The sequence below is a fragment of the Eumetopias jubatus genome, unplaced genomic scaffold (assembly GCF_037043125.1).
Source record: "Eumetopias jubatus isolate StellerSeaLion01/CBP00866 unplaced genomic scaffold, mEumJub1_p1.0 scaffold_20, whole genome shotgun sequence".
In the NCBI taxonomy this organism is placed as follows: domain Eukaryota; kingdom Metazoa; phylum Chordata; class Mammalia; order Carnivora; family Otariidae; genus Eumetopias; species Eumetopias jubatus.
Genome location: NW_028274826.1, coordinates 2,501,091 through 2,571,110, shown reverse-complemented (window position 1 = coordinate 2,571,110; position 70,020 = coordinate 2,501,091). Strand labels below are relative to the sequence as shown.

The 70,020-nt window shown below is 53.2% G+C and overlaps 1 protein-coding gene and 1 pseudogene across 1 annotated transcript; one reads left to right on the top strand and one right to left on the bottom strand.

Annotated features, from left to right (window-relative positions):
- Window positions 1-7,357, bottom strand: part of LOC148162116 (epididymal-specific lipocalin-6-like) — a 10,401-nt pseudogene extending 3,044 nt beyond the window's left edge.
- A 26,782-nt stretch (window positions 7,358-34,139) lies between these two features.
- Window positions 34,140-55,312, top strand: LOC148162115 (histo-blood group ABO system transferase 1-like). Its single transcript, XM_088020287.1, has 10 exons — window positions 34,140-34,179; window positions 34,490-34,522; window positions 36,019-36,091; window positions 39,630-39,680; window positions 40,344-40,436; window positions 40,555-40,608; window positions 41,038-41,085; window positions 41,989-42,024; window positions 43,110-43,238; window positions 54,625-55,312. Exons 1-10 carry the CDS (start codon window positions 34,140-34,142, stop codon window positions 55,310-55,312), a joined length of 1,245 nt encoding a protein of 414 aa, XP_087876413.1.
- Window positions 55,313-70,020: the final 14,708 nt, after the last annotated feature.

The following is a 70,020-nucleotide window of genomic DNA, read 5'->3' as shown; positions in this document are numbered from 1 at the left end:
GGGGGAGAGGGGCTTTGGGACACAGGCGGGCGGCCTAGGGGCTCGGCCTGGCGGGTGCTGCCTGAATTTGAAGGCCATCGTGTTCCCCTGTGAGACCCCTGGGCCTCCCATCCTAGCCCCCGCGGAAGAGAGGCAAGCAGCCGGGAGGCGTCCCTGGGAGTCACTTCATAGAGATATTTGCACGTGAGAAGCAGGACCACGGTGACGATGGGGCACAGATGGCACCAGCGTGACAGCAGGGCTCTCCGTCCCGAGCAGGTGCTGACGGACAGGGCTGCTGGATGTGTGTGAGCGTGCCCACCCCTAGCCTGCACGCACCGCCCCCCTCCGTGAGTGATGGGCACCCCCCCCCACGACGTCAGGCACGGCCCCACCAGACCACAGGAGGAGCCACAGGCTCGGTCCCTCGGGAATCCTGCCCCCTGCCCTGGCCCCAAAGCTCCAGGCCTGGGAAAGCCACACTCTTGTGCCCTGGACACTGTGGCACCCCAGCCGTGCACCCTGGTGGGCACCCACGCCCACTGCGTCAGCCCGCACCTGTCCAGACCCCCGAGAGTCTGCTCTAACTCAGACAGTCCTCCTTCCAGCCCAGGGACTGTGGTGACCTCTGCTTGCGGAGCAGCTGCCCCCAGCCCAGCCCCCACTCAGGAGCCAAGACCCACGTCCACGTGCCCCCCACCCAGAGCTGGTTCTGGGCTGTATGGCCCAGCCCTCGGTGAGCCCCACGCCCACCTCCTCCCCTGCACCGACCGGAGCCCCGAGAGGGCAGCGCCCCGTCTGACATTGCCGTCCGCCCTCGGCACACAGGTGAGAGGCATCTGTAAGGCCTTGTGGGATCGTTTTATTTGGAACTGCCGTGAGTCCTGAGAGCAGCCCGCCCCACACCAAGCTCCCAGGCGGCTGAGCAAGGAGGCCAGCGCCTGGCCAGCCTCACAGGACTTGGCGGGCACAGTCCCACCGGGAGGTCGATGCATTCACTGAAACCCAAGCAGAGCGTTGCAGGACCCCAGATTCACCTCGAGGGGTGTCAGCCCCGTCCCGGGCCCCGGGCCTTCTCGGGGCAGAGCTCTGGGGTGTCGGATCTGGGGTGATGCTCAGGAGGACAGCTGACCTGGAAAGCCTTGTGCGCACAGGTGACTGGGGGGTAAGAGGACTTGTGAGGGTGGGCACCCAGGACACACCGCGGCCACCCCGCTCTGCCCACGGCCTCGCCCGAGACGGGGCCGGCCCTGCAGGCCTGGCTTTGGGCAGGAGCAGGGGACTCCGTGTAGAGCTCCCCACCCCCACCCTGCCTGACTCCCTGAGGCTCGGAGGGACCCCGAGACCCACAGAAGTCAGCCAGGGGCCCGTGGGCATCGGGTGACACTCACGGTCCGGCCTCAATGTGGCCTGCTGCTGAGACAGGAAGCCCAGGACTGGCTCCACCTAGCAAAGAGGCGCAGGGCCTCCTGGCTGGCCAGCTCTGTCCGGCCTGTGGGGCGGGAGGGGAGCCCTCACCACGTGTGCCCCGTGCCCCAGCCACCCCTCCTGCAGGGGGCTGAAGGGCAGGGATGCTGCTCTAGGACCCTGGAGGCCCGGGGCTCAGCACAGTCAGTGGGAGGTTGCCCAGCCTGGCCGCCCGTGGCAGGGAGTTTGTGGGGCCGGCCCGTGGTGTCCACCACTTACTGTACAGCTCCACGGTGTTGAACGCCTCGTCCTTGAACTCTAGCTGGGTGAACACAATGGCGTAGTCCCTGACATTGGTGCCCAGCCCCCGATAGTCCAACACTCCTAGGCCTAGGAAATACGTGCACCCCCCCAGGGCGGAGCATCAGACCTCACGAGAGGCCCCCCCGGAAAGCATTGTCCCATTGACCCCAGAGCCAGCACACAGAGGGCCTCAGGAACAGATGCCCGGCGAGTGCCTGTCCCAACTCATGCCGGGGGGAACACTCCACCGATCATGTCCCCTCGGGGGCACCACCCCCGACGGAGGCCCAGGGTCACCGCGGGGCACGCCAGGGTGAGCCCTCTGTCTTCCAAACTCTGACAAAATGCATCCTTTCACTTTCTAGTGGAAGTGTCGGGGATGGGCCCGCTCCCCATCCCACGGCATTGGCCAGGCGGCAGGGGACGCCAGCCCAGGCTGTCGGTGGTGGATCCCACTAGGGAGGGCCCGGAAAGCCAGCCCATCCCGCACCGCCCCGTGCCCCACGCCCCGCATGAGACCGTGGAGGCCGTCGCCTTACAGGAGTTCTCAAACACCCATCCAGAGCTCTGTCTCAGCAGCTCCACCACGTTCACGTCACGCCTCTCCAAGCTGGAAGAGCGATCGTCTGTCCTCGGCTCAGGGTCTGGACTCAGGCCCAGAAGAGACAAGGGTCCTACCAACTGCACCTGGCCAGCCACCAGCATGCCGCGCAGGGGATCCTGGCTGCCGCTGATGGTGCCCGTTGCCCGGAAGCCTTCTTCTGCACCGAATCCAACCTGGCCGGGGAATGAGCAGACACGAGAGCCCTGCAAAGTGCAAATCGACTTCCTTCCACCTCCCAAGAGGCCTCGCGCGCTAGAAGCCACGTGACGGGCACAAAAGGAGCCTCGGACAAACACAGGGTCGTCTGTAATTTTGGGTAAAGGCACCCAGTATCCAAAGGGGCCTACGTCCCCGAAGCGGTCAGTCCATAAAGTGAACCAACCACAGAAATGCAGCGGTCTTTGCTCACTAAGATGAGCTCATGGCTGGGAAATTCCAGAAGGAAGAACAACAGGCAAGAGCCATCCAGTAAACTGAGGCAGTGGGGCACAAAGCTGCAACAGGTGAAACAACGGGGTTTGGAAAATCAGAAGACTGATCAAAGGAATGAATGGGAAGTCCAGAAACAGGGGCGCCTGGGTGGCTCCGTCCATCAAGCGTCCAACTCTTGGTTTTGGCTCAGGTTGTGATCTCGTGATCGTGAGACTGAGTTGGGCTCCGCGCTCAGCACACACTCTGCTTGAGATTCTCGACCCCTCCCTCCGCCCCTCCCGCTCGTGCTCTCTCACTCTCTCAAGAATAAATAAATAAATCCTAAAAAAAAAAAGTCCAATAATAAAGCAAAATGGGAGCATGGGAATTTAGCACGTGACAAAGTCAGCCGGAGTCCGTGGAGGACAGAGAGGCAATTCGATTAATGACGTTAGAAATTGGGTAGTGATCTAGAAAAAACCAACTGGTTCCTCCTATTTTCCCAGGGTCAAATCCCAAATGCAGCGAAGATGCCAGAAGCACCAGGGAGTTGCAAGCCGTTTCCTAACTGACGGTGTCACAAAAGCCAGGAGCCCCGCAAAGAGAAAGCTAGTGTGCATCCTCAGAGAAATGGAAAGAAATCCTTCATGTATGAAAAAAAAAAAGTCCTCCTCAATGTTATAAGAAAAATGACAAACTGGGAAGTATATTTGCAACTGGTTTCTGTCACAGACAAGCGCCTCATATTCCTAATCCTTAAGGGTTCTTACAAAGGAGGAAAAACACACCTTAGAGGAAAACATACCAGAGATGTGACCAGGCAGTGCGTTGGGCAGGGAGCACGTACGCTGCGACGCTCCCGTCCTTAGAAGGGCCACGTAGAAGCTGAAGGGGGCCATCTGTTGCCTATCAGATGTCATGGAAGCAAGAGCACGGGAATGCCGGGGCGCTGGTTCAGGGAACCTGCCACGTGGGGACCTCTTGGAGGCGAGAGCACCAGGACCCACGCCACAAAAGGTGTTTCCAGTTGCCGAAGATTGGAGAGCACTGTCTGTCGAGCAGCAGAGCCTGGCAGAAGGCCTATGGAGTCTCACACAGCGATCCAAAAGAGCAGAGCGCCCTGGTAAATGCGAAAGGGCATCACTGTACGGCCCAGCGATCCCCTGCAGGGCGCACACGCAGGAGAACAGAAGGGAGACTTGCACACCCATGTTTATGACAGTGCCATTGACGAACCAGACGGTGGAAGAAACCATGTGGCCTGTCCACACCATGGAACATAATTCAGCCTTAAAAAGGGAGGAAATCCCGACACCGGCTACAACGCGGATGAACGTGGAGGACACGGTGCCGAGTGAGATCAGCCCGGTCCCCGGCGCAGACAGACCAATCCCCAAGGATCCACTCCCCGGAGGCCCCAGAGGAGTCAGACCCACAGAAATAGGGGCAGGGGAGGGGAGGGGTCCGTGTTCAACGGAAACGGATGGAGGGGGTCGGCTGCACAACAGTGTGAATGTGCTTGACGCCCTTGTGCTGTGCGCTTAGAAGTAGCGAGGACAGTAAATCTCTGCGCTGTGTTTATCTTCCTACAACTTTGAAAAATGTCATAAAGACAAAAGAGAACAAACTTTGAAATGTTTTAAAAGAGAGCAGAGCCTCTGTGGACTGATCGGAACAACCCCCCAGCGTGCGTGGGCAAATGACACATGGGTGCTGGTGTGTGCCTGCCCCCACGTCCCTAACACGGGCTACCCTCAGGGAGGAGACGGGCTGGCTGAGGCAGGTGGGGAAGGACCCCCACGGTACACCCTGAGGAACCCTGATTTTTGAGCCATGCAAGTATGTTTGCTGTCCAAAGGCCAACGAATGAAATTTCATTACACAACAAAACGTGAGAGGCCCACTTGCCTCTCCTCCAAGCCCTGATCCGAATGTGTATCTGCAGGGGGCCCTCAGCACAATCCACCTCTCCAAATCAGCGTCTGGCCCAGGTCCCTGGACAGAGATGCGCCTTGAAACTGGCACCAGGAGAGGCTGCTGACCAATCATTCCGTTGAGCAGATGCCAAAAATCGGCTCTGAGCCTTGTGGCATCCCCATGGCTCCTATGGCATCTTTGGCTTTGCATAGGGCCCAAGGCCCTCCAGAGGCCCAGCTTCTGTATTTGGATGTCTGATTCCACCAGCTTCACTGGGACGACCCAGCCACGTGGCTTTGGGGCCAACACCATGGCCCGTGGGACCAAGCTCACCCAACACCGTGGAGCTGCCATCTTACCCCAGACCTCCCCTGCCCTTGCTTGTCCCAAGGCCAGGCCTGGCCCAGGTACACCTGGGCCCCACATCTCCTGCAGGCAGATGCAGGAATGCGAGGGAGGGTACCTGGAGTCCCCCAAGAACCCGCGGCTCTTCAGCACAAGGCATGACCCACTTCAAGCAGTAGCTTGAGAAGGATTTGCCCAGGAGGCCTCTCCCACCCCGGCATGAGTCCCACCCAGACACAGGGCACACACCGCACTCACCTGTGCCTGGAGGACAACATTTTCAGGTTGTTTTCTGGAGTAAGGGTCACCATGACGCCCTCGACGTTCTTCGTGGCCTTCTCCAACGCAAAGCCCTTCTCACCTGAGGCCACGGCAAAAACATCCCAGGACCCCAGAAGCTGGTGGAGGAGGAGCAGGTGAGGGGGGCCAGTCCCTCAAGCCCTTGGAGGCATCCTCTCTCTATCTGGGAACCCAGGGCCCCTTCCTCAGGCTAGCCCATCCCCCCATAGCCAGTGCTGGTCTGGGTTGGCTCTGGGAGGGTAACCCAGAGGTTGTGTGGCCCCACGGGAGGGGCCTGGGCCCCTAGGACCCACAGGAGTGTTGTTACCGGCTTAGGGTCCAGCCTCCTGAGCCACACTGCCTGGGTCTTAGGCACTGAGACCAGAGCCAGCAGGACAGCTCACAGGACAGCCTCATCCTTGCAGGTATCTGCACACCAGCACACATGCCTCGGGGCCAGGGGTGTGCAGTGCCTCCAGCCCCTGAATACCCATTTATATGTCTCTGCATGGGTCTCTGTGGGCGGCCACTAATCGCCACGACACCATCCTGGCCTCCCTTTTTGCAAGGTGGGGAAATTACCCAAGGGCGGGTGGCATTATTATTCAGTGGTGGCCTCTGTGCCCTGCCCAGATGTGCTAGAGAAGGGGGAGTGGGCCCCTGGCGAATGTGTGCCAAGCACACACAAAGCGTTCTTTGTCAACGCTGCCATGCCAATCCCTGGTTCTGTATGCTTCCTTCCACTGGAAGCTTCCAGAATGAGCATCCCATTCCCAGTCACACCACCTGCACTCCTCCCTGGGGATTCAACACTCTTGAGCCTTGCTCAGTCTGGGTAGGCCAGTAACCCTGGTCCTTAACCCTGGCTGGCAGTAGGCCAAGGCCAAGTCCCAGCGGAGGCACAGACAGTTCTTCCAGAAGCTGAAGGTTCGATCTTTTGTTTCAATCTTAAAAAAAAAAAAAAAAAAAAAAATAGAAACCAAAATTTTTTGAAAAAGCTCCCACCCCTTCCTGGCTGACCCATTATCCTGCTCTGTGGGTCTTGGCCTCCTGCCCCCACCCCCAGTCAGCACCCAGCCCGGAATGTCCCGTTCCTTCTGTCGCTCCACTCCACCCTCTCGCCCACCTTGGCCTTGCTGCCTCCCACCTCTGCACTCCATGACCCTGGCCAGACACCCCAGGAGCTGCACAGCCCCCAACGTCCCATCGGAGATCTGTATGGGCCTGGCTTCTCAGCCCTGGATCATCTGAGCCCCTAGCTGGGAGCAGAGGACAGAGGGCTTGGTAGGATCTGTCTGAGCCCCTGAAATCCAAGGGGAGGTGGCTAGGAAGGTCCTTCCTTGGGAGGTTGGAGGGAGTGGTGGAATGTTCAGACTACATTTCCAGACCCCTTTGCTGGCTGGCTTCCAGGGGTTCTATCAACACAAAGACAAGGAAGATTTGGTGGGTGGAGGAAAGATGAAGCCATTTGTCTTGCCAGGCCTTTTTAAGGAGGGACCTCTGCTAGGCCACCACTCCAGCCCCTGCTTGGGAGATGAGTTTACTGGTGAACAAAAGGAAACCAGCCCTTGTACAAATGTGCAGCTCAACTTTGCACCACCCCAGGACCTGGGGAGTCTCAGGCCTCGAACACGGATTAGGGTGTCCCGTGACTACCAGCTTCCCCAATGCCTGGCAGAAGAAGATGGGATACAAGGACAAAAATATCACCCTACTCTTCAAATTAATCCTGTTCATCATGTTTTTTCAAGTACAGTTTCCTGACGCAACATTTGAGGAGACAAAGATGAAAGAAGAGAATCACAGCAGAAGAGAGATAAGGGAAGCAGACCCACCAATGCTCCCTGCGTTGGAATTACAAGGCAGGCTCTCGTAGTCCACTTGGGCTGATATCACAGAAATACCACACACTGGGTGGCTTATAAACAGCAGGCATTTATTTCTCAGTTCTGGTAGCGAAAAGTTCTAGTCAGGGTGCTAGCAGGGTCAAGGAGGGCCTCTCGTGGGTCACAGACCTCTCACAGTGTCCTCATGGTGGAAGGGGTAGGGAAGTTCTGCTGTGGGGTCTCTTTCATAAGGGCATGGATTCCATTCAAGAGGCTCCACCGTCATGACCTAGTCCCCTTCCAAGGGCTCACTTCCCAGTGCGATCGTACTGGGGGCTAGGACGTCAACATGAGTATTGGGGGTAGACACACACATCAGGACCACACAGATTGTGAAAACAGCTATGATCACCTTGCTTAACAAGATGGGAGCCACATTTGAAATTTTATGGTATTTTTGCAATTCTCATAATACAGCTGGAAACCATAAAAAGTGGTATAGATAAAAGACATCTGTGTAACCCAAAATAATCTTACAGATTGCAGATTTGAAGAAAAATATATACAGTAGGCTCTCATGAGCCAGAATGCACAGGTTGTTCTACAAAGGAGACATCTTAAATCCTGGGAAAAAATTGATTTTTGGCAATAAATCCGGACAACTAGATATCCATTTAGAAGAAGATTAAGATGAAGCATATTCACCTCATGCATGGGAATAAACATGAAATGGATCAGAAATCTCAATGCTAAACATGGAAATGGAATCATATGAGTAACAAAAGAAATCACTGGTGGGTTTCTGTATGATGTGGATGTAGGGAAATGTTTTCTAATTGTATCAGATTTCACTCCTGAAGGCAGAACCATCAGGAGGCATATAGATTCACAAATAAGGGGTTTGTGGCAGGAGGTTGACCTCACATCACTGTAGGAGCTCATTTCACAGGCCCCGTAAGGCTTTTGTCTTCTGGGGATTCTGGGCAATGTCATGCAGCCCAGGCAGATCAAGCCACTACAAACCCATAGGCCACACTAACTATGCATAAAATCCAGATGTAATAAAAGAAAGTACTGATAAATAACTTGACTATATTTTTAAATTTTTTATAGCAAAAATAAAGCCATAAACAAAGTCAAAAGATGAGTGACAAGTCTGGAGAAAATATTTCCAACACAGATCACATGCAAGGGCTAATAGCCATACTCTACCAAAACTTTTAGAAATTAAAGAAAAACAGGGCTGAAAACGCATCACAAAAAAAGGACAAATGACATAACCAGATAATTCACACGAAAAAGTTAAAATGACCCCTAAACATGAAAAGATGTTTCTTATGAATTGCATTCCACCAACCCCCCGCCCCCACCAATTTCTATGCTGAGGTCCTGACCCCAGAACCTTAGAATATGACTCTGTTCAGACATGGAGGCTTTTAAAGAGTTAGTTAAGTCCAAGTGAGATTGTTCAGTTTAAACATACCTGGGGTCCTTATCAGAAGAGATTAAGGTATACACACACACACACACACACACACACACACACACACACACACACACACACTCTCAACTGGGGCGACCATGTGGGGACATGGGGAAAAGATGGCTATCTACACACCAAGGAGAGAGGCCTTGGGAGGAACTGGCCCTGCCACACCTGGATCTGACTCCAGCCTCCAGAGCTGGGAGAGAATACACCTCTGATGTTTAAGTCTGTGGTGCTTTGTAATGGCAGCCCTGGTGAATGGATACAATGTTCATTTTCATTCACAGTAAGAAAATGCAAATTAAAACAATGCGGAGATGTCATTTATCACCTATCAACCTGCCAAAAATTGCAGAGCTTAGCCACACCACCCACAATTTGGCTACACGAGCATGCCCATGCACTGCCTGTCAGACTGCAAATGGTACCATCATTACAAAGGGGAATGTGGCAACATCTAACAAAACTTAACTACCTGCCCGTTTGTCTTTTGTTCTAGAAATCCCACTCACAGGAATCTATCCTAAGGAAGTACCTGAGACAATACAAACTATATATACACACAGTGGTTACTCAGTAAAGCATTGTTTGTGATAGAAAACTGTTGGAAGTTGGCTAGGTGCCCACATCCAGGAGACTGTTTGAATCAAAGATGGTGTACCCACAAACAGTCCTATGCAGCTATAAAAGAATAACCCGAAGGTCTCTGTGAACCAACATGGGGTGAGTGCTATGACATGAAGGTGTATTGTAAAGTGGAAAAAGCCAAGTGCCAAAGGGCATGTGAAGCACACAGCCTTCTAGGTGAGACAGAAAGGATGATAAGGAAATGTACGTTGTCTGCCTATTTCTGCAAGAAGAAACACAGGAAGGATAAATCGGAGTCTAAAGAGCTTCGTCACCCACAGGGGTAGGCTGGGGAGGAAGTTAGACCCCCTCCCCACAGCATACCTTCTTTTATGTTGTTGTTTTTTTCCAGATTCATTTATTTATTTTAGAAGAGGAGAGAGAGAGAGCAGGGGGAGGGGGAGAGGGACTGGGAGAGAGAATCTTCCAGCTGACTCCCTGATGAGCTTGGAGGAGCCCGGCATGGGGCTCCATCCCACGACCCTGAGATCCTGACCTGAGCCGAAGGCAGACGCTTTAACCGACTGAGCCACCCAGGTGTCCCCACCCTTCACCCTTTTCTGTTACAGGCTTTATGATATTTACATTTAACAGTTAATATGTAGATTCAGTAAAAGTTAAGCTTCTGTCACTTTAAGCTGTACCAGTCAAAGGTACTTCCTCAGGCTCCTTGCATGAGCTCAGGCTTGGGTCAGATTGACCTGGGTTCAAACCCACAGCAGGGCCATGTCACAGCCCTGTGACAGGAACCTCCTATGGGAACTCTTGGAAACATGCCTGGGGCCATGGTGTGGGGAGGAGTAACTTGCCAGGCTGAAGGCCAGGGGTCCCCACGATGCCCAAAGGGCTGCCATAGGCATCCACATTCTAGAGACAGACCCCTACTCCCTTCAATTGGCTAGAGATGCTCCAATGATCAAACTGTTCTCCCGCTGTATCCCTACATGCTGAGGATGTGGTAGAAAAGCCAACAGTGAGAGCCATTTCCTACACTGCAGACCGGAGTCAGGTCTCACCCCTGACATCTCTGGCCATTTGCCTGGAGGTACCCAAAGGTAACAAGGGAGGCCCAGAGCCAGCCAGGCCAGTCAGACACTGCTGTGATCCGACTGTGCAGCCCAGCTCTCCTCCTGTGTGTGTGTGGTGTGTGTGTGTGTGTGTGTGTGTGTGTGTGTGTGTGTGTGTGTGTACAGGGGTCTCATGCAGGGTGATGATGGGTCCGATGCCCGGTGGGTGGATCATGCTCACACCCCAGGTCAAGGCTGGCTGGGTGCGATGGGGTGTGGGGGGCTGGGAGCTTCTGCTCAGGGTTTATCCCGAGAGCTCCACAGGTATGGGTCACTGTCTGGGGTGTTGGGCTATGCATGCACAGGTGTGTGTCTGATCCGGGAGCAACAGGGGGACTGGACAGTGTGACAGTGAGGACGGCCGGGCAGGGCTGTGATGCCTCCGGGCCGGCTACCCCTCACTGTCTTTGCAGTAGCCAACGGATGTAATGGACTAGAGGATGGCAGACACCCACTCCATCTCTATGACCTGGGGCGTGACCCCATAGGGCTGTCCAGGAGCAGGAGCTGAGTATTGCCGGGGAAGGCCTCTGACATCACCCAGACCACTGTCTGCGGTAGTCGTTCAGTGGATTGTGCTCCAGGAGCCGGAGCCCATGGAGGCCAACCCCGAGGCTGAGAAGCCTGGGGCAGGGTGCCTGTGGGTGTGTGGGGAAGGGTCGGGGCTGGCCCCACAGCGAGGAGCCCACAGAACCTGGTGTGGGGCCTGGAGCAAAGACTGGGCTCAGAGCGCCCAGCGGGTGGACTGCAGTCGGGGAGACGTCCCGGGGAGGGTTCCTTCCTACCTGGGGCATCTCTGGGAGACTCTGGGCTGTGCACGCACAGGTGTGTGTCTGATCTGGGAGCAGCAAGGGGACTGACTGGGCAGGGGGACGGTGAGGTTGGCTGGGCAGGGTTTGATGCGTCCGGGCCGGCTACCTGTTCCTGTCTTTGCAGAAGTCAACGGGTGAAACCAGCTGGAGGTTGGCGGATAGCCGTTACATATCCAGGACCTAGGGTGTGACCCCACAGAGTTCCCCAGAAATAGGTGCTGGGGATTGCCGGGAAGGCCTCCAACATCACCCAGACCACTGTCCGCGGTAGTCATTTACTGGATTGTGCTGCAGGAGCCGGAGCCCATGGAGGCTGAGCCTCAGGTGAGAAGACCGGGGCTGGGTGCCTGAGTGTGTGGGGGGAAGGGTCGGGGCTGGCCCCACAGGGAGGAGCCCCAGAGGCTGGTGTGGGGCCTGGAGCAAAGACTGGGCTCAGAGCGCCCAGCGGGTGGACTGCAGTCGGGGAGACGTCCCGGGGAGGGTTCCTTCCTACCTGGGGCATCTCTGGGAGACTCTGGGCTGTGCACGCACAGGTGTGTGTCTGATCTGGGAGCAGCAGGGGGTTGGGCAGGGGGACAGTGAGGACGTCGGGCAGGGCTGTGAGGCCTCCGAGCTGAGTGACAGTTCCTGTGTTTGCAGAGCCCCGTGGAAGCTGGCCTGGCTTCTGTCCCTGCACCTGGCTCCTGACACATGCTAGAGATGCAGATGGAGTCGCTCTAGCTCCTCAGATGGTGGAGCAGCTGAGAAAGGAGAAGAAGAGCTCAGCCCGTGCCTGCTCTCCGTGGGCCTTTGCAAGACAGAGCCCAGCCCAGGGCCTCCCAGAGAAGCTGAAGCCAGGAAGGAGCCCTCCCCGGGACGTCTCCCCGACTTCCGTCCACCCGCTTGGTGCCCAGTCTTTGCTCCTGCCCCCACACCAGCCTCTGGGGCTCCTCCCTGTGGGGCCAGCCCTGACCCTTCCCCTCACACCCACAGGCACCCACCTCCGGTCTTCTCATCCTCAGGGTCAGCCTGCGTCGGCTCTGCGTGCTCCAACTGGGCCATCAGAAGGTGGGCATGGCGCTCCAGGTCAGAACCGGGCATGTTGAGCTGCACATGGGCCACCAGCTGCTTGAGGCAGGGAACGTCCGGGCTGACAGAAGTCCTCTGAGTACTGGTCCAGCCAGGTGCCCAGAATGGAGGAGATGGCCCTGGAGGTAGGCGGGCAGGAAGCAAAGTCAGTGGCCTGGCCTGCCCTTCCACACAGCCCCCTGGGGCAGCCCTGGGGAATCTCCATCCAGAGGCCAGTCCCACCCAGCCCACCCGCACCGGCCATCCAGGCAGGGGCAGGTGTAGCCAGCAGGTGCGGGGGCCAGCAGTCTCCACGGGAGGGAGCTCTCCATCACTGGTGTGAGCACCCCTGCCTTCCTCAGGGGAGCCTGCCCCAATCCACTGTCTGTCTGGGGTCCCTCCTGCTGCACTGGAAACTCCAGGAGGGCGGGGAGATGCAGTGTCTGCTCTGTCCCGGCCCTGGGGCACAGAGAGGAGCTGCAGAAGTCTATGAGGGAGGAGGGAACGGGCAGTGTCCCTCGGCCCAGCCCGCCTGTGCTCTCACGGCCCCTTGGCCCCCAGCCCCTGCTCCGACGGCTTCCTGACCCCCTTGCAGGCCCGTGGGGTCTCCTACACCAACACTATTCTCGGGGATGTCTGCCCGGCCTGTCCAGGCCCCACATGCAGCTGGCCTGGGGGACCCAGTGTGAGCTGGTGGCACCCGGATTGGGTCAGAGCAGGCGAGGCCCCCAGCCTCCCCTCCGCTCCCTAGGCCCCGGGCCCACAGCCTCAGCTGTCTCACTCCTGTCCTGCAGGAGAGGCCCCCACACCGCTGCCCTCCAGCAGCCATGACAGACGCGGTGGAGCCAGGGCTCTGCCCAGCACCCCCAGCCCCGCCAAAGCCCCAAATGTCCCCCACCTTGGAGACAGGGGCTCTTCTTCGTCCTAGGGCCCGTCATCCTTCGGACAATGAGAGCAGAGGGATCCCCATCTAGAGGAGGCCGGCAGGGCGTCCCACGCAACGTCCTGTGCCCATCTCTGCTTTGTTGTCTAGGGTTACCGGTGGACCTCCACCTAGAACAGAGGCCCACGGGGCAGGGTGATTTGTCTGCCCTGTTCCCTGAATTATGCAAAATGTCTAGAAGGGGCTTCCTGTCCATGTGTGTCTGTGTGTGTCTGTGTGTTAGTGTGTGTGGTGGAGTGTGTGTGTGATTTGTGTGCGTGATATGTGTGTGTCTGGTGTGTGTGAAGGGAGCAGCCCAGACTCCTTGGGTTGACATTATGGCCAGGTAAGGGGCACAGCCGTCGTGGCAGCCCGGGGGGTCGGTGACCTGGATGGCTTTGGGGTAGGAGACCCTCCTGGCCCTCCCCGAGCCCAGGCCTGGAGAGCCGTCGTCCCCACGCTCCCCCTGAGCCTGCACCAGCCCTTACTGGCTGCCTGCTGCACGGGCCCCACGCTGGGCAGCCGTAGAGGGAGGTTCCTGTTGACCAGCTTCTCCCCAATTTCTTCCATGGGGCTCTGCAAAGACAGTGAGCAGCGCCCGGCCTGGAGGCATCACAGCCCGGCCCCGCCGTCCTCACCGTCGCCCTGCGCAGTCCCCCTGCTGCTCCCAGATCAGACGCAGCCCCGTGCGGGCACAGCCCTGCACCTGGGATGCAGTGACTTTCCTGAGACCACATCCTCGGGACATCGGGGTACAGCAGGATCGGAGCATCTCCAGCCAAGTGAACTGTTTGGAAGGGGGCTGTCTCTAGAATGCGGGTGCCAGTGACAGCCCTTGGGCATCTTGGGGACGCCCTGGCCATCAGCCTGGCATGTCTCCCCCATCCCCCATGCTATGACCCCGGGCATGTTCCCAGGAGACAATGTCCACACCCCAGGACCCCGCTGCCTCCAACCTCTTCCTTCCGACCCCCTTGTCACCTCCAGGGTTCATGCCCCCTTTGACCCCCCTGGGGAGTTAGTTTGTGTGTTTGTGGATGGGTGTGTGTGTGTGTGTGTGTGTGAATGTGCACGTAGAGCCTTGTGTGTGTGTGTGCCCATGCGAGGATGACCAGAGGAAAGGGCCCCACACGGGAGTGTGGGCCATGGTCCCCCAGGATCTTGGGGGCCCTCATTCCCAAAGGAAACCCCAGGGGAGGTGAAGCTTGGCCTCGGAAGCTGGAACCCTCCCCGTTCCTCTAGCCTCTGTTCACCTGGTGCGTCCCAGGCCAGTCCCTCCGTCTCCTGCCCTCAGTTTGCGGACTGTCCCATGAGGGGTTGGAGGAGGAACTCCATTAGCGTGGTTCTGGGTGGCCGATCGGCTCCCACCTTTTGGGTGGACATGGCGCAGGTGCACTCTGGGTGGGCGGGGTCGGGTGGGCGGGGTCCTCCCACCAACGGTCGGTCGGAGGCAGGTGGATCCTGCGCAGGCGCGCCTGCGCAGGCGCGCACACGGCCCAGCAGACGGCGCATGCGCGGGACCCCACCTCTCAGCCGGCATGAGCAACACCGAGGGGCTTGCTGTGGGGTCGGTCCAACGGGTCCCGATCTCCACTGTCTGGTCAGTGACCCTTACGTCCTCTTAGGCCGGGGGCCAGCCCCACTCCCGCCAGGCAGGGCCGCTGGACCGAGTGGACATGGAGACCTGGGGACTAGAGAGAAATGAAGTATACCCCCCACCTTGCCGTCCTGGCCGCCACGTTCCACTCCAGTGTTCGTCCAGGTGCATGGCTGGGTCAGGGGAGGGGGAATGGGGACACGTCTGGGCAGGGAGGAGGTCAGGTCGCGTTTTTCTCCTCTACATCCCCTCCCCTGTCTTCCTTGCAGCACCCCATCTCCCCAAGGTCCGGCCCTCAAACACTTTCATCTCCCTGCTTTAATCCCCAACACATCCTCCTGAGGTGGGAGTCACTGACACCATCTTCAAAGTAGAAAACGGAGGTCCCAAGAGTTCCCATAGGAGCTTGCCAGTCACAGGGCTGTGACATGGCCCTGCTGTTAGTTTGATCCAGATCAATCCGACCCAAAACCTGAGCTTCCAGAGGAGCCTGAGGAAGTAGCCTTTGAGCCCAGGCTTGGAGGTGAGGTCATCCCGGATGGGGGTCATATGAAGGGACAGCTCGGGGCTCTGAGGGCAGATTCTTGATGGGCTCCCTGGGGAGGGAAGGCTCTACAGAGGCTGGAGTGGGGTGAGGGGGGCACACTGGGGAGCATGTCTAGACCAGCTCATGCAGGGCTCTCTGGATGCTGGGCAAGGAGTCAGGGGACAGTGTGGGTTAGGGGGTTCAGGGGACACAATCCGGGCATTCTTATCAGAGCCACATCATCCTCGATTTAGAAGGAGCCTGGTGAGCATGTTATTGCCATGGTCCGGTTTCCTTCTTCTGCAGGTGGCTGTTCAATTTTCCCAACACCATTAGTTGAAGAGACTGTCTTTTTTCCATTGGACATTCTTTCCTGCTTTGTCAAAGATTAGTTGACCATAGAGTTGAGGGTCCATTTCTGGGCCCTCTATTTTGTTCCATTGATCTATGTGTCTGTTTTTGTGCCAGTACCATACTGCCTTGATGATGACAGCTTTGTAAATAGAGCTGGAAGTCCGGAATTCTGATGCTGCCAGCTTTGCTTTGCTTTCTCAACATTTCTCTGGCTATTCGGGGTCTTTTCTGGTTCCATACAAATTTTAGGATTGTTTGTTCCATTTCTTTGAAAAAAGTGGATGGTATTTTGATGGGGGTTGCATTGAATGTGTAGATTGCTCTAGATGGCATTGACATTTTCACAATATTTGTTCTTCTGATCCACGAGCGTGGAACTTTTTCCATTTCTTTGTGTCTTCCTGCATATCGTTCATGAGTATTTTATAGTTTTCTGAGTAGAGATCCTTTGCCTCTTTGGTTAGATTTATTCCTAGGTATCTTACAGTTTTGGGTGCAATTGTAAATGGGATCGACTCCTTAATTTCTCTTCCTTCTGTCTTGTTGTTGGTATATAGGAATGCCACTGATGTCTGTGCATTGATTTTATATCCTGCCACTTTACTGAAATCCTGTATGAGTTCTAGCAGTTTTGGGGTGGAGTCTTTTGGGTTTTCCACATACAGTATCATATCATCTGCAAAGAGTGAGAGTTTGACTTCTTCTTTGCCGATTTGGATGCCTTTGATTTCTTTTTGTTGTCTGATTGCTGTGGCTAGGACTTCTAGTACTATATTGAATAGCAGTGGTGAGAGTGGACATCCCTGCCATGTTCCTGACCTTAGGGGAAAGCTCTCAGTTTTTCCCCATTGGGAATATTTGCTGTGGGTTTTTCATAGATGGCTTTTATGATATTGAGGTGTGTACCCTCTATCCGTATACTCTGAATAGTTTTGATCAAGAAAGGATGCTGTACTTTGTCAAATGCTTTTTCTGCATCTATCGAGAAGATCATATGATTCTTGTTCTTTCTTTTGTTAATGTATTGCATCACATTGATTGATTTGAGGATGTTGAACCAACCTTGCAGCCCAGGGATAAATCCCACTTGGTCGTGGTGAATAATCCTTTTAATGTTCTGGTGGATCCTATTGGCTAGTATTTTGGTGAGAATTTTTGCATCCATGTTCATCGAGGATATTGGTCTGTAATTCTCCTTTTTGATGGGGTCTTTGTCTGGTTTGGGGATCAAGGTAATGGTGGCCTCATAAAACGAGTTTGGAAGTTTTCCTTCCATTTCTATTTTTTGGAACAGTTTCAGAAGAATAGGTATTAATTCTTCTTTAAAAGTTTGGTGTAATTCCCCCGGGAAGCCATCTGGCCCTGGGCTTTTGTTTGTTGGGAGACTTTTGATGACTGCTTCAATTTCCTTAGTGATTATAGGTCTGTTCAGGTTATCTATTTCTTCCTGGTTCAGTTTTGGTAGTTGATACATCTCTAGGAATGCATCCATTTCTTCCAGGTTATCTAATTTGCTGGCATAGAGTTGCTCATAATATGTTGTTATAATTGTTTGTATTTCTTTGGTGTTGGTTGGGATCTCTCCTCTTTCATTCCTGATTTTGTTGATTTGGGTCATTTCTCTTTTCTTTTTGATAAATCTGGCCAGGGGTTTAGCAATCTTGTTAATTGTTTCAAAGAACCAGCTCCTAGTTTCGTTGATCTGTTCTACTGTTCTTTTGGTTTCTAGTTCATTGATTTCTGCTCTGCTCTTGATTATTTCTCTTCTCCTGCTGGGTTTAGGCTTTCTTTGCTGTTCTTTCTCCAGCTCCTTTAAGTGTAGGGTTAGGTTGTGTATTTGAGACCTTTCTTGTTTCTTGAGAAAGGCTTGTATTGCTATATACTTTCCTCTCAGGACTGCCTTTGCTGTATCCCAAAGATTTTGGACAGTTGTGTTTTCATTTTCATTGGTTTCCATGAATTTTTTTAATTCCTCTTTAATTTCCTGATTGACCCATTCATTCTTTAGTAGGATGCTCTTTAGCCTCCATGTATTTGAGTTCTTTCTGACTTTCCCCTTGTGATTGAGTTCTAGTTTCAAAGCATTGTGGTCTGAAAATATGCAGGGAATGATCCCAATCTTTTGGTACCGGTTGAGACCTGATTTGTGACCTAGGATGTGATCCATTCTGGAGAATATTCCATGGGCACTAGAGAAGAATGTGTATTCCGTTGCTTTGGGATGGAATGTTCTGAATGTGTCTGTGAAGTCCATTTGGTCCAGTGTGTCATTTAAAGTCTTTATTTCCTTGTTGATCTTTTGCTTAGATGATCTGTCCATTTCAGTCAGGGGGGTGTTAAAGTCCCCCACTATTAATGTATTGTTGTTAATGTGTTTCTTTGCTTTTGTTATTAATTGCCTTATATAATTGGCTGCTCCCCTGTTAGGGGCATAGATATTTACAATTGTTAGATCTTCTTTTTGGATAGACCCTTTAAGTAGGATATAGTGTCCTTCCTCATCTCTTATTACAGTCTTTGGTTTAAAATCGAATTTGTCTGATATAAGGATTGCCACTCCAGCTTTCTTTTGGTGTCCATTAGCATGGTAAATGGTTTTCCACCCCCTCATTTTCAATCTGGAGGTTTCTTTGGGTCTAAAATGTGTCTCTTGCAGGCAGCGTATGGATGGGTCTTGTTTTTTAATCCAATCTGATAGCCTGTGTCTTTTGATTGGGGCATTTAGGCCATTTACATTCAGGGTAACTATTGAAAGATATGAATTTAGTGCCATTGTATTTCCGGTAAGGTGACTGTTAGTATATATTATCTGTGTTCATTTCTGGTCTATGCTGCTTTTAGGTTCTCTCTTTGCTTAGAGGACCCCTTTCAATATTTCTTGGAGGGCTGGTTTCGTGTCTGCAAATTCCTTTAGTGTTTGTTTGTCCTGGAGGCTTTTACTCTCCTTCTATTTTCAATGAGAGCCTAGCTGGATATTGTATTCTTGGCTGCATATTTTTCTCATTTAGTGGTCTGAATATATCATGCCAGTCCTCTCTGGCCTGCCAGGTCTCTGTGGATAGGTCTGTTGCCAATCTTTTTTCTACCATCGTAGGTTACATATCTCTTCTCCCGAGCCGCTTTCAGGATTTTCTCTTTGTCGCTGAGACTCATACGTTTTACTATTAGATGTCGGGGTGTTGACCTGTTTTTATTGATTTTGAGAGGGGTCCTCTGTGCATCCTGGATTTTGATGCCTGTTTCCTTCCCCACATTAGGGAAGTTCTTTGTTATCATTTGCTCCAATATACCTTCTGCTCTTCTCTTGTTTCTTCTTCTTCTGGGATCCCAATTATTCTAATGTTGTTTCGTCTTATGGTATCGCTTATCTCTCAAATTCTGCCCTCGTGATCCAGTAGTTGTTTATCTCTCTTTTTCTCAGCTTCTTTCTTTTCCAACATTTGGTCTTTATATCACTGATTCTCTCCTCTGCCTCATTAATCCTAGCAGTTCGAGCCCCCATTTTTTGATTGCACCTCATTAATAGCCTTTTTGATTTCGACTTGGTTAGATTTTAGTTCTTTTATTTCTCCAGAAAGCGTTTCTCTAATAACTTCCATGCTTTTTTCAAGTCCAGCTAGTATCTTTAAAGCCATGATTCTGAACTCTAGGTCCGACATCGTACTAATGTCTGTATTGATTAGGTCCCTGGCGGTCAGTACCATCTCTTGTTCTTTTTGCTGAGGTGATTTTTTTCGTTTTATCATTTTGTCCAGAGGAGACTAGAAGAATGAGAGAACAAAATGCTAACAGGGTAACAATGTCCCCAGAAAATATACTCTAAAGAAATCAGAAAAGACCTGAAACCAGGGGAAAAGAAAGGGATAGAAAGAAAAAAGAAAAAGAAAAAAAAAGAGAAAAAGGAAAAGATAAAAACAAACAAAAAAGAACAAAACAAAACAAAAAAACAGAATATGGTCAAATATGATCAGCTGGTGCATAGATCAGTGCCACACACTAGATTTTGGGTGTATTTTGGTCTGTTAGAAGAAAGTGCCTCCCAAAATTTTAAAGAAAGAAAAACTTATATATGTACAAAAATAAGGGTTGATACGATGAAGGGATGGAATATGACCTAAAGATGAAAATTACAAAATATGTTATAAAAGGAATTGATAAGATCAGTTGTTTGAAAAAAGAAAGAAGAAGGTTTTTAAAAAAGGGTGGGGGAGAGACTAGGAGACTAGAACAAAGCCATACACTAGAGATTTAGGGTATATTTTGATCTGTTAGAAGAAACTGTATCTCAAAATTTCAAAGAGAGAACAACTTATTTAGTATATATGCCAAAAATAAGGGTAACTACTATGAAGGGATAGAATATGACTCTAAAAATGAAAAATAAAAAAAATTTTTTTAAAAAGGGATTGATAAGATGTTGGTTGAAAAAGGGAAAAAGAAAAGTTCAAAAAAAAGTTAAAAAAATTAACTTTGAAAGACTAAAGAATCATGGGAAAAAAGCCATGAAATCTATGTGCAGTATTCCCCTAGCGCTGGCATTCTGCAGTTCTCATTGATCAGTAAACTTGATCTTGGCTGGTCGTTCTTACTGATCTTCTGGGGGAGGGGCCTGTTGCCATGGTTCCTAAATGTCGAATTGCCCCACCCTTGCCTGGTCCAGGCTAAGTAATCTGCTCGGGTTTGCTCTCGGGAGCTTTCGTTCCCTGCAAGCTTTTGGTACAGCTTTGGAGGACAAGAGTGAACATGGTGGCCTCCCAGTCTCCGCCCCGGAGGAGCCGAGAACTTGGGGCCCCACTTCTCAGTGCGCCCCCAGAGAAAAACAGTCAATCACTCCCATGTCTCCAGTCTCTGGCCACACTCTGTGCTCACCCGGCCTGTGACTGAGCATTTCTATGTCTGGCACCCGACCCCGTGTGGAGTCTCCAAACCCAGCAGATCCCTGCGGTGCGCTCCCGTGCCGCTCCTCCCAGGGGAGGAAAGGGAGTCTCCCCGGTTCTGCCGCTTGTTGGGTCCCTGCTGGAGGAGCAGTGGCCCGACTGTGTCGCCGATCATGGTTTATGGCAACCCTGAGCTGAGACCCTGCGCCTCGGCTCTGGCTCTGCAGCCGGCTTCCCCGCTCTGATACCCGGGAGCTCTGCCGCACTCAGGCACCCCCGGTCTTTCGTGACCCCAAGGGACCTGAGACCACAGTGTCCTGCGAAGTTTTCACCTCCCGCTTAGGCGCTGGAGCGACGTCCCTTAGCAGAGCCGACTACTTACTAAAAGTTCCAATTTTGTGCTCCGCTGCCCTATCACTTGCCAGAAGTGCCCGATGGAGGCCCCCTCCCCTGCCATCTAGCCTCCCGAATAGCACCTCGGATTCACTTCTCTGCACTTCCTACCTTCCAGAATGTGCTCGCTTTTCTGTTCAGAGAGTTGTTGCGATTCTTTTCTTCAATCTCCTGTTGAATTCGTAGGTGTTCAGAATGGTTTGATCCCTATCCAGCTGAATTCCTGAGACCAGACGAAATCCAGGTCTCCTACTCCTCTGTCATCTTGCTCCACCCCCCAGAGATGGCTTCTTGTCAGAGTAGCTTGCTGTTCCAGTGAGGTCAGTACCCAGAGAGGTCTGAGTGAGGAGACCAAGGGGATGCCCCACATGCCCAGTTCAGCAGGATGCTCTTGTACATGGTGCCGATCTTCATGTCCAGGCTGATGGGGATGAGGCAGCAGCGCCCACCTGCTACATGGAGAGCGGCAGCGAGGAGCTGTGGTTGCAGACCCTGAGACACGGAGCTCGTGTGATTCCGAGGCTGCCACAGATCTGATGGAGGCAGAGGAGGGGGAGGTGCTGACAGAGGCTGAGATGATGCCTGAGGTCTCCAGCGATGACTGGGAGGTCAACTCCGGAACCTGAGGAACGGCAAGGCCAGCAGAAACACCAGACTGTGCAAGGTAACCCCAGTCAGCATCTAGCCCAGAAGGTTCTAGAGACTGAGTCTTCTCGGCCCCTTGTGGCTGTGGAGTGGGGACCCAGGCTCCAGGAAGGGATGTCAGGGAGAAAGGGTGGGGAAAGTCCAGGCCTTTTCCTGGCCATCAGGGACCCTGGGACAAAACCCACACTAATGTCCTCCACATCTACATCAGGCTAGAGGAGACTGCAAAGCAGGTAGGCGATGTCCCTGCTGCGCAGGGAGGGGCTGCATCTGAGCTGGTCTCAGGACTTGGAGTGAGGGCTCCTTTTGGTCTTGGGTGTTGTGTTGGGGGTGTGGTGGCAGAATTGAAGGGCTGACTTTGCATTCATCAGACACCCTAGGTGAATGGGTGCTCTTGGGTGTCCATGGGCATAGGTGGCTGTGACCCACACATGGCAAGGAGTGAAGGAAATGCAAAGAAGACAGTGCCCTGGGCTATGCAGGCTTTCCTGCTCATGCGCAGTGCTCCTTGGCAAAATTCAGCTAGTCTTCTTGTTCCTACAGCACAGAAGGCGCCTAAGGTCATGAGTGGTTCATGGGAAGCCAGGTCAGTCTGTTGCCTGGCAGGAGGAGAGGTACAGCGTGAAATGACAGTCTGGGGGTGACCTGGAACACCAGGTGAGGTAGAAATTGCCCAGGTAGCCTGATCCACTCCAGTCTGTCCTGCTTCTCTACCCAACAACCCAGACCTGGACAGCTGGCTGGCATCTGGAGCAGTTAGAATGTTCCTCTGCTTCAGTCGAAGGAGAAGATCAAAGTTAGTAGAGCAAAAGAAACTATGAAGATTAGGGCAGAGATAATTGGAAGAGAAGAGCACGTGAGAAAATCAGTGAAAACAACATTTCTTTCTTTTGCGGATTTACCAAAATTGACAAGGAGACAAAAATGGAACCATTTTATACCAACAAAGTGGCTCGCTGAGATGAAGCAGATAATTCTGAGAAGCACACAAATGACCAAAAGTGACTCCAGAAGAAATGGAATCCCTGAGCAGACCTGTAATAAGTAAATAGACTGAAGCAGTAATGAGAACTTCCCAACAATGAAAAGACCAGAACCCGATGTTTTCCCTGGTGATTTGTCCCACACGTTTAAAGAAGACCTGATATCAATCTTTCTGAAAGTCTGCCAAAAGTACAAGAGGAGGGAACACTTCCCACATCACCCTAGAATGCCAGCATTGTCCCGATTCCAAAGACTGACAAAGACCTTACAAGAAAAGAGGACGCCAGGCCAAAATCCACGATGAAGAGCGAGGCAAGAATCCTCAACAGAATTCTAGCAGACCGAATCTAGCAGCACACTGACAGGACTATACATCCTGACCAAGTGTGATTTACACCAGGAATGCAAAGGCTGTTCAACATAGCTAATCGGTGTCCTAGACCACATCCAGAAGAAACATGATCATGTCAATTGATGTAGGATAATCTTTAACAAAATCCAAACCCTTTCATGATAAGTGCTCACAATAAAATAGAAGTAGAAGATTAAATTGTGATAAAGGAGGGGTGCCTGGGTGACTCAGTGGGTCGAGCATCTGACTTTTGGTTTGGCCTCAGGTCATGATCTCACGGGTCTTGAGATCAAGCCCCGTGGCAGACTCCTCACTCAGCAGGGAATCTGCTGGAGATTCTCTGCTCTCACGTGCACTCTCTCTGTCTCCTTCTCTCACAGTCTCTCATATAAAGAGTCTTTAAAAATTATCATAAAGGATATTGATGAAAAAAGCTCATATGTACATTTTTAGTGGTGAAAGACTGAAGGTTTTCTCCTTAAGACCCCAAATAAGTCAACGATGCCCACGTCCACCACTTCATTTCAATATTGTCATGGAAGTTTGGTCATAGAAATTATGCAAGATGAATGATTAAAAGCTCTGAAATGGAAAGGAGGAAGAAAGGGTTTATTAATATATGACATAATCTTATATGCAAAAACTCCTAAGAGTAAAAAACCTCTATGTAAGATTATAACATTTTCCAGAAGGTATGAGCAGAGAAGACCAACACATATGGATCAATGGAATACCATTGCGAATCAAGGAATACATACATCTACGGTCAGTTGTTTTTGAACATGGATACCGAGATTGTTCAATGAGGCAAAAACAGTGTTTGCCACAACTGGTGTGAGGAAACCAGATATCCGCATACCAAAGAGTGAAGTCACAGCATTACCTCACACCATGTAAAAAAGTTAACTCCAGTGGATCAGAGATCTAAATTTAAGAGCCAAAACTCTTAACACGCCAGAAGTAAACTAAGAGCACTTAGGGGCAAATCGTCATTCCCTTGGATTTGGCAATGGTGTCTCTAATACGGCATCCAAACCAGAAACAACAACAGAAAAAACAGATACATTGGACTTCATTATTGCTAAAAACTTTTCTGAATGAAAGGATAATCTCAAGAGAATATAAAGAAACCCAAAGAATGGTAGGAAATATTTAAAAATCATAAATCTGACAAGGGTCTTGCACCTAGAATATGTAAAAACTCCTACAATTTAAGAACATAAAGTACCCCGTTAAAAAAATAGACATTTCTCCAAAGAAGAGAGATAAATGCCCCAGTGGGCACATGGGGTGATTTCATCATGAGATAGTAGGGAAATGCAAGCCAACACCACAGTGACATACCTTCCCCCACCCAGGAGGGGGGCTCTAGTGAGTAAGCAGAAATAACAAGTGTTGGAGAGGATTTGGAGAAATAGAACCCTCATCCACTGCTGGGGGAGATGTAATATGGCGGAGCCACTGTGGCAAAGGGTGTGGCACGTCGTCCAAACGTTGAGCATACTGTTATCATGTGGCCCAATTTCACTCATCATCTAAACAAAGAATGGAATACAGGCACTCTAACAAGAGCCTGCACGTAAGTATTCGCAGCAGCACTCTTGACAATAACGGAAAGGTGAAGACAACCCACAGGTGCATCCACAGGTGAATGGATAAATACAGCGTGGTGTGTTCATACGATGGAATTCATTCAGCCATGACAGGAATGAAGTACTGATACACGCTATCACGTGGGCGAACTTCGAAAACATTATACTCAGTGGAAGAAACTAGCCCCCAAATACCACATACGGTATGATCCCACGTGTATGAGAGATTCATCACAGGTAAATGACAGGTGCCAGATTAGTGGTTGCCAGGGAGCAGGGGAGTGGGGAATGGCCGGGGACTGCCTGCTCAGTGGGGGTGGGGTTTCTCTCCAGGGCATTAAATATTCTGGGACTAGAGAGTGGTGATGGTGCCCAGCGCGGGAAATGTAGTTAATAACAGTGGTTTGCACACTGTGAAGTGTTTAAGATAACGCTTATTTTATCTGAAGTTAGAAATATACCTGGAAACATGAAGAGAAAAAGAAAAAGCCAAAAGAGAAGAAAGGAATGCCTTTGCTGGTGAGGACAGGCCGACTCTGGTGCTGGAACTGGCCCTGGTGGAGCTCATCAGCTGGTCCGGGAGCTGGGGCCGGAGCCGGCTCTAGCTCTGGAGCTGGTGCTGGGTTGGGGCTTGCTGCGTAGAGCCCATTGGCTCTAGCTCTGCAGGGGGAACCAGCGCTGGCCCCGTGTCCGAGGTGCTGCTGTAGCTGACTGTGGAGCTGGGCCAGCTCGGAGTCTTGCGTTGGCTCTAGCTCTGGAGTTGGTGATGGAGCAGATTATAGCTCTAGAGCTGGCAGCGTGCTGACCCCAGGATTGGTGACCCAGTAGTCTCTGTGTCTGGAGTTGTTGGTGGTGGTGGTGCTTGAGCTCCTGGTAGCTTGTGTGTAGGAATTAGAGCACCGGCTGGAGCTGGCATTGGCTCTGGAGCTGGCCAGGCTCCAGCTTGGAACTGGTGTGCCAAAGCGAGTTCTGGACCTGTCTCCGACCCGACCTCGTTCTAGCTCTAGATCTGGTGCTAGAGAAGTATCGCTGGAGCTTTCACGGGAGTTGGTGGTAAAACTGCCTCTATTTCTGGCCTTTGTGTTTGAGCAGAGACTAGTATTTTCTGCCTCCAGTTTTGGTGGTGCTGCTGCTGCTGGAATGTGTTCTACCTCTGGAGCTTGTCCCAGATGTCCCTGTCCTCTGGAGCCAGTGCAAGACTCCTGCTGCCTCCGGCTGTAACATTAGAGCTCATGCTCGAGCCAGGGCTGCAGCTGGCTCCTCCTCTGAGCCCGGCATTGCCCCTAACTCTGCAGGTACTTGTGGAGCTGGTTCTAGCTCTAGAGGAGTCCTGCTGCACTTGCGTCCTGTGGAGACCATGGGGCTATGGTATCCCTCTTTCCAGGGAGGGGCATGCTGCTAGGAAGTCCTGATGGGCTCATTCACAAGGAGCCTTTCAAAAGAGGTCTGTGCTCAGAGAGGAGGGCCCCACGGGGACTCCCCAGCTACAGGGTTCACCAGGATGCACTTGTCACATCCAGCGTGACGTGAACGATGCTGTGTTGCCCCTGTGCTGGGTGGAGAGCTGCAAGGAGAAGCTGTGGCTGCAGAACCCTGAGACAGAGGGTTTGCGGGTGCGTGTGGCAGTCAGGGACATGGTGGCAGCTCAAGAGGAGGACGAGCTGTGTTGGGTAAATGGTGCCAAAGATCATCAGGGATGATGAAGAGGTGGAGGCTCAGAACTGTGAAGACGGTAGGATCGGTAGGTTCTCTGGATCCTGCAGGGCGCTCCAGGCTGGGGTCCAGCTCAAGGACTTCTAGAAGCTCTTTTTAGGAGTTGGGATTCCCCGGCCCCTGTTGTGCATGTGGAGTGGGGATCACTGGCACTGGGAGGGGCTATCAGGGAGAAGGGATGGGGCAGTCACCTTCTTTTCCTGGCCATCAGGGAACTCTGGGTCACAGGTCGTGTTGCTCTCCTCCACTTTGGAGTTAGGGGAGCTGATGGAGCCAGCAAGGCCCAGCGCGGAAGGAGAAGAGGCAGAAGGGGGAGGGGAAGCTGGCGCCGCTGACGGGCAGGTACTACCGGCAGCTGCTGGAGCGCCTGCAGGCGCGGCAGGCTTGGCAGGAGGAGCTGCGGGACCAGGACGAGGGGAAGGGGCGGGAGCTGGAGAGCAAGATGCAGTGGACCAACCTGCCCTACAAGGCCGAGGGCGTGCGCATGCGCGAGGATGAGCACCTGGGGCGGGAGGCCCTGAAGCGCAAAGAGAAGCGTTGCTCAGGGGGAGCGCAGGTGGGAGAAGGGCACGGCCCATGTGGTGCAGAAGATGCAGCAGAGGAGGCAGGACAAGTGGCGGCAGAACCTGCACAAGAAGAAGGCGGCCCAGGCCGAGCGGCGCCTGGACAAGGCCCGCAAGAAGGGCCAGATCCTGCCCCAGGACCTGGAGCGGGCCGGCCTGGCATCAGGGCCTGCAGCCCGGGCGCCCAGACCTCCTCCCTGAACTGGGGCTGCCCTCCCACCTCGTGTGGCCGCGGCCAGGAGCTCGGTCTGTGCGGTCTAGGCTCCTCGGGAAAGGGGGGCTCCGTGGCCTCAGGTGACTGGCAGAGGGTGGAGCCGACCTTGCCTGTGACTTGGAGGGAGTTATCCTGTGTTGATTTGTAACAGGAGCAAAAATGAGGGCTTAAGGTAAACACGCACCTGAAAAGAGTTAAGATGACCGCTGGGGGCTGCCTGGGGGGCTCAGTGGTTCAAGGGTGCCTGCCTCTTGGTTTTGGCTCAGGTTGGGATCTCAGGGTCCTCTGATCAGCCCCACATCAGGCTCCGCCCTCAGCATGGAGTCTGCTTGAAATTCTGTCTTGCTCTCCCTCTGCTCTTCCCGCTCCTGCTGTTTCTCTAAAATAAATAAATCTTTAGTGGAAAAAAATAGATGCGGGCTGGAAGTTCAGCACAGTGTGCGCCATGCTGGGAGGAAGGGGGAGACGGGGGGTGGCGCTGGAGGACGTCAGTCCAGGAGAAGGCAGGAGACAAGGAAGGCTAGAAGCTACGACTCGGCGAGGCGATGGAAGATGGCCAGGGAGGCGGTGGAATTCCCCGCACGCCTGTGGGCAGGCAGAACCGCTGCAGATGCACAGGACCCCGGGGGGTGGGGGGGTGGATTTCATGGCTCCTGAGTAATGTTTCAGTAAAGCCGTCCATAACTCTTTTGACTGAGCTCCAGGTAAGAAACACTGTAACAAAGGCTGGTGTGGCTGTACTGGGCAGAGCGGACCAGAGGATAAACAGCGCTGTGGAGGGTAAGGTAGGTCACGGCGGGAAGGAGGGGCTCTGCGCCCCCGGCAGGCAGAGCGATTCTGACGCCCCCAGTGATGGAGCTGCAAGTCTCCCAGGGGAAATCCGCTCACAGACAAAAGCGGAGGATTTCTGGTGCCTCTCTTAGGCCTAGAAACACCCGGCAGAAGTCTGGTGGATACGGAAGGTCTAGATGAGAGTTGATGAGCTTGATCTAAGGACACAGAGCGGTGTGAGTGGGAACAAGGTGCAGACTCCACCCACATCTGGAGCAGCGAGAACTGACTGCCTGGTCCATGAAGCAAGTTCTCTGTTTCAAGGAACCGACGTCCTACCAGGGGTGTTGTCTGGCCGCGGCATGATTTAGTTGTTAAAGTTAAGACGTGATTGTAGAAATTTCGTGTTCAGAAGTTTAAAAACGTACTTCTGAGTTACCTGTGTGTCATTGTGGGAGATGGAACCTATCGCCAAGTGTCAACACTGAAAATGCCCTGATTCACCTTCTGGGCCTCCCCAGGCCTGGCCGTCACCCCCTCCCTGGCCCAGAGCTTCGGGGCTGCCGGTGTGCGGGACAGGGCGGCACGTGACGTGCTCTGGGGCGGGTGACAACACAAGCAGCGCATCCAGGGGCATCAGTGGGCGATAGCACATGGACAATAGAAGAGCACAGAGTGGGTCGGGGAGGCCTGACAGACGCTCGGATGCTCTGTGCCTCAGGTGGGGAAGAGCCGAGTGCAGCATCGTGGGAGAAAACCTCTGGGGCTGAATGTCAGGAACGTTTCCAGAACCAAATGGTGGCAGTCCCCAGTTTCAAAGGTACCCCCCGCTCGGGCGGAGGGAAGCGGATGAAGATTGCCCTAACCAGAACCCCTCCTGCGCAGGAACTGGGGTTCCAACATCCCAAAGGTCGTGGTAGTAGGAAAAGTAATAAGGGAAAGCTCACTAAAACAGAATCAAGAGGCCAGAAAGAGGAGCTCTCGTGCACTCTGTCACCCGGAGTCAGTCACAGAAAGAACTGTCACACACCCCAGCAGAAGGATCCTCCACGGGAGGGAATCATGTCTACAGACCCGACAGAAGGATGGACGCTTCATCTCCTGTGAGAAAACCACTGCTCCAGCAACTCAGCCAGTGGGAAACTGCCCTCACACTGAACTCCTGCTCTTGTCCAGTGGACTTCGGTTCAGGACAGCCCCTTCTAACTTTCTCCTCGTAAAATAACACTTCTTTCTTTGTTGGAGTTGTCTGTGGTTTTACTGTAGCTTGCATGTCCCGAATTGCAATTCTCTGCTATTCCCGAATAAACCCATTTGTTGGTAAAGTACCGGCGGTTTTAAGGTCAACAGTAATCTCCTTTTGGCCCTGGCTCTTTCGGTGGGGCGTGGAGGAAGGATCAGAGTCAGCCTTTCTTCGTGTCTGGGGCCCCAGGACTTGAACTAATGCATGTTTAGAAGTTCAGTGAGGGGCTGTGACCAATCAGGTAGCTCAAGTGAGGCTTCTAGTCACCAGACCTGGGGGTGGGGGGCAGAGATAGGGGTCTCTAGACCCCGGTGGGTCGTCTCATCCAGTTCACTGCACTAGTCTGGGAGAAAGTCACAGGAACCTCGCATACGTTGCCTGTGGAAATAACACTTTGCTGCGTGTTCTCTGCTGTTGGGTTGTGACACCTGTGTTGGTCCTGGGAGCTCAGTTACGGTCTCTTACCTGTGTTCCAGGTTCAGAGAAGAGCCACCGTTCTGCTTTTCCAGGATGTTTGAGCTCTGCGTGTGGCAAAGGTGTGTCTTCTGGATCCTCCTCTGACCATCTGTTGGGTGGATGAGCAGGTAACATGGTAAGGTTCCTCCAACAAGCCCACCTCTCCATTGGGGTTTCTTACCTTTCTGTTTTTCCAGGGGATTTCCAGAAGCATCACTTACTTTAGTGTTGACCTCAGTGACTCCAGGTCATGGAGCATTTTTTCATGTGTTTCTTGGCCATTTGTATGTCTTCTTCAGAGAAATGTCTGTGCATGTCTTCTGTCCATTTCTTGACTGGATTATTTTTCCATCTTTTAAGCTCTTATTTAGGCCACTGCTCCACTTTGAGTTAAGTTTTGTACACAGAGTGAAGTAGGTGTGACACTGATTTGTCATTCAGCTTCTCCTGCTCCCGTATCACCCTGACAAGGGGCCTCCGTGGGCGCAGTTCTGCTCCCCTGCCCTCAGCCAGAGGCAGGCCATCGTGTGCCTTTGGTATGATGCATGGAAGCACTGTCTCTTCCATTCCCAGTGGCTGGCACTTAGCGGTGGGGCCAGGCTGGTTGGCAGTGGTGGTGTGGCATCTCTGCCCTGTCCCAACTGGTTCCATCATCCCTCCCTCTGGGCCAGATGGGAGCGTGCACCGAAAGTCTTAGCAGGAGAACAGGGACAGAGAGATGGATGTCCTCTCTCTCCCAGGCTCTGTGGTGTGCCGTGTTTAATCCTTGAGTGGGCTCCCCATACCCTGGTGTCCCTGCACCCCAGGGACACTCTCTCCTATGCCTTCACTGAAGCTCCTCTTTAATCCAGTGTGTCAGAAATCTCTGGGACCTCCCCCTCCAGAGAAAATGAGGAGACCCAGAAAGCATCCGAGACCACTGTGCTGTTTGGAGGTTGGGTAGACGAAGTGCCAGGTGAGGAAAGCAGCTCGCCGGGCTGGAGACACAAGTGAGGAAAGGTGGAGAGGTCGGGGAGGGGAGTGGGAGTGGGGCGGGGACCAGCCTAAGCTGGAGAGGTGAGCAGGGGCCAAATCTCCCAGGGCTCGGAGGCTGTAATGCAGGCAGGCTGGGCCCTGAGAGCAGGGGAAGCCACCAAATGGGTCCTTCCATGATCTGAGGTAGGGGATGTTACTGCCCCTGTTCCAGCAGGGCAGCCTGCCTCGGGCATCTGGCTGAAAAGTCTGGTTTTTGTCATGGGACTGACCTAGCTGCCTCTCCCTGCCAGATCTGGGCAAACCGGAAAGCTGCTGAGGTTCCTCCCACCCAGAAGGGACAGGTGGGGTTGGGCCCAGGCAGGAGCCGGGACTTTGTTCCTCGGGCTGGTCTGGCTCTGAGCCTAAGGGCTACGCTGTGCTTAGCTTCTGCCAGGAAGCCCTCCACCTCCTATCTGAGCCTCTGCCTCCAGGGCACGTGCCCGTGGGTCCTTGGAGGAGCCATGGACCCCAGAGGTGAGTGGGGAGATGAATGGGGAGGAACTCCAGGCTGGGGCTCCAGGATGGGGCGACGGTTATCTCCAGGGGCCTCTGGCCGTCTGGTCGGGGCTTCCCAGCTACGTAGAGCCGGAAGTCCAGAACTGGCCTTGGTGGGGACAGCTGGGTGTAGTGGGAGCAGGGAGGGTCTGGGGGCTATGTTTGCCTCTGTGGGTGGGAGTGGGTGTGGTCTTGGGCGGGGTCGATGGTGGTACCCAGGGAAGTACCACAGAATGTGGCCTGAGCGGTGTTAGCTGGGGGTGGGGTGGGGCAGACCCTTGGGGGAAATGTCTTGATTTGACATGCAAAGCCCCCTGCTCAGTTCTCTTGCCCAGCCGTCCTGCCCAGCCCTCCTCCCTAGGCCTCCTGCCCAGGCTTCCTGTCCCCATCCCCTCTCCTGGGCTCTCTTTTCTTTACTTGTCTGAGCCCTAGGGGTGGAGAAGGCGGTCGAGGAGGGGCCTTCCTCCTGCAGTGAAGTCTGCCTGTGACAGAGGGGGCTCAGAGTCCCTTCCAGAATTCTGCTTAGATCTCCGACATCGCCAGGGCTTGGAGTGGGGGACGTGGGGCACCTGCTGGGGGTGGGGATGTGGGGACAGAAGCAGGGAGAGAGGGAAAGGGAAGGAGGAAGTAGCCTGAGGGGACAGGAGTCTCCTGTGGGCGCAGGCTGGCTCCCCGAGGGCAGTAATACCGCCTGGAGCTGGCCCAAGGTCACCCTGTGAGGCTGACATCTAAGGGCAGAGGGGAGGGAAGGAGGGAGAGTGGAGGCGAGGGGAATGGAGAGCCAGGAGGAAGGCCCCTTCCCGCCCCGACCCCTCTCCTCCCAACCTGGCCAGGATGGTGCGGTCTGCTGCACTTTCCCCAGAGGGTGGTCTCTGCCGCTCTGGCTGAGAGATGGAGCCTTCTGTCTGGCCCTTGGCCCTCTCTCCCTGCCTGGCCCCCCTCCCTGCCTGGCCCCCCTCCCTCCCTGGCCATCTCTGTTGCTCCGTGGACACAAACCAGCTCAACAACTCAGGGTCTTGTCAGTGGGACCGGCAGGCCCCGGGCCCAGCCCCTGCGGCTGTAGATGGGCAACCCTGGCGGAGTGCTGGGCATCTGGAGCCCCCGCCCCACGGGAACCGTAGTGCGCCCTCTCAGGGGACGCGCAGGGAAGCACGGAGAGCAGCAGGTCCACCTGCTCAGAGCTCCTGCCCGGGGCCACGCTGTGCCCAGCTGCCTCTCCTCAGTGACCAGGAGGGCAAGGATCTGACCTTCGTGCGCATCTAGGAACGCCCAGGACCTGGCACTCTTCATTCACCCTCTCCTCCGTGGCCCTGTGCAGGGGCGTGGAACACAGTGTGGTCTCAGGGAACCTTCCAGAATAGCAGTCCAAACCCCACCTTAGTGTACATGAAGTGGGCTGGGTGGGTCCAGATCTCCCAGGGGTGCCCCACAGCTGGGGTTGTGACCTGGGGTCAGCCCTTCTTCGACCAGAGGAGAAAGATGGCATCCTGGGGGCCTCTGGGAAGGCTTCCATGCTCTGCTCAGCCCTCTCCCCTGACAGCAGGAGAAAGTGGACTTGGAGAGACACCGGGACGGTCCAGGGAGACCGGGACAGAGCCCTGGAGTCCTCCCTCCGTTCCCTCCTGCCTCCTGGGGCAGGGCCTGGCTGGGTGGGGGCCTGCCAGATCCTGGGAGGAGGCGCAGAGAGGGACGGGGCTTCTTCAGCCGCCTGCGGAGTCAGGGCCCAGCCTGGGCAGGAGGGCACACGTCTTCCCGGGGGAGACAACCAAAGACAACAGCCACTGCTTTTCCTTACGTCTAGTCACTGAAATTCTTTTGTTGATAGGAGGCAGGCAGACATGGCCTGTCTTGGGCTGGGCATGGAGCAGGGTCCCTTAAGGAAACCCTGTCCCAGACTGGCTGGGGGGGATGCCCTGGGCCGTCACTGTTAATTTTTGTCCTCGTTCTAAAGTGTGTCTGCTCTTCATGACCAAAGCAGAGACATGGTGTGGGCGGTGGGTGGTGGGCAGGGCAACTCCTAGAGCCAGCCAAACCCCATGGCCCAGAAGGCACGAGCGCCTGGGCAGAATCCCAGGGTTTCCTGGTTCCCTGGAAGGTGTGGACCACAGCTCTGGGGACGATCATGACCTGGTGGGGTCCACTAGGCCACCCAGCCTGCCAGGGATACCTGTCTGTGAGTGTCCCACAGGCAGGGACAACTCTGGTCTGAAAGTCGGGGATCTGGGAGGGTGTCCGATTCATGCCAGTTTGCTCAGACCTGCCCTGGGTTTAGCACTGCCACCACCCCCTGGGGCTTGGTGTTCCAGCTTCCAGTCCGACTGGGGATGGCCTCTGTTCTGCCAAACCCCAGGTCCTTGGACACAAGGTACTTTCCTGCTGCTGTGCTTGGCTGCTCCCTTCCCTTGATCTTGCCCACCTGCTGCGCGCCTCCTGCCTCTCCTTCTTGTGTTCTCTGTGTCTGGCCCACTAGCCCCACCGGGCCAGCCGCCTCGGTGTTTCCTCCTTTCCTGCCCAGACGCGCGTGACATTCGTGCTTTGCATCCGGGATCACAAGAGAGCTCCCTGCACACGGCCAACACGACCAGTGAGCTGATGGGACCTTCAGCTTCACCTGGGCCAGCCTGCTCTGTGTCAGAACGGGGGACTCCGAAAGTCAACTGGGAAGTGCCAGGACCCCGCCCGCCCCCGGCCCTGAGCCGTGGGCAGCTTGTGCTGTACAGGGTGTGGGCTGGAAGTATGCCATCCACAGCGGCCTGGCGAGCTCCGACTGCGTGCCGGCACCGTCTAGAGAGGGCGACAAGAGAAGTGTCAGAGCCCACGGCACCAGGGCCCCGGGCAGGGCGGGGACCACGCAGGCTACTGGGGGAAACTTGCTACAGAAAGAGTGGAGTGATCCGGTTGGTACCCGATAGCCTGACTCTGGCATCCCGCAGGGTAGGTCGGGGGCAGGCCGACTGCAGACGCCAGCCCTCCCCCGACCCCCCCGGCCCGAGAGAGATGAGAACAGGGGGCTCCCCGTGTCAGGAAGCTGCCTTGCTGGATAGGGGCCACCTTCAGCCAATGCCCCATCAGCTAGTTCAGGGGCAGGAAGAGCCTCCAGACCAATCCCATTTGCCTGCCTGCCCTTTCTAAAAATTCGTTATTATGGTAAAATATACATAAGAAGGAGTTGACCATTTTAACCAGTTTTAAGTGCACAGTTGAGCAGCATCAAGCAGATTCATTCTGTTGTGCAAGCATAATCCACAGACTCTTCCATCTTCCCAAACTGAAACTCTGTCCCCGTTAAACACTGACCACCCCACCCAACCCCAGCCCATGGCGCCCACCATCCACTTTCTGTGTCCAAGTCCCTCAGGTAAGTGGAATCCTGTAGGGTTTGTCCCTCGGGGACTGCCTTGTTTCACTCAGCTTAATGTCCCTGAAGCCCACTCCTGTTGGAGCCTGGGACAAGATTTCCTTCCTTTCTGAGGCTGCGAGATGTTCCGTGGTGGGGACGGACCTCCTTTCCTTGACTCCTTCATTCGTTGTTGTCAGTTCAGTGTCACAGACGCTGAATGTGCTGTGAATAATGCTGCAGTGAACGTGCAGAGCCCCAGCAGTGGAATTGCCGGATCATAGGGTAATTCTGTGTAATTTTTGAGGAATCGCCTTACTTTCTCCCCTAGCTGCTGCACCCCAGCTGCACCCGCACTTTGAAGGTGCGGCTGACACGGTGTGCTGGTGGCTTGAGTTTGGGGTGGGAAGGAAAGGAAGGTGGAAAGATGCCTGTGAGCTTTCAGTGGGTTCTGGTGCCTGGCCCTGAGATGGGAAGAGAGCCCCACAGGGAGCATGGGTGACGGGGACCCACAGTCCTGCTTGGCCATGAAAGGGCTGCTGTGCCTTCCGTGGGGAGGGCCCTTGAGGGGGTAGGTCTCCAAGTCCGAGGTCCACAGACAGGTAACGGCTGGGGAATGGCGGGACAGCAGCAGAAATGTGAGAGTTAATGGTCTGATGCACAGTGGGGACAGAAGGAAGCCTGGGCCCAAGCCTGGAGCCTCCATCGTTCGAGCTCCTGGGGGAGGAGGTGCAGAGGTGGCCGGGCAGCTGTGGCCAGTGGGTAGACCAGAGGGAGCAGAGTTCAATGGCGTCGAGGAGTCAAGTTGGCCAAGGGCAGAGGAGAGAGCACGGGGTTAGGACTGTGGGGTCCCGGAACCAGCCAGTGATAGAGGAGTCCCAGTGGGTGGTTGGCGTGCCAGGCTGGTTAGGGAGGGTGACGAGAGAATGGGAGGAGGGATGGAGGGCCTGGGGCTGGCGTTTGAAGCTGTTCTCTGCAGGGAGCGGGGAGAACTGGGGGGGCCCTGGGGAGGGAAGGTCAGGAGACAAGCATGAATGATGCACAGACACGGCGCCGGGCTGCATCCCTCTGCTTTGTGCCCTGCTCTGGTCATGGCTGGGTCTGGCTACACCCACCACCTTCAGCTAAGAGTTAACTAACACAAGCAATACGGCTTCCTGCCAAGGTGCACCTTTCCTGGAGTGCTGTGCCTGCAGAGGGCTGTCTGGCCGTGGAGTATCGTGTGTGGCTCTGGCAAGAGCTCCCACCGCGTTAGGGCTGGGAGAGGCCTGTGGGGTCTGGGACCCCCTCAGTGGAGCTGGGTTTGCTCAGCCTTGTCTGTGCCAGCCCTCACGTGTCCTGCCATCCATACTGTGCCAGTCGCATTACCGCTGCCCTCCCCCTTGCCCCCACCCTTTGGAGTGTAAAGAGCGGGCCCAGGGCCGCCTAGGGGGCTGTCAGTTGAGCATCTGCCTTCAGCTCAGGTCATGATCCCTGGGTCCCGGGATCAAGCCTGGCGTTGTGCTCCCTGCTCAGCGGGGAGTCGGCTTCACCCTCTGCCCCTCCTCCCTGCTTGTGTGCGCTTGCTCATTCACTCTCTCTCAAATAAATAAAATCAAACCTTTAAAATAAAAAAGTAAGAGTGGATCCGTTCCCTGGGGGCGTACCAACAAGGAGGGGCACCAGGGCAGGTGCCCGGGGGCTGCAGGGCGAGGCTCAATGCCTGCAGGAGAGGTTAACCCACCTCCCCTGTGAGTACTAAAGAGGAGAGGGCTTCCACTGGAACCGGGGTGAGCCCATCCCTGGCCAGGGCCCAATTTTGGCCGCAGCAAGGTGATTTAGGTAACCCAGCCCTGAATAACTGAGGCTTCCTCTCCACAGGCTTCTGGGGACAGAGTGCCAACTTCTGGCTGTGCGGGTCCCTGCTCTTTGCCGCTCTCCTGGGCTTCTTCAGGTAAGTGGGGGGTGGTCCTGGGGTCCCAATGGCAGGGTGGGATTTATTATGGCGTATTTGACAGATAACATCTTTTTTTTTTCTTTTTTAACCGCATTTCATTAGTTTAAAAGAAACAGTAATGTTTTAAAACAAATTTAGTAAAATTTCATCCCCTTAAAAAAGTAGAATTGAGTGGATACTTTTTCAATTCAGCAGGTCTTACCCCACAAGGTGAAATTGTCCCTAGCCTCCACTTTGTGGTGGATGCTGACTGTTTGAATATATAGTTCAGACCACAAGAAGGCATTTGCGGTTAGTGGTTAAGTTTTAGAGCTATACACGTTTTCACTGATGACTTTTGTAAAGAAATTTGTTAGTGGGGCGCTTGAGCGGCACCATCGGTTAAGGGTCTGACTCTTGGTTTCGGCTCAGGGTCGTGATCTCAGGGTCATGAGATCGAGCCTCATTCGGGACCCACGCTCAGTGGGGAGTCTGCTTGAGATTCTCTCTCCCTCTCCCTCTGCCCCACCCCACACCACTCACACTCTGTCTTTCTAAAAAAAAAAAAAAGAAATTTGTTAGAAGGAGATTCCATTTTTTTGGATTTTTATTCTGTGCTAGGCACTGAGCAAAATGCTGATGGACATTCTCGTATCTTCTCTGGACAACCTATAAGATATGCATTACTATCCCCATTTTACACCTGAGAAACTGAGGCTCCAGAGGTTCGGGTGACACCCAGGTTCCAAGGTAGGAAGTGGCCAGGCCAAGATGGAGACCCTTCCAAACCCACTTCCCAGGCCCCTGAGGGAGAGTCCATCTGGGCTAGCCTCTCATCTCAGGGCTGACAGTCCAGCCAGTGCATAATTTGGAAAATGATGCTCTTGTGCTGTTGGACACATCAACACATTGACCTAGGCAGGTGTTTACTGAGCCTGGTCCTCCGGGGGGATGTGGGGGGCATGGATATGTCACTGTCAATGGGACAGCCCCCTGTCCTGAGCAGTGTCGGGTCTGGTAGGGGGAGTAGGCAGGGGATAGGCTGTCACGTGAGTGGATACAGGGTTTCCTGGATCTCCTGGGAGGAAGACCCGCCTTGACCTCCCAGAGTTGGAGACTTGCCGGGGCTTCATAGAGCAAGTCTGTTCTAAGCAACAAGTGCAGCCCCTTACCTAGGGAGCAGAGACGGGCCTGGGGCGGGGCGTGACATTGCAGGTGGTCTCTGCCCACTACGTGGGGGCTGCCGACCCGCAGAGGCACCTCCCGAGCTGCCGTGCTGGCCTCCTGGGGCCCAGCCCCACTCCAGAGCTTTCCTGTGTCGTGCTGCGGGCCACGGGGCTGAGCTGGCTCCACGGCCTGTCCGGTAGGTGAGCCCGGGTCCACCTGAACTTTGTGTGGCAGGAGAACGCCGTTCTCTGAACACAGCCCGTCCCAAAGTCTGATTCTGAGAACGTGTCCTCACTTTGCATGAAAGTATCCTTCCTTGTATCATAAGGACCTCAGGGAGCACCGAGACCCTGTGGCACCTTCCCTGTCATGCCTTCGAGTATTTGGAGCCACCTGTCACCGTGCCCTGCAGTTTTCCTCTGTGACCCAGTCTGAAACCCCTCACCCCGTCTGGCCTGACCGTCTGTTACACTCAGGTGCCCAGAGTGGCAGCCCAACGGCTCTGGGGTTGGGCGTGACGGGTCTGGTGTTGGAGGTTGGGGTCCGGGGGTCAGGGGTCAGGGGTCGGGGTCTGACCTCTATTCTCAATCTCGATGCCATGGTTCTTTTGACTTACTCACCCAGCACCCTGTGCCTCTGCATTGTTCTGTGTTTACATTTCATTTTATCTTCTTTTCCCCTCATTTTGACATATCTTGGATTGTCTTTTTAATTGTTTTAGACGGATAAATGTTTAGAACTCAAAAGATTCATCTGATTATTTTCTTCTTGGAAAATTTTCTTTTAGAGCAGATTATGTTTCCCTTTGGACTTTGCCTCCTCATGTGTTCCTTTCATAAAATATTTGTGGATGTAGAATTTTTACATGTTCTGTTTGAGTGTAACTTAAAAACCCCATCCTGATGTGAGTAAGGATGAGCTATATGAGCACCTCTGGCACTTTTCAAAAGCTCACAATAAGAGCTCTTTCTTCAAATGAACATTTAGATTTTAAAATATGACCTCAATGTGCAAAGAGCGATTTAAAAATCTCTTGCTGCCTTTTTTTTTTTCTAATTCACACAAACTAGGATAAGTCCTAGGACAGAATTCTTCAATGGGCAAAATTACCTTCTAATTTGGAAAAAGGAAAACGTCCCCCACCGACGGAGCCCCAGCCTTAGCCACGTCGCGGTTTTGGCTCCCCAGGGTTCTGCCGCAAGGCTCCTAGGGCTGTCGACACCACTTCTCTCTGGTCTGTGGCCATCGGGGCCCCTCCATCCTCACCAGCGTCTGCTGGAGAGTGGTGTCACCAGGAGAGGTGGTACATACAGGGGGTGAAGTCAGGGAGGGGGCATGACGTGAAGTCCGTCTGGACGATTTGAGCTTGAGGAGCCTGCGGACCTCCAGGGAGCGGTCTGCGTGGAAAGAGAGAATGTGAGGTATCCGCACACGTGGGTTGCTGCAGTCTGAGAGCTGATGAGGTCATGAGGAGGTGGACAAGGTCGTGGGGGATGTAGCTCCCGTGTTCTCCCCGTGGGTCGCCCTGTGCTGGCATCATCAGCTCAGCTGCATTCATGCCCTCACCCCTGTCTTGCTCATGCGTTCACTCCCTACACACCTGTGAGGCTCCAGCCTGGGTGCCTGGGACCCCGAGCCGATTCAGGCACTGTCCCTGCCCCGAAGGTGGCAATGTGGAGGGCCTGAGGTTAGACGCTCACACGCTAACCCAAATCCCACCCACGCTGCAGGGAGAGACCACTTCACAGGGACACACAGACGCTTCCTGGAGGAGGGCGTGCTTATTCTGGGACCAGCAGTGCTTGGATGGGGGAAGTCAGGGCAGGGGAGGGGAGGGCAGGAGAGCTACTCAGCGTTACATCACACCCCCCCACCGTGTCCCCAGTATTCACTGAGCGAGCGGTCGAGCCACAGATAAGACTGTGGTTTCCTCCAGCTCTGACGCTCAGCAAGCGAGCCACGGAGCTTGTGACCTGCCCTTCGGCTTCTGTTCTCTATGTGACAGTGTTGTTAGAAAACAGGAAGGAGGCAGGGCTCTGGACTTCAGAGTGTCCGCAGAACCCCCAGGGAGCTTGTTAGGAAGAGAGATTTCTACACACACCCCTGCTCACTGCTCAGGGCTGTGCAGGGGGTCTGGAATCGCCTCTAGGTGAATCTGATGCCGGGGTCCCCATCCATGCTATTGGTTACTATGGTGATGAGATTGTGTTACAATGGTCCGGTTGCCTGGCCGGGGTGGGGAGGGGGCCAGCAGGGCTCTGCTTGGGCCCCGCATCTGTGTTCTCAGGAGCCAGAGACCAAAAGCGTCAGAATATGTGTGTTAAAGTCGCAGCCTGTCTGTCCTCCTGCCCAGCGAAGACTCAACTTCACACTCTTGTTTGTTGCCCAGCAATGTTTTCAGCCTGATTCCCGGATGGGGGCAGAGAAGACAGTCTCAAAGGTAATGGCGGAGTCTTTGGAGTCAGGGTGGTTCCTTCTAGAAAGCTCCAGAACGGAAGTAGAAATAGACGTATGTATTGAAGTGGAGATAATTATAGCCAAAGAGATACTCAATTCCTAGGGTGACTCCAAGCTCCTCCCTCTACTGTGCTTTCTCAAACCTTGCCAAGGACAAGGCAGAGCTGTGACCTCTGTTGGAGAGGACACGTTCGCAGAGGTAGCGCACTGCCCAGCAGGCTGCACGGCAAGGCCGGGCCTCAGGGAGGGATGGCGTGTGGCACTGGTTCCGGGTCCCCTTCAGCTGCTTCAGTGGGGCCGACCGGGGATGGGGTGCTCTCTGATCCCAGGAGGGCCCAGGCAGGGGGAGGCGCGGTTGTCCACTCAGAGCTCATTTCCTCCAGGGCCAGGCCTCTCTGGCCGGCCCACAGACAGGTGAGTTGAGATCGCCCAACCAGTGCGGCGGGGCTCGGCCTGGGAGCCAGATCCTGGCCCCAGCTCTCCTCCGGCCGTCCAGCTGGTTGGACGGACGGGTGGGTCGTGGGGCCGTGCCGGCATGACTAACTCTCTCCAGCAGCTGTGACATCCCACCCCACCCCCCGCAGCGCCAAAGGGACAGCCTGCCATTGAGGTCGTGGCTTTCACTCCTGGCTCTCCACTCACCAAGCCTGGCCTTCCTGGCCGTCAGGATGGAGGACGACCCCACCACGCTTCCTCCGGGAGCCTACCTCCGCTCCTCCCTTCCCCGGGACTGCTTGGGGTCAGCAGGGATAGGGGGCTCACCTTTGCCTGGGGCGCCCCCTCTTGAGGACCCGGCACTTTGTTAGCAATCGCTACTTTTCATGAAGTGACTCAGATGGAACCTTTCCTCTCCGCAGCCAGGATGACCGCTGCGTGGTCCCACAGCAGATGCTTGAGACGAAGCAGTTCAGGTAAGGGGCGCGGACCTGGGCTCCCCCGGATGGGAGGGCGTGGGCAGGGGGGTGGGATGTTGCCAGAGCTCCCTTGGGATTCCAGGGCCCACCTGGGTGGCCCTGGCTCCTGCCCTCTGGTCTCCGCGCCTCCTCCCTGCAGAGAGGGGCTCTCCCCAGGATGCTGTCACCCGCCGGTGTGAAATGCCCCTTAGGTGGAGCTGTGCCCCAAGTTCCCAGACACGGCCAGTGTGTCCAGGTTTCTCTGTCCTTTGTCGGACCCCTGCTCTACTCACCTGGCCACACGGCCCAAGCTTTGAATCACACGAGGAGCTTTCCTCCGCAGGGGCTGTGCGTGGGTGGCCCTGGAGGAGCCCTGCCTGTCTGGCAGGGCAGTGTTTCTCCCAGGACCCAGCCCCGGGCTCTGAGCACTTTGTTTCCCTCCCTCAGTGGAAGCAACTGCCACCTGGACACCTGCAGAGTACCTGAGGTACCCAGGTATGGGGGACACCTCTTTGGGCTGTTTCTGTGCCTCTTTCCAAGCAAGTGAACTTGTGCCTCTCCCCTCCCCTTCTGCAACCCTCTGCCCCTCCCAAGGCTGGTTCACAGGGAGGGAAGAACAAGGGGTCCAGGGAGAGGAGGGTAATGAGGGTCAAAGAAGAACAGGGGGAGATGTTTGATGGTGGGAGTCACAGGCGTTTTCCACTTGACCCCAGCCTTTGTGGCTGCCCCAGCTCAGGTGTGGGACCCGTGGTGGGCTCAGTCCCGCCTCCTCAACCCTCAGCTCAGTGGAAAACTGGACGATGTGGCTAGGGAGGGTGTGGGGGACAAAGGAGGCGGGGTGGGGGTGGGCAGTGAAGTACATCCTGGCACAGTGTAGGGGCTGGATGGGGGGTGGGCCAACCCTCATCCCCCCCCCCGCCCAAATAAAAGCAGGACACGGGATGGGACCTTAGTCACAACGAGGTAGACTCCCGTGAGGACTTAGAGTGCACAGGGAGGAAGAAGGAGATGTGGGGTGTCTAGAACCTCAGCAGTTCTCACAGACCATGAAGGGTGACCCCCTTTCCTTTGCTTGGGCTTTAGCCTCATCAGTTTATCACTGGGAAGCTTGCAGCATCCTCGGGGCTGGGTGGGCACGCTCCATGGACCTCTGTGAGTGAACAGTGATGGATGGAGGAAGGAAGGGGGAAGGGAGGGAGGCAGGCAGGCAGGAAGGAAGGGGGGAGGGAGGGAGGGAGGTGGGCAGGAGGAGGGCAGGCGGGCGCCCTGCGGCTCGGGGCGGGCTCCCGGCAGAGTCGTCAGCCGGTTGGGAGGACAGCACCTTGCAGCTCTGGGCACAGACTAAGGGGCTCTGAGAAGTCTCCAGTCACTTCTCCCTGACGCACATCTCCTCCGCAGGATGGTTTACGCCAAGGCCCAGGTCCTCAAGCCCACGTGAGTGCGCAAGTCCCTGCCGCGGCCCATGGTGGCTCCCTGTCCCCGAGGCCTAGGCTTTCTCTCGCTCCTGTCCAGGGCTGTAACCTTTCCGTGCCTTTTCTCTTCCTTCTTTCACCATCTTGCCGTGACCGGGCTCATTTTTAATGGGTCTGGCACCACGGAGGGCGCCTCTCACTCTTGGTCCTGGGGCCCACAGATGTCCACAGAAGGCACAGAAGCCTCTCATTTCTTCATGGGGACGGAGGACAGCAGTCTGGGCTGGCTTGGCCCCGAGGTCTTTCCGCGGCTGCTGATGTCACAGGAACTGCGGTTCCGAGCCGCTCCCCACAGTCAGGCCTCCGGAGCCAGCGCCCCCGCCTCCTGCTTGGTCTGCCCAAGACCCAGTGGCAGCCCATCTGGCCTCAGACAGCAATGTCACCCAGAGGCCTCTCTGATTAGCCCTCGTTGTACAAGAAGGAAAACTGAGCTCAGAGAAGTGGACGTACTTGCCTGAGGCCCCGCAGCTGGGAGGGACAGGTCGGGATCCAGCCCAGGCCATGGCACCTCCCTGCCAGGAGAGCTGGAAGTGCACGCTGTCGTTTCTGAAACCAGTACCCGCATCTCCTTGAAGTTCTAGAGCCACCAGCCACGGGAGGCCACGAGCACTCGACACGTGACCACTCTGGAGTAAGAAGTGCTGTCAGTGGGAAACACACTGGATTTGAAGCACTTAGTCCCCCCAGATTTAAAATATCCTCCCAAATGTAAAATATCCTGTTTGCTGGGAAAGGGGCTTAGTTCTTGCATCACTGAGCTAGAGCTCCTCCCGGGAAACAGGGCTGGTGGCCTCCTAGAAGGAGTGTGCGTGGGACCCAGCACCCGGCTGGTGCATAGCAGACACTCCCAGTGAGGGCAGTGAGGGAATGGGAATGTCAGGGCTCAGGTGCTGAGCTGATGGAGCAGAGAGCACTGGATGGGAGTCTGGAATCCTGTCTGCTTCTCACTCTGCTGCTCCCAGATTGTGAGCCTTTGCACAAATGCTTCCCTTCCGTGGCCCACGTGTCCATGCCCTGCTCTAACACAGTGTGCCTCGTTTTCCCCAGGAGGGCCGACGTACTGGTCATGACCCCCTGGTTTGCTCCCATCATCTGGGACGGAGTCTTTGACTCTACAATTCTGGACGCGCAGTTCCAAAACGCCACCATCGGGCTGACCGTGTTTGCCATCAAAAAGTAAGTAAGGTCTGGGCAGCTATGCTGAAGAGGGGCACTGGCCCAGGGGAAACCAGGAAGCCCACCTGCGGTGCCGGGAGGGGGGCACCTGTCACTAGGTGTCGCTCTTTTCTGGAATGAGGTGCTCTCGGGGTGGTGGGGAGGCATGGGTGGCTTGGTGTGCAGGTGAACTTGGTGGGAATTGCAGGGGGCCACTAGGTACACGCCCGCTCAAAATAGCAGCCCCACACCCCAGAGTCACCTGCTCCAGAGGTCAGTGTGTGGGCCTTTGAGAGCCATGCAGCCTCCACTGACCACTGACAGGGGCCAGCCGCCGGGCCAGCAGCCCCGAGGCAGGTGCTCCGTTGCCCTGACCCATTCCCAGAGACGCCGCCTGAGGCTTCCTTTCCTAGTAGCCACGGCGGGTTCAGCATGTGGCAGAGCTGGATCTGAAACCTCCAGGCTGCATTGACGGCTTCGGGGTGGGCTTGTTTGGTTTGAAAACTGGCTTGTATTTTATGTACCGCATCTGCGTCTTCACGCACAGTGTCTTGGACACCTTTGCACACTGACGCCTGTGGACCTTCCTCGTTCTTTTGAATGGCTGCCCGCTCTTATTCCAGAGGCTTCGTTCCCTGCTTGGGCTGTTTGGTAGAGCTGCCTACGCGGCACCATTACAAGTAACATTTTATCACGAAAGTTTTCCACTGTGCCGCGAAGTTGCCAGCCTTGTACGGTGAGCGTGTGTATGCCCACCACCTACATCCCACCACTGATGTTGTTCTTTCTTTTTCCCCCTCGTTCTCCCTAGTTTTGTTGGCATAAATTGACACAAACATCGTACAAGTGTACGGTGTACAAGGTAATGATCTGATGGTTGTATACACGGTACGTCAACGAGTGTCACCATGCCGCGTCTCATTCCCAGAGCTTATTTATCTTCCATCTGGAAGTTTGTACATCTGACCCCCTCACCCATGTCCCCAGTGCTGCATGTCTTGCCTCTGGTTAACCACTTACCTGTTCTCTGTTGCTATGGATTCAGGTTTTCTTAGATTCCACATGTAAGCGAGATCGTACTGTATTCACCTGTCTCTCTCTGACTGTCTCACGTAGCATTGATGGCCTCAGGTTTTAACCATGTTGCTGCAATGGCAGGGTTTCTTTCTTTTTTATGGCCGAGAAATATATATCTCACGCTTTGTTTATCTAGGCATCTGTTGATGGACACTTAGGTTGTTTCTATGTCTCGGCTACTGGAAGTAATCTGCAGTGAACGTGGGAGTGCAGGTATCTCTTCAAGATACTGATCTAGTTTTCTGCCCTGTCTCTACCATCTATCTCTTTCTATGCCTCCAGAAGTAGGATTGTTGGATCATAGGGTAGTTCTATTTTTTAAAAGATTTTATTTATTTAGGGGCGCCTGCGTGGCTCAGTCATTAAGCATCTGCCTTTGGCTCATGTCATGGTCCCAGGGTCCTGGGATCGAGCCCCGCATCGGGCTCCCTGCTCCGCGGGAAGCCTGTTCTCTCCCTCCCACTCCCCCTGCTTGTGTTCCCTCTCTCACTGTGTCTCTCTCTGTCAAAAAATAAATAATATCTTTAAACAAAAAGATTTTATTTATTTAATTGAGAGAGAGAAAGAGAGAGAGAGAATGTGAGCAGGGGAGGGGCAGAGGGAGAGAGAATCCCAAGGAGGATCCCTGCTGAGCACAGAGCCCGGTGTGGGGGCTCAGTCTCACCACCCTGAGATCATGACCTGAACCCAAACCAAAAGTCAGATGCTTAACCAACGGAGTCACCCAGGCGCCCCGGGGCAGTTCTATTTTTAACTTTGGAGGAGTCTCCCTACTGTCTTCCACAGCGGCTGCACCAGTTTGCCTTCCCTCCCAAAGGTGCATAAACGGTCCCTTTTCTCCACTTGCTCACCAACACTTGTTATCTCTTGTCTTTCTGACACTAGCCTCTCAACAGGTGTGAGGTGACATTTCATCATGGTTTTGATGTGCATTTCTCTGATGATGAGTGATGTGGAGCACCTTTTCATGGACCTGTTGGCCATGTGACTATTTCTTTTGGTATGATTTCAACTTCTTGAGTTCGCTAAGATTTGTTTTGTGGCCTAACATAGGATCTACCCTAGAAATGTTCCATGGGCCCTTGAGAAGAGCGTGTGTTCTGCTGCTGTTGGATGGAATGCTCTATGTATCTGTGTTAGGTCCGTTTGGTCTGTAGTGTTGTTCAAACATGCTGTTTCCTTACCATTTGTCTGATCTGTCCATTTTTGAGAGTGGGTTATTGAAGTCCCCAATCAATATCGTATTGCTGCTTATTTCTCCCTTTAGTTTTGTTAGTGTTTGCTTTATGTATTTAGGTGCTCCAACGTTGGGTGCATAAATATTTACAATTGTTATTTCTTCTGACCCCCTCACCCATTTGGATTGAGCCCTTTATCATTATATAATAACCTTCTTTGTCTCTTTTGATCATTTTTATTTTTATTTCTTTTATGCCTGGCATTTATTTATTTAATTTTCTTTTTAATTATTTTTATTTATTTTATTATTGTTATGTTAATCACCATACATTACACCATTAGTTTTTGATGTAGTGTTCCATGATTCATTGTTTGTGCATAACACCCAGTGCTCCACGCAGAACACGCCCTCTTTAATACCCATCACCAGGCTGACCCATCCCCCCACCGCCCTCCCCTCTAGAACCCTGTTTTTCAGAGTCCATCGTCTCTCATGGTTCGTCTCCCCCTCCGATTCCCCCCCTCATTCTTCCCCTCCTGCTATCTTCTTCTTCTTTTTTTTTTCACATATATTTTATTATTTGTTTCAGAGGTACAGGTCTGTGATTCAACAGTCTTGCACAATTCACAGTGCTCACCATAGCAATACCCTCCCCAATGTCTATCACCCAGCCACCCCATCCCTCCCACCCCCACCACTCCAGCAACCTTCAGTTTTGTTTCCTGAGATTACGAATTCCTCATATCAGTGAGGTCATATGATACATGTGTTTCTCTGATTGACTTATTTCTTTCAACATAACACCCTCCAGTTCTATCCACGTCATTGCAAATGGCAAGATCTCATTCCCTTTGCTGGTATTCCATTGTATATATATACCACCTCTTCTTTATCCATTCATCTGTTGATGGACATCTTGGCTCTTTCCACAATTTGGCTATTGTGGACATTGCTGCTATAAACATCGGGGTGCATGTACCCCTTCAGATCCCTACATTTGTATCTTTGGGGTAAATACCCGGGAGTGCAATTACTGGATCATAGGGTAGCTCTATTTTCAACTTTTTGAAGAACCTCCGTACTGTTTTCCAGAGTGCTTGCACCAGCTTGCATTCCCACCAACGGTGTAGGAGGGTTCCCCTTTCTCCGCATCCCCGCCAGCATCTGTCGTTTCCTGACTTGTTAATTTTAGCCATTCTGACTGGTGTGAGGTGATATCTCATGGAGGTTTTGCTTTGGATTTCCCTGATGCTGAGCAATGTTGAGCACTTTTTCATGTGTCTGTTGGGCATTTGGATGTCTTCTTTGGAAAAATGTCTGTTCATGTCTTCTGCCCATTTCTTGATTGGATCATTTGTTCTTTGGGTGTTGAGTTTAAGAAGTTCTTTATAGATTTTGGATATTAGCCCTTTATCTGATATGTCATTTGCAAATATCTTCTCCCATTCTGTCGGTTGTCTTTTGGTTATGTTGACCGTTTCTTTTGCTGTGCAAAAGCTTTTTATCTTGAAGAAGTCCCAGTAGTTCATTTTTGCCCTTGCTTCCCTTCCCTATGGCGATGTGTCTAGGAAGAAGTTGCTGTGGCTGAGGTCAAAGAAGTTGCTGCCTGTGATCTCCTTTAGGATTTTTGATGGACTCCTATCTCACATTTAGTCCTTTCATCTATTTTGAGTCTATTTTTGTGTGTGGTGTAAGAAAATGGTCCAGTTTCATTCTTCTGCATGTGGCTGTCCAATTTTCCAAACACCCTTTGTTGAAGAGACTGTCTTTTTTCCATTGGACATTCTTTCCTGCTTTGTCAAAGATGAGTTGGCCATAGAGTTGAGGGTCCATTTCTGGATTCTCTATTCTGTTCCATTGATCTATGTTTCCGTTTTTGTGCCAATACCACACTGTCTTGGTGATGACAGCTTTGTAATAGAGCTGCAAGTCTGGAATTGTGATGCGGCCAGCTTTGCTTTTCTTTTTCAACATTCCTCTGGTTATTCGGGGTCTCTTCTGGTTCCATACAAATTTTAGGATTATTTGTTCCATTTCTTTGAAAAAAGTGGATGGTGTTTTAATGGGGATTGCATTGAATGTGTAGATTGCTCTCGGTAGCATTGACATCTTCACAATATTTGTTCTTCCAATCCATGAGCATGGAACGTTTTTCCATTTCTTTGTGTCTTCTTCAATTTCTTTCATGAGTATTTTATAGTTTTCTGAGTAGAGATCCTTTGCCTCTTTGGTTAGATTTATTCCTAGGTATCTTATGGTTTTGGGTGCAATTGTAAATGGGATCGACTCCTTGATTTCTCTCTCTTCTGTCTTGTTGTTGGTGTATAGGAATGCCACTGATTTCTGTGCATTGATTTTATATCCTGCCACTTTACTGAATTCCTGTATGAGTTCTAGCAGTGTTGGGGTGGAGTCTTTTGGGTTTTCCACATACAGTATCATATCATCTGCAAAGAGTGAGAGTTTGACTTCTTTGCCTATTTGGATGCCTTTAATTCCTTTTTGTTGTCTGATTGCTGTGGCTAGGACTTCTAATACTATTTTGAATAGCAGTGGTGATAGTGGACATCCCTACTGCGTTCCTGACCTTAGGGGAAAGCTCTCAGCTTTTCCCCATTGAGAATGATATTCGCTGTAGGTTTTTCATAGATGGCTTTTATGATATTGAGGTATGTACCCTCTATCCCTATACTCTGAAGAGTTTTGATCAAGAAAGGATGCTGTACTTTGTCAAATGCGTTTTCTGCATCTATCGAGAGGATCATATGATTCTTGTTCTTTCTTTTGTTAATGTATTGTATCACATTGATTGATTTGCGGATGTTGAACCAGCCTTGCAGCCCAGGGATAAATCCCACTTGGTCATGGTGAATAATCCTTTTAATGTACTGTTGGACCCTATTGGCTAGTATTTTGGTGAGAATTTTTGCATCCATGTTCATCAAGGACATTGGTCTGTAGTTCTCCTTTTTGATGGGGTCTTTGCTGGTTTGGGGATCAAGGTAATGGTGGCCTCATAAAATGAGTTTGGAAGTTTTCCTTCCATTTCTATTTTTTGGAACAGTTTCAGGAGAATAGGTATTAATTCTTCTTTAAATGTCTGATAGAATTCCCCTGGGAAGCCGTCTGGCCCTGGGCTTTTGTTTGTTGGGAGATTTTTGATGACTGCTTCAATTTCCATAGTGGTTATAGGTCTGTTCATGTTTTCTATTTCTTCCTGGTTCAATTTTGGTAGTTGATACATCTCTAGGAATGCTTCCATTTCTTCCAGGTTATCTAATTGGCTGGCATAGAGTTGCTCATAATATGTTGTTATAATTGTTTGTATTTCTTTGGTGTTGGTTGTGATCTCTCCTCTTTCATTCCTGATTTTGTTGATTTGGGTCATTTCTCTTTTCTTTTTGATAAGTCTGGCCAGGGGTTTAGCAATCTTGTTAATTGTTTGAAAGAACCAGCTCCTAGTTTCATTGATCTGTTCTACTGTTCTTTTGGTTTCTAGTTCATTGATTTCTGCTCTGATCTTGATTATTTCTCTTCTCCTGCTGGGTTTAGGCTTTCTTTGCTGTTCTTTCTCCAGCTCCTTTAGGTGTAGGGTTAGGTTGTGTATTTGAGACCTTTCTTGTTTCTTGAGAAAGGCTTGTATTGCTATATACATTCCTCTGAGGTCTGCCTTTGCTGTATCCCAAAGATTTTGGACAGTTGTGTTTTCATTTTCATTGGTTTCCCTGAATTTTTTTAATTCTTCTTTAATTTCCTGGTTGACCCATTCATTCCTTAGTAGGATGCTCTTTAGCCTCCATGCATTTGAGTTCTTTCCAACTTTCCTCTTGTGATTGAGTTCTAGTTTCAATGCATTGTGGTCTGAAAATATGCAGGGAATGATCCCAATCTTTTGGTACCGGTTGAGACCTGATTTGTGACCTAGGATGGGATCAATTCTGGAGAATGTTCCATGGGCACTAGAGAAGAATGTGTGTTCCGTTGCTTTGGGATGGAATGTTCTGAATATGTCTGTGAAGTCCATTTGGTCCAGTGTGTCATTTAAAGTCTTTATTTCCTTGTTGATCTTTTGCTTAGATGATCTGTCCATTTCAGTCAGGGGGGTGTTAAAGTCCCCCACTATTATTGTATTGCTGTCAATGTGTTTCTTCGCTCTTGTTATTAACTGCCTTATATAATTGGCTGCTCCCATGTTCGGGGCATAGATATTTACAATTTTTAGATCTTCTTGTTGGATAGACCCTTTAAGTAGGATAGAGTGTCCTTCCTCATCTCTTATTACGGTCTTTGGTTTAAAATCGAATTTGTCTGATATAAGGATTGCCACCCCAGCTTTATTTTGGTGTCCATTAGCATGGCAAATGGTTTTCCGCCCCCTCACTTTCAATCTGGGGGTGTCTTTGGGTCTAAAATGAGTCTCTTGCAGACAGCATATGGATGGGTCTTGTTTTTTAATCCAATCTGATAGCCTGTGTCTTTTGATCGGGGCATTGAGCCCATTTACATTCAGGGTAACTATTGAAAGGTATGAATTTAGTGCCATTGTATTGCCTGTAAGGTGACTGTTACTGTATATTGTCTCTGTTCCTTTCTGATCTGTGCTGCTTTTAGTCTCTCTCTTTGCTTAGAGGACCCCTTTCAATATTTCTTGGAGGGCTGGTTTCGTGTTTGCAAATTCCTTTAGTTTTTGTTTGTCCTGGAAGCTTTTTATATCTCCTTCAATTTTCAATGAGAGCCTAGCTGGATATTGTCTTCTGGCTGCATATTTTTCTCGTTTAGTGCTCTGAAGATATCATGCCAGTCCCTTCTGGCCTGCCAGGTCTCTGTGGATAGGTCTGTTGCCAATCTAATATTTCTACCATTGTAGGTTACATATCTCTTCTCCCGAGCTGCTTTCAGGATTTTCTCTTTGTCTCTGAGACTCGTAGGTTTTACTATTAGATGTCGGGGTGTTGACCTATTTTTATTGATTTTGGGAGGGGTTCTCTGTGCCTCCTGGATTTTGATGCCTGTTTCCCTCCTCACATTAGGGAAGTTCTCTGCAATTATTTGCTCCAATATACCTTCTGCCCCTCTCTCTCTTTCTTCTTCTTCTGGGATCCCAATTATTCTAATGTTTTGTCTTATCGTATCGCTTATCTCTCGAATTCTGCCCTCGTGACCCTGTAGTTGTTTCTCTCTTTTTCTCAGCTTCATTATTTTCCATCATTTGGTCTTCTATATCGCTGATTCTCTCTTCTGCCTCATTTATCCTAGCAGTTAGTGCCCCCATTTTTGATTGCACCTCATGAATAGCCTTTTTGATTTCGACTTGGTTAGATTTTAGTTCTTTTATTTCTCTAGAAAGGGTTTTTCTAATAACTTCCACGCTTTTTTCAAGTCCACCTAGTATCTTTAAAGTCATGATTCTGAACTCTAGGTCCGACATCGTACTAATGTCCGTATTGAGTAGGTCCCTGGCTGACGGTACTATCTCTTGTTCTTTTTGCTGAGGTGATGTTTTTCGTCTTGTCATTTTGTCCAGAGGAGAATAGGTGAATGAGAGAACAGAATGCTAACAGGTTAACAACGTCCCCAGCAAATATACTCTATACAAATCAGAAAAGGCCTGAAACCACGGGAAAAGAAAGGGAAAGAAAGAAAAAAGAAAGAGAAAAGAAAGAAAGAAAGAAAAAAACAAAAAGAAAAAGATTAAAAACAAAAACAGAACAATACAAAAAAACCCGAATATGATCAAATATGATCAGGCTAGTACATAAATCAGTGCCACACACTAGATTTTGGGCGTATTTTGGTCTGTTAGAAAAAAGTGCCTCCTAAAATTTTAAAGGAAGAAAGACATATATGTACAAAATAAGGGTTGATACAATGAAGGGATGGAAGATGACTGTAAAGATGAAAATTATAAAAGATTTTATAAAAGGAATTGATACGATAAGAAGTTGTTTGAAAAAAGAAAGAAGAAGATTTAAAAAAAAAAAGGGAGAGAATGTGATCAGGCAGGAGACTAGAACAAAGCCATACACTAGTGATTTAGGGTATATTTTGATCTGTTAGAAGAAACTGGATCTCAAAATTTTAAGGAGAGAACAACTTATATATATACATGCCAAAAATAAGGGTAACTACCATGAAGGGATAAAATAGGGCTCTAAAAATGAAAAATAAAAAATTTTTTTAAAAAAAAAGGGATTGATAAGATGTTCGTTGAAAAAGGGAAAAAGATAAATTAAAAAAACAGTTAAAAAATTAACTTTGAAAAACTAATGAATCATGGTGAAAAAAAGCCATGAATTCTATGGGCAGTACTCCCCTAGCGCTGGAGTTCTCCCGTTCTCCTTGATCGGTAAACTTGGTCTTGGCTTGCTGGCTGTTCGTGCTGATCTTCTGGGGGAGGGGCCTGTTGCCATGGTTCCCAAATGTCTTTGCCGGAGGTGGAATTGCCCCGCCCTTGTCGGTCCAGGCTAAGCAAGCTGCTGGGGTTTGCTCTCGGGAGCTTTTGTTCTCCGCAAGCTTTCCGTAGGGCTTTGGAGGAGGACAGTGAAAATGGCAGCCTCCCAATCTCCGCCCCAGAGGAGGCAAGAACTCGGGGCTCCGCTCCTCAGTGCGCCCCCAGAGAAAAGCAGCCAGTCACTCCCGTCTCCCCGGTCTCCGGCCGCACTCCGTGCTCACCCGGCCTGTGACCGAGCGTTGCTATCTCTGGCCCCCGACCCCGTGTGGAGTCTCCAAACCCAGCAGATCCCTGCGGTGCGCTCCCGCGCCGCTCCTCCCGGGGGAGGAAGGGGAGTCTCCCCGGCTCTGCTGCTTGTTGGGTCCCTGCTGGAGGAGCAGTGGCCCGACTGGGCCGCGGATCACGGTTTATGGCCACCCCGAGCTGAGAGCCCGCGCCTCGGCTCCGTCTCTGCAGCCGGCTTCCCCGCTCCGATACCTGGGAGCTCCGCCGCACTCAGGCACCCCCGGTCTTTATGTGACCCCGAGGGTCCTGAGACCACACTGTCCCGCGAGGGTTCCACCTCCCGCTTAGCCACTGGAGTGACGTCCCTCCGCGGAGCGGACTTCTGAAAGTTCCGATTTTGTGCTCTGCGGCTCTGTCATTTGCCAGTAGCTGGTAGCTGGCTGATGGAGGCTCTCCCCCCCCCCCCCCCGTGGTCTATCTTCCCGAATATCCGAATATCGCCTCGGATTCACTTCTTCGCAAGTCCTACGGAAGTGGTCGCTTTCCTGTTCAGAGGGTTGCTGCTATTCTTTCCTTCGATCTCCTGTTGAGTTTATAGGTGTTCAGAATGGTTTGACCCCTATCCAGCTGAATCCTGGAACCAGACAAAATTTAGGTCTCCCACTCCTCTGCCATCTTGCTCCTCCTCTCTATCTTTTCTTGATTAAATATCCAGGAGTGGAATTTTTCTGTCCTAGGTCAGATACATATCTGTATGTGTATCTGCATAAAACAACGTGACATTTTCGTAAGTTAGTTGTAGCATATTACACCCCCACCCACAATATATGGAAGGTTGGCAGCTCCCCATGCTCCACACCATTTTCTGAGGTGCACTGCCTGTAAACTTTTATACTTGGGTCTTTGTGCAGACATATGACGAGGTCTGTGGGATAGAGTCCTGGAAGTGGAATTGGGAAAGGAATGTACACATTTACAGTTTTGATATATTGGTGGCTCAGTCAGTCTCGATTTCAGCTCGCCTCATGATCTCAGGGTTGTGGGATCGAGCCCCATGTTGGGCTTTGTGCTCAGTGGGGAGTTTGCTCCCCCCCACATATAAATAATAAATAAATATATCAATCTTAAACGTTTTGATATATTTTCTCATATGCCCTCTGAAAGGATTGTAAAAATGGATATTTTCATTAGTGGCAAATGAGCGTGTCTGCCTTCCCTTATCCTTAACCACACCCGGAAGTATTCCCTTACTTGTTTGTTACAAAGGTCTTTCCTGAACACTTACTATGTGTGGACTACGGGGATGAGGTTGTTCCCAAACCACGGAAAGGCCCTGTGTCCACCGAGCTTTATTCGAGTGGGAAAAGACAGAAGAACAAGTAAAACTCAAATATAAAATATGTTCGATGGTGATTTGGGCTCTAAAATAACTAAGGTTGGGTTAGAAGGTAGAGTGGTTTCTTTCCATATTTATTTGTATTTATTTGCTCCTTCCTCTTGAGTTCTGATTTCCACCCAGAAAAATATACCGGTCAAGTTGCACATACCGCTGCGTTTTTACATCGGCTAGCCTCTGCGTTGGTGCCAGCAGGAGGAACTATTGGGCACGGATGGTTCTGGCATTAGTCAAAGGATGGGAGCCACTGTAGGGGTGAGCATCGCAGGGAAAGGATCCCAGCCTGAGAGAATAGGAAGTGCAAAGGTCCAGAGGAGCATGCCTGGCCTGTGTCAGGAACGTCAAAGAGACGCCTGCCCAGACAAAGAGATGGAGGACAGAGGGGAGGAGACGAGGTCAGAGGCAGATCTTGTGGGGTCTGGTAGACCACTGTAGGGTCTTGATTTGCTTTTTTCTTTTTTCTTAAGGAGAAGAAGCCATTGGAGGGTCATGAGTTGGGAGAGATCAACCTTTAGATATTACCCATCATTTGAGTTTTTGCCGACCTCATGGATTAAGAAAATACCTTACGGTTGAGGCTAAGTGCTCCATACCAAGGGATCTGAATGCCTCCCCTTACTATCCAGTTGATACACTGTCTTTAGCTAGTAGATGGGCTAAGGTTTTTATTTTTATGTTTTGATTTTTCATTGTAGTCAAATGCACATAACATGTAACATTTTAAGTATTTTGAAATGCACAGTTCCGTAGTGCTGCCAATTCACATTGTTGTGCCACCGTAGGGCTGCCCATCTTCACAAGTGTTTTTCTCTTGCAAAACTTAGACACTAGCTCCCCATGTCCCCTCCCCCCGCCTCTGGGGTCTGTTTCTCTGAATTTGCCCACTCTAGAGCGCCCCCTCGAGGTGGAATCAGGCAGTGCTTGACTTTTGCCGTTGGCTCATTTCACTTAGCATGATGTCCTCAAGGCGTGGCTATGGTATTCTAAACTGGTTTTGCCCAAGTCTGTTTTTCTGCTGCTGTCTGATTCTGTTTAATGCCCATCCTCCCTTTTCTGGGGTGCTTGTTGTTGGCCTTAGATACACGATCTTCCTGGAGCTGTTCCTGCAGACGGCGGAGAAGCACTTCATGGTGGGACACAGGGTCACCTACTATGTCTTCACCGACCGGCCCGCCGATGTGCCCAGGGTGCCCCTCGCTGAAGGGAGGCAGCTGGTGGTCCTGGAGGTCCGAAACTATGCGCGCTGGCAGGATGTGTCCATGCACCGCATGGAGATGATTAGCAACTTCTCGCGGCAGCGTTTCCTCCGCGAGGTGGACTACCTGGTGTGTGTGGACGTGGACATGAAGTTCAGCGACCACGTGGGTGTGGAGATCCTGTCCCCCCTTTTCGGCACCCTGCACCCCGGTTTCTACAGGGCGGCCCGCGAGGGCTTCACCTACGAGCGTCGTCCGCGGTCCCAGGCCTACATTCTGAGAGAAGAGGGTGACTTTTACTACGCAGGAGGCTTTTTTGGGGGTTCGGTGGTCGAGGTTCTCCAGCTGACCACGGCCTGTCACCAGGCGATGGTAGTCGACCGGGCCAATGCGATTGAGGCCGTGTGCCATGACGAGAGCCACCTGAACAGGTACCTTCTCTACCACAAGCCCACCAAGGTGCTCTCCCCGGAGTACCTGTGGGATGAACGGATGCTGCGGAGGCCTCCTTTCCTCAGGAAACTGCGCTACGTGGCGGTGCCCAAGAATCATACAGAAATCCGGAACTGAAGAGCCCGGGGCCCAGGGAGGTCTCCATACAAGGCTGCAGCCTTAGCAGGTCTTGCCCTGGGCAAGGGATCAACCAAAGATTTGATGCTATGGATGAGTCCCTGGGCCTCGGTTTCCTCTTCTCGAGAGGCTCCCACCACTCGTCCTTGTATTGAAACTGGGCTCATCCTTCATGGTGCCCACAAGGTCCCCTTCCCCAGGAAAGTTTCTTTGATTGTCTCTTCCTCCTCCTGTTGAAATACACTGCTCTTCACTCTGCATCCCTATAAAGCACTTAGTGTATTCCTTTGGCCAGATCTGCTGCCATTCTGCTCACCTTGCCCATTGGTCTTGCTCATTACAATGTGAGCTCCTGATGGCAGAAGCTAAGACTTCTTCTTACAGGTCAGTACCTACCACGGTGCCTTACGCCCAGAGACTCTCAAAGCATGACCCCTAAACACCTGCTGTACCCTGTCCCCAGACAATGGGAGAGGCCCAGCCTGAAAGCACTTTCTTGGGTTTCGTTTGTGTGTATGATAGCTTGTTGCTCTGGGTGGTTTGTCTTTTTCTTATGGACTTTGGGGAGTTTGTTTTGTGTTTTGGGTGTTAGTACTTTTCTCAGACACATGCTAAAAATTTCTTCTTCTAGTTTGTATGTTGCTACTTCAACTCTTTTACCATAGGTAAATTTAAGAACTCATCTCCTGCTTTGAAATCCTGAAGATAGTGCCTTATGTTAGAAGATAGTGTCCAAAAGCTTTATGTTTTTGCCTCACACTTAGGTCTTTAATCTACCGATAATGATTTGTGTGTGCTTTTAATGTAAGGATTTGATTTAATTTTCCTTTCTCTGGATAACCATTATCTGAGCACCACTTATTGAAAACATGTTTGAAAACTTTCGGGAAAGTTCTTTTCCCTGACTTGCACTATCTTCAGCCTCCTACTGTCAACTGTCCCCATGTGCCTGGGTCTGTTTCTTGGTCTGTCCTTGTGGCGATGACACACCATCTTCGTTACTCTAGGCACATAATCACATCTTGCTATCTGGTCCGGCAAGTCCTCCCGCCTGATTCTTTAAGAGTATTTTGATTGCTCTTGGCCTGTTGCATTTCCATCTCACATTTAAATCTTCTGTCAAATTACAGAAAGGAGCCAGCTGGAGTTTTCATATAATTTAATTTATTTATTTATGTTTTTGAGAGAGAGAGAGAGCGAGCGAGCGAGAGAGCGTGCAGGCGAGAGTTGGGGGTAGGACAGATGGGGAGAATCTTAAGCAGGCTCCATGCCCACTGTGGAAACTGATGGGGGCTCGATCTCACGACCCTGAGATCATGACCTGAGCCAAAATCAAGAGTCAGACACTTAACCGACTGAGCCAGCCAGGTACCCCTGGCTGGAGTTTTCGTCAGAATTGTGCTGAGCTGAGCAGCAGTGCCCAGTGGCTGCCGGAGGAGGCCACAGGAGCGCCCCTCCCGTCCACCCGAAGGCTCACGAGCCAGGGCTGGTTCTTCTGAGGCTGGGATTGAGACTGCCGCTTCCTCTGCCCCAGCACCTGGGGGTTTGCTGGTGGCCATGGGTGCTCCTCGAGGGCTGGTGCGTCCCCCAAAACTGCCCCCATCTCTGCAGGCCATCCTCCCTGTGTGCCCGTCTGGCCCTTCCTGAGCAGGTGACAGCTCCCAGAACACAACACACAAGATCCTTCTGTTGCAGGAATTCTCTGCCTTTAGTGCCCGCAGTTCTTGGTCCTGCCACTTCAAAGAATGAAGAGGTAGACCAGATGAAGAGTGGTGGGCAGCAAAGCAAAGTTTATTGAGCAAGAGTGTAAAGCTCCCAGAGATGGAGGGGGGCCCAAGTGGAGGGGGGCTGAGAGGGTTTCCCTGGAGTTTCTAAGTTTAGGGGTTTTTATGAGCTGTTTTGCAAAACCATCTTAAGCAACCAGGGCAATGCTGAGTCCTGCAAATCAAGGCTTTGGTCACGTATCTGTCTACCTATTAGGTTAATGTCAATGTGTTGATGGTCTTTTTTTGCTGACACCCGAGGGCTATGTCTTAACTGCCCCTTACGCATGATAGGGACAAATGGCTTGTGGTTAATTGCCTTATCTTAGGACGTTTTGCAGAAGTCATGTCTGCAAAGGCTGCAAAGCAGAATGTTAGTGTGGTGGTGTCTGAGAGCAAAACAGGATGTTAGTGCTGTTTTATCTTAGCTGTCCCGACTCCATATTTTCATGTTGGGCACCCTGGCCCTGACTACCTAACTGTCCAACTAACTCTTAACACTTCCTTCAAAAATTGCTTGTTGAAGAAACCAGCTCTTGAGATTGAAAACGAAAAATCAGAGTTTCCCCATTTCTTTCATTTTCGGTTCATTTTCTCTCTCCCTGTTCTTGTCCATTGTTCTCATGCCTTGGAGCATGTTGCCCTGAGTATCCCCGCCCTCTGGTGCAGACAGTTTACACTCCCTCCGTCTTAAATGCAATAACAAATCAAGACCAGCTCCCCAGACCGTGTCCAGCCAGAGTCACCCATAGACAGCGCCCTGCGGAGCCTCCGTCGCTGGCCCGGGCTGGCCCTGCTGTCTTTCTTACTTGAAGTGGAATGTCGCTGGGGATTCAGCGCAGGAGACTGTGCCTGTGGTTATTGCCCGGTACCCTCTCTTGTTACACTGAGAATGTTTCCCTCTGGTCTTGCTAAATGAGAATTGTAGTTTTGTCCCTTAAATCAGGAGTGGATTTTGAGTTGGGTCAAGTCTTTTTGTAGTCTCCTGTGAGAATCATCTAACGTTTCTCTTACTGTTAATATAAGTGACTTATAAATGCGAAGTCCTTATTTCTGGACTTTGTTACCCTCGCAGACTGGGATTGACACTACTTGGTCGTGGTGCATTACTCTGCCATCTTGGTTTTCTTTCTTCTGTCTGTAGTCACCAGGACCCACCCAACTATGGCGGTCGTTTGGGATCTCCTCGGGAGACTTTGCCATCGTGGTCCAGAGAGTCTGGGAGATTGGATACAGAACCTTATTTTCTATGCTCTGGGATAGCTGAATCATCTCGAGGTTTTTGTTCTTGCTCAAAAAGCCTGTGGAACCTACTGACATCTATGGCGGTAATACCTGGTGGGCTCTTCTCGTTCTTTCTCTGGTACATGCAGTTCCTTCAAGAGTCACGTTCAAGTTTCTACTTCTTGAGTCAAGTTTGATCATTTACATTCTCTTGGAAAGTTGTGCACTTCACGTTGATTTTCAAATTTGTTGGCCAAAAGAACAGGATTTTCACTTTACAGTAACTTTCAATCTGTATAATCTAAACTCAGACCGTCTTATCTCTCATGCTGTTTATTTGTGCTATCTCTTTCTTTCTGATCTTTTTACATGAGTATCAAAGATTATCTGCTTTATTTTATTTATTGAAAGAAGCATCTCGCCTATTGTTGGCTTGTTTATTTAAATGGTGGTTTCTGCTTTATGCTTATTAGTTTATTTCCTTAATTCTAGCTTGGTGTACTTTGTTCTAGCATCCTCGAGTGGAATGCTTAGTTAACAGAGTCATTTGTTGAGAATGCTTCTTGTTTCTAAGAAAAGCATGTGGCTTTGACTTTCCCTCTGAGTGCAGCGCAAGTAAGTTGTGGTCCTGGGCGTTTCTAGCCAGTGTCCACATTGTCACTCCTTTCTAATCACTCGGCTTTTATTTCGTCTTTAACTCAAAATTATTTAGAAGAAATCTTAAAACTTGCAATAGTTGGTTGTGATTCCTGTTGCTATCCTTTAGTCGTGTGTTTGTGGTTGTATAGTTTTGTAGCAAGACTCAAGCGAGTGTACAATTTCAACTCTGGGGATTTTGTTGAACTTCTTTTATGGCTTCCTGATGGATCATTCAAAACATCGTTATGGGTAGTTGCAAAGAATGTATGTGAAATGGTACAAACTTTGGAGACTGTCTGGCAGTTTCTTGGAAAGTTAATATACACCTACGCTGTAAACCCTCAGTTCCACGCCCCGGTATTTGCCCAAGAAAACTGAAAACACATGTCCACAAAAAGACTTGTACAGGAACATTTCTATCAGCATTGTTGATAAAGCCCCCAACTGGAAACAATTCAGATGTCTACAAGGAGAACAGCAGACAACCAAAGCAGAGCATTCACACAGTGGAAAACTCCTCAGCACAGAGAAGAAATGGACTGTAGATGCATGAGGAATGTGGATGAGTCTCCAAAACATGACGCTGAGCCAGAGACCAGACCCAAGAGCACACAGGCTGTCGGATTCTGGGTGTCCTATCCAAGCAGGTGCAATACCCCTCTATGGTGACCGATCCCAGACAGTGGCTGCCATGGAGGGAGGTGGCAGTAGTTGTCTGGACAAGTGGCAGGAGGGGACGTTTTGGAGGTGATGGACACGGTTTTCATCCAGCTATAGGTGGTTAAGGGCGTATTGCAATTGCCGAACATATTCGGTGTGTTTATTGGTTGTAGATGAGATGCCAATTAAGAGGACCAAGACTCTCCCTGTGTGTCAGTAACAGCACACTCAATATTGGGATTGGATTCGTGTCTGAGGATGGTTATAACCAAGTACCCGAAGCCGAGTGGCTGAAAACAATGGAAATCTGTTTTCTCCCGGTCCTGGAGGCTGGAAATCAGAGCTGCAGGTGTCGGCAGGGCCGCACTCCTTCTGAGATTCTAGAAGAACCCTCGCTGCGTCTTCCAGCGTCCAGTGGTGGCCACCCAGCCTTAGCCTTTCTTGGCTCGCAGCTGCCCCGCTCCGTCTCTCTGTGGCTGCAGTCCTCTGCGCAGCTCCCCTCTGCGTGGGAGCCCGTCAGTCACACTGGGGTAACAGCTCACTCTCCTCCGCTCTGACCTCACTTTAATTTGTGTCTTGATTGCACCTGCAAAGACTCTATTCCACACCAAGTCGCGTTCACGGGTGCCAGGGGTTGGGACATCAACCTATATTTTGGGGGGCACATTATTCTACTGTAGCATGGATTAAACCAGCCTTTCTGTTCAAATGCTCCATGTCTACTGCCTTTTTGGTTTTAATAGGTTTTATTTTTTCAGAGCAGTCTGAGGCACACAGAAAAACTGAACAGATTCCCTGCTGGGTGTGGAGCCCCATGTGGAGATCCATCCCAGGACCCCGAGATCATGACCTGAGTGGAAATCGAGAGTCGGACGCCGAACACACTGAACCACCCAGGCTCTCCACACACCTGCTTTTCTTGATTGACCTTCTCCTATAATATTTTGGCTCCTTGCTATTGTTTTTTGAGCTGTCATGTAGTTATTTTTCTTTAAAAAGCATGTCATACAATCTGTGCGTCTTTTACCAGGGGAATTTAACCTCTTCACACTTGGGATCATCAGTACATTTCGGGCTTATTCTTGCCATTTTATATCCTGATTTCTGTTTCGAGTTAACTGTTGAGCTTCCTAGTTCAGTCATACTAAGAATTCTGCTGTGACCCTTTGCATCCTCACCTGCACTCACTGTGACCCTCTCTTTTCCCTGCATCGCTAATTGAATCATCGGTCCACATCTCTTCTGCTTCCTACTTTTTCTCCTTGTGTAGTCCTCATGCAGCTCCAGTGCACCAGTCCTCTCTGCTGCCGGTGCCTCCACCAAAGTTGGCAACAATGCCAGCCTGAGAGTTCACTGAGCCCTGGAGTCCATTCCAGAACCAGCTTGAGCCCCACCACCGGGGACGGAGCCAGCTCCAGCTGCAGCTCCAGCTCAGGTCCTGGGCTGGTTCCACGGCAGGAGCCGGGGGCATCCCTGGCATCGGCCGTAGCTCCGGCCCATGGCTCGAGCCACTCTGCCCAGGTCCACCTGTCACCCAATCTTTTTATTTTTTCAAGAGAAACTTTTCTTTAGCATTTTATTTGTTAGAGAGAGGGAGAGAGCGCGGAAGCAGGTGGTGCAGCAGAGGGAGAGAGAGAAAGAGACCCCCCCGCTGAGCAGGGAGCCGGCACCAGGACTCGATCCCACGACCCTGAGGTCCTGACCTGAGCCGAAGGCAGACGCTTTAACCGACTGAGCCACCCAGGAGTCCCCACCCTTCAGCCTTTTCTGTTACAGGTTTTATGATTTTTACATTTAACAGTTAATATTTAGATTCAGTAAAAGTTAAGCTTCCATCACTTTCAGCTGTACCATTCAAGGCTACTTCCTCAGGCTCCTGCATGAGCTCAGGCTTGGGTCAGATTGACCTGGGTTCAAAGCCACAGCGGAGCCATGTCACAGCCCTGGGACAGGCAAGCTCCTATGCGAACTCTTGGAATCATGCCCGCGGCCATGGCGTGGGGAGGGGTAACTTGCCGGGCTGATTGCCAGGGGTCCCCCTGATGCACAAAGTGCTGCCACGGGAACCCACATTCCAGAAACCGTCCCCTGCCCAACTCATTTCGTTGCAGATCCTCGAACCAAAAACATGTTTGCATGTTGCATCCCAAAGACCGGAGGCTACAGGCTGAGGAAAGCAAACTGCAAACACTCCCTCGCTGGGGATGTCGTGTCAGGCTCCCCGACGTCTCTGTCCATTTGGCTGGAAAGACCGAAAGGTGACACCAGGAGGCGCAGAGCCAGCCACCCAGCCCCACAGGGTCTAATCGATGTATGCAGCCCCAGGTCCCCTCCCCGTGTGTGCGTGTGTGTGTGTGAACAGGGGTCATGTGGGGTGGGCCAAGCTGTTCAAGAGCAGGCTGATGAGGGGTCAGATACCCAGTGGACAGGTCATGTTCAAGGTCAAGGCTGGGTGGGTGGGACGGGGTGTGGGGGGCTGCGCGCTTCTGCCTCAGGGTTTATCCCGATGGCCCTGCGGGGATGGGTCAGTGTCCCGCGTGCAGGGCTGTGCATGCTCAGGTGGGTGTCTGATCTGGGAGCAATAGGGGGACGGGGCAGGGGTACAGGGAGGTTGGCGGGGCAGGGCTGTGATGCCTCTGGGCCGGCTACCCGTCCCTGTCTTTGCAGGCCACAGATGAAATGGGGACGAGGCTGGCGGACACCTCCTCCTACTCCATGAGCTGGGGCGTGACCCCACAGGGGTCCCCAGGAGCAGGGGCTGGGGATTGTGGGGGAAGGCCTCCGAAACCACCCAGACCACTGTCCTTGGTGGTCATTGACTGGATTGTGCTCCAGGACCCGGAGCCCACGGAGGTCAAGCCCGAGGCTGAGAAGCTTGGGGCTGGGTGCCTGTGGGTGTGTGGGGACGGGTCGGGGCTGGCCCCACAGGGAGGACCCCGGAGGCTGGTGAGGGGCCAGGAGAAAAGACTGGGCTCAGAGGGCCCAGCGGGTGGATGGCAAGCGGGGAGACGCCCCAGAGAGGGCTCCTCCCTGGTTGCGGCTTCTCTGGGAGGCCCTGGGCTGGGCTCTGTCTTGCAAAGGCCCATGGAGAGGAGCCATGGGCTGAGCTTTTCTTCTCCTCTCTCAGCTGCTCCACCATCTCAGGAGCTAGAGCCAGGCTCCACCTGTGTCCCTAACTCGTGTGAGGAGCCAGGTGCAGGGGCAGAATCCAAGCCAGCTTCCATGGGGCTCTGGAAACACAGGAACTGTCACTCAGCTCGGAGGCATCACAGCCCTGCCCGGACGTCCTCACTGTCCCCCTGCCCAGCCCCCCTGCTGCTCCCAGATCAGACACACACCTGTGCGTGCACAGCCCAGAGTCTCCCAGAGATGCCCCAGGTAGGAAGGAGACCTCCCTGGGACGACTCCCCGACTGCCGTCCACCCACTGGGCACTCGGAGCCCAGTCTTTCCTCCAGGCCCCACACCAGCCTCCGGGGCTCCTCTCTGTGGGACCAGCCCTGACCCTTCCCCCCACACCCTCAGGCACCCAGCCCCGGTGTTCTCACCCTCGGGCTCGGCCACTGTGGGCTCTGTGTGCTCCAGCCGGGTCAGCAGAAGGTGGGCTTGGCGCTCCAGGTCGGAACAGGGCATGTTGAACTGCACATGGGCCACCAGCTGCTTGAGGCAGGGAACGTCTTTGGCTGATAGAAGTCCTCCAAGTCTAGTCCAGCCATGTGCCCAGAACGGAGGAGATGGCCCTGGAGGTAGGTGGGCAAGAAGCAAAGTCAGTGGCCGGGCCTGCCCTTCCACACACCCCCTGGGGCAGCCTTGGGGATGCTCCACCCAGAGGTCAGGCCCCCCCCAGCCCACCCACACTGGACATCCAGGCAGGGGCAGGTGTGGCCAGCAGGTGCGGGGGGCCGGCAATCTGCATGAGAGGGAGCCCTCCATCACGGGTGTGAGCACCCCTGCCTTCCTCAGGGGAGCGTGCCCCACGCCTCTATCTGTCTGTGCTCCCTCCTGTTGAACTGGAAACCCAAGGAGGGGGTGGTGTGGGTGCAGTGTCTGCTCTGTCCCAGCGCTGGGGAATCACAGAGGAACTGCAGAAGTCTGTGAGGGAAGAGGGAACCCAGCGGGTCCTGGGTTGGGGCTTGCTGCGCGGAGCCCACTGGCTCTAGCTCTGCAGGGGGAGCGAGCGCCTGCTCCGTGTCCGGGGAACACCCGCAGCTGACTGTGGAGCTGGGCCAGCTCGGATTTTGCATTGGCTCTAGCTCTGGAGTTGGTGATGGAGCCGTAGTTCCAGCGGGCTTACTCACACTGGGGCGCACTTGGCTCCAGCTCCCGGGCTCCCAAGCTCCCAGCAGTGGCACCGCAACAGAAGATCAAATGCCTCGAGCTGCGGAGCGGGCTTTGGGCCTGTAGCTGCTCCTGCATCCACGTCGACGGTATAGTGGTGACCAACCCCGCTGCAGTGGCCAGTCCGCCATCTGGAGATGGTGCCCAAGCAGTGAGGACGCACGGTCCCTGCTCGCGTGGGGCTGGCCGAAATAGAGGTCAAACGAGGACTTCACGACCCAGGGGAGTGTCTCTGATCAGGTGGGATCAGGTGCCGGGAGCAGCGGTTCAGGCCCTTGCCCCTGTCGGGCACCTCAGGACCGACCTGTATGGGGCACGAGGTGAAGGGCATGCAGGATCCTTGGGCTGAATCCCCCCGTAGCCATTACCCCCATGTAGCCGGTCCCGTCACCGCCCCGAGTTTTGTCATGCATGAAATGGGCAGGGGAGGAAAGCCGTTCGTGGGTTCAAGAGCCTTATCCAAGTGCGGAACCGGATCTAGATCATCTCTGGAGGGGGATTCAGCTCTAGCACCTGCCCCAGAGCTCGAGGCAGGTCCAACAGCGATGCGAGCTGCAGCTCCCGAGACTGGGGCAGCTGCAGCTTCAGCTCTCGCGCCAGCTCTGGGATCAGAGCCCGGTGTGGAGCCTGAGCAGCTCCGACACCAGCTACGGAACTGGCCAGCCAAGGGCCAGCACCTTCATCATCACACCCTCGCCATCGTGCACGAGGTCAGGAGAGGGGCTGGGGACCGAGAGGGTCCCTCCTGGGCAGGTCACCCCGTGTGCTTTGGTCACTCCATTCAGAGCTTACCCTCCCCACCCCTCCCACAGGTCACAGCCCCGGGCGTCCCCACCCCTGCTTCCCAAACAAGGCTCAAGGTGGACAAGCAGACCATGGATGTTGGAATTCGAGACTTGTACCTTAAACACTGTATACGTGTTGACCCACAAACTCCCCTTTATGGATTCTGTTGCAAATAGGGGATTATGGACACGGGTCTTCCCTTCAACAAGCTGGGATTGAGCTGCCCACAGTAGGTGATGGGTGCACCTGCAGGCTGGGATGGGTGCTGTGCACTGTCCTCCCAGACAGGGGTGCCGTCACCCTTTCCTCCAGGGGACCTCCGCTTCCTCACGTTCTCCCCAGGGCTGCTGGTCCCCAGACCAGACACCTGCCCGTCTGAGGGTGACCAGCGCTGCCTCCATAGGGTTTTTTGTTTTTGCCAGAGTCCTTACCTGCTAGCTCCGCTTCTTTGACTCCCCCCGTGCCTGTCCCCACTTGGACTTGCATGCGTGTGGTCTCTCCCTGTGGAACCCAGTGACTTGGAGCATGGTTTGGACCAGAGTCCGCTGAAACCTTTCTCTGGCCTTGGGTTGTGAGCAATGCATTGCCTTTTGGGGTGTGTCTTCCAGCTTTCTGCATTTCCCTGGTTTCTGTGTGGGCCACAGGAGGAACCAGCCCTGTCCTGTCTGGGGTCAGGCTGAGGTGTCCCAGCAGGAACAGGGGTCTCGGCCCCAAGATTGTGCCCATAATTCCTAAAGTGGCCTCTCTGATTACGTCTGATCTGTAACCCCCAGGCATTTCAATATCGAATAAGGGAAATTCTGTGTCCAATAAACACAGAAGGAAACGAGTTCCCTTTGAAAATAGGGGGGCAGACACAAAGGCCCCTATTGCGTGATTCCACGTACAGGAAACACCCAGGAAAGGAACAGAGAGAGAAAGCAGCTTAGGGGTTGCCAGGGGCTGGGCTCGGGGAGAAATGGGCAGGGAGGCCTTCTGGTTCAGGGTGTCCTTTGCGGAAGCAGATATTGTGCAGCAATGTTCTGGGGTGCGGTGGCACAGCATTGGGAATATAATTAATGCTCCAGACTTGTCCAACAGAAAACAATTAATTTTATTTAAAATAAATAATAAACAGCGTAGAGGATAAGGAAAGATAATATAACAGTTAATATGTACCAGAGAGAAAGAACACAGGGGGAGGGGATGAAACAATCTGGCGGGGCATCAGGGTCGGGTGATGGAAATAAGGGGAATTGTACAAGGGGCTCTCCCCACGAGGATGTGGGCTCTGGCTGTGGTTCTGGGAGCCCTGCAGGAACAGGAGGAGGGGCAGGGCCAGATGGAAGAGCAGAGCCAGATACAAGAGCAGGGACAGGGTCCGGATGCACGGTAGGAGCTGGGTCATGGGCAAGTACAGGAGCACCGGCAGGGCCAAGGGAAGGGCCCGCGGTGCTGGAAAGCAGGGGAAAGGGCATCGGTTCTGGCAGGGGCGGGGGCAGGAACGGGGACACAGGCAGGGGAAGGGGCATTGGCTCTTGCAGGGGTACGGACAGGGACACAGGTAGAGGAACGGACAGGTGCAGGGGCAGGAGGTGGGTCATGGGCAGGAATGGGTGCACATGCAGGGGCAGGGAAACGGGTAGGGAAAGGGGAAGGAGCTGGGTCAGAGGCAAGCACCGGAGCAGAGGGAGGGGCAGGGGAATGGACAGTTGCAGGGGCAGAAGCCGGGACAGGGGCAAGAACAGGAATAGAGCCAGGGGCAGGGGAAGGGGCAGGATCCAGCGCAGGAGCTGGGTCAGGGGCAAGAACAGGTGCACACGTCGGGGAAGGGGCAGGGGCAGGGGCAGAACCCGGGTCAGGGGCAAGAATCGGAGCACAGACCGGGGCAAGGGAAGGGGCAGGCTCCAGGCCAGGGGCTGGGTCAGGATCCGGAGCAGGGGCAAGAACAGGTGCACAGGCAGGTGCTGGGGAAGTGGCAGCTGCAGGGGCACGAGTAGGGGCAAGGGAAGGGCCATCGGCTCTAGCAGAGGCACGGGCAGGGACAGGGACATGAGTGGGGGCAAGATTTGGGTCAGAGGCGAAAACAGGGACACAGGCATGGTCAGGGGAAGGGGCAGGACTTGGGTCAGGGGCCAGAACAGGAGCACAAGCAGGGGAAGGGGAAGGGGCAGGTGCAAGGGGAGGGACGGGGTCTGCAGCAATGGCACATACAGGAACCCAGGTAGTATCTGGGTCAGGGGCAGGGACAGGGGCACTGGCAGGGGTAGGGACGGGTCAGGATCCAGGGCAGGAGCGGGGTCTGGGCAAGGAGCAGGGCCACAGTTCGGGGCAGGCACAGGGGCCCTGGCTCCGGCAGGAACAGTGGCAAGAACAGGGGCAGGCTCTCTGGGCACAGGTTCTCGAGCAGGCCCTTCCTGGTTGGCGTAAGGCTCTCCGTGGGCAGGTGCCGGGTCAACTGCCGGCTCCTGGGCTCCTGCTGAAGTCTCTGCAGGCACCACCCCTCCCTGTAGAGCTGCTGAGGGAGTTGGAGCCGGCTCTAGCTCCTTAGGTCGTGGAACATCTGTGAGAGGAGAAAAGCTCACCCCCGTGCCTGCTCTCCGTGGGTATTTGCAAGACAGAGCCCAGCCCAGAGCCTCCCAGAGAAGCCGCAGCCAGGAAGGTGCCCTCCCCGGGACGTCTCCCCGACTGCAGTCCACCCGCTGGGTGCTCTGCACACAGTCTTTGCTCCTGGCCCCACACCAGCCTCTCGGGGCTCCTCCCTGTGGGGCCTGCCCCGACCCGTCCCCACACACCCACAGGCACCCCGCCCCAGGCTTCTCAGCCTCGAGCTCGGTCTCCGTGGGCTCCATTCCTGGAGCACAATCCAGTCAATGACCACCAGGGACAGTGGTCTGGGTGGTGTCGGAGGCCTTCCCCCGCAATCCCCAGCACCTGCTCCTGGGGACCCCTGTGGTGTCACGCCCCAGGTCCCAGAAATATCATGGCTGTCCGCCAGCCTCCTCCCGATTTCATCCGTGGTCTGCAAAGACAGGGACGGGTAGCCGGCCCAGAGGCATCACAGCCCTGCCCAGCCAGCCTCCCTGTCCCCCTGCCCTGTCCCCCTCCTGCTCCCAGATCAGACACATCTCTGCGTGCCCAGCCCTGCACGCGGTACAGTGACCCCCGCTCCAGGGCAATTGGGATAACCCAGGGCAGAAGCTCGCATCCGCGCACACCCCGTCCCACCCAGCCACCCTTGACCTTGAACAAGACCTGCCCACTGGGTATCTGACCCCTCATCAGCCTGCTCTTGAATGGGGTTGGCCCACCCTATATGACCCCTCTTCACACACACACACACACACACACACACACACACACACACACACACACACACACACGGGTGGGGACCTGGGGCTGCACAGGTGGATTAGACCCTGTGGGGCTGGGTGGCCGGCTCTGGGACTCCTGGTGTCACCTTGTGGTCTTTCCGACCAAACGGCCAGAGGCGGTGGGGAGCCCTGAAAGGACATCTTGAGACAGCATTTCCTGGGCGCGCTTTCTTCCGTCGGCAACCTCCGGATCTGGGAACACAGCACGTGAACATCCTGGTTTCACTATCTGCAATGTAATGAGCTGGGCCAGGGGCTGTCTCTGGAATGTGGGTTCCTGGTTACCTGGGTTCCAAATTCTGATGGGCTCTGTTGTCAGGGAAGTGAGGTCACCATGGCCGGGGTCCCCTCACCCAACTTCCTCCTCAGACAAGAGCCCCAGCCGCGAGGGCCCCTCCCCCAGCTGTTCAATGCTGACCCCCCCCATGCCCCATCTATACAGTGACACCCTCACACCCCACCCCACCCACAGCCCACGCAAGGCCTGGGTGCAGCCCTTGTGTGAGGACACAGAGCTGGGTTCAGCCTGGGCTCCTGCGCGTGCCCAGGGCTGTGACCCTCGACAGACCCTGTGCAGGCCCTTCTGCACTTGGGGTTTGGCCCCTTGACATGCTTCACTTAGCCGCTGAGGCAGAAATGCAGTCCTGTGCTGAGCCCTTCCTCCCAGCCTGCTGTGGCCTCGCCTGCTGTGGCCTCGGCGTGGCCGTGAGACGAGCGGGACGTGGCCGCCCTCGGTGAGAGGGGGACAATGGCAGCAGAGCCGGCACGAACCAGTCACGGACAGTCACCCCCCAAGGCGGGCGCAAGCTGCGGAGACCCCCGCCGCCCAGCAGGGCCGGCCTGCACCACCTGACCCCATGCTGCCCAGACGGTAAAGCTAAGTACATTCGTGTCGGTTCATAGCACAGAGATCCTGTGGGTGGTCCTTACGTGGTAGTAGCTGACTGATGCCATTCTACTGTGTTCTCCTCGGGTGGCCCTAACCGCACCAGCGAATTGCATCGCCAACTACATACTGGTGACTCCACGTGTCCGGCTCCCACATCTCTCTGTCCTCTGAACTCCAGCCCCCCACGTGGCATCTCCGTTTGGGGGTCCTGGGCTCCAAGCTCAGCCCCCGAGCCTGCCCGGGGCTCCCTGTCCTCGGACTGAACCTCCCTCCACGGCCTGTGCTCTCCCCCCCCCTCACCCTTCCCTCCGCTTCCACCACTCTGGGGTTTTTCACAAGTGGTCTCCTCTTCCGCGGAAGCCCACCCAACTTCCCTAACTACCTCTGTGCCTCAGCTCTCTTCCGAATGTCCCTTCCTCCGAGAAGCCCTCCCTGACCCCTCCTGCTCCACCCAGCGTGAGTCAGACCTGCCGTTGTTTTGCACTCTCTCCAGACACTTTTCCCCGAGTCTGCGGTCGTGTGAAGGGCGGCTGCGCTGGTGCGAGCCTGTCCTGGCATCAGATCTCTGAAACTGAATTTGCCAGTTTGCCTCTCTCCGGCAGCTAGCACGTGCCTGGCCTGTCACGGGTGCTTGGAAATGTTGGGCGAATAAGTGGAAGACTTCCTGAGGAAGTGTAGGACGTCAGGGCCCACGGGGACTGGTGGCAGACGCGCTGTGGGACGCATACAGAAGGACGACATTGGTCCAAGAGCCGTGGTCTACTTCCCAGCAGAGAAGTGTGGCAGACTCTTTCCCCCACGGAATCTGGAGGGCGTGGGCAGAATGGGTCCGGTCGGGCATCCTCCTGCCTGGCCAACACCTGCCCTCCTACCGCCTTCCTATCCCCATCTCTCCAAGATCATAAAGGATCCCGCTTGGGCTACGGCCATGGCCCTGGACTTCACCCCATCAGTGGCCTGGGGTATTCCAACGCGTCCCAATAGGCCATTGGCTGTGCAGACCTGCAGTCTTGAGCGATGTTCCCGGGGTCAAGGGGGACCGCGGGTGGAGCCCCGA

Bases quoted from the DNA above. Each gene is read 5' to 3' on its own strand.
- LOC148162115 (XM_088020287.1), top strand. From the start codon at position 34,140: ATGGCGCCCACCATCCACTTTCTGTGTCCAAGTCCCTCAG. The intron at 39,681-40,343 runs GTAATGGCGGAG...CCACTCACCAAG, and splicing joins CAGAGAAGACAGTCTCAAAG to CCTGGCCTTCCTGGCCGTCA. The intron at 42,025-43,109 runs GTGAGTGCGCAA...CGTTTTCCCCAG, and splicing joins GCCCAGGTCCTCAAGCCCAC to GAGGGCCGACGTACTGGTCA.